General features: G+C 39.2%; 3 protein-coding genes across 3 annotated transcripts in view; all 3 read left to right on the forward strand.

The window, feature by feature from the left end:
• LOC124156149 (calcium release-activated calcium channel protein 1-like) overlaps positions 1-1,959 on the forward strand; it is a 7,277-nt gene extending 5,318 nt beyond the window's left edge. Inside the window, exon 3 of the mRNA XM_046530504.1 lies at positions 1,199-1,959. Coding sequence (XP_046386460.1) covers positions 1,199-1,729 — 531 coding nt within the window. The 3' untranslated portion in view covers positions 1,730-1,959. The remainder of the gene's footprint in view (positions 1-1,198) is intronic.
• A 43,267-nt stretch (positions 1,960-45,226) lies between these two features.
• LOC124156150 (vasotab) lies at positions 45,227-49,612 on the forward strand. Its single transcript, XM_046530505.1, has 3 exons — positions 45,227-45,334; positions 48,121-48,300; positions 49,427-49,612. The coding sequence occupies exons 1-3, from the start codon at positions 45,307-45,309 to the stop codon at positions 49,459-49,461; spliced, it is 243 nt and encodes an 80-aa protein (XP_046386461.1). The 5' UTR covers positions 45,227-45,306; the 3' UTR covers positions 49,462-49,612.
• A 6,389-nt stretch (positions 49,613-56,001) lies between these two features.
• LOC124155059 (turripeptide Ici9.1) lies at positions 56,002-60,383 on the forward strand. The gene is made up of 3 exons (XM_046528797.1): positions 56,002-56,110; positions 58,431-58,607; positions 59,980-60,383. Exons 1-3 carry the CDS (start codon positions 56,083-56,085, stop codon positions 60,009-60,011), a joined length of 237 nt encoding a protein of 78 aa, XP_046384753.1. The 5' UTR covers positions 56,002-56,082; the 3' UTR covers positions 60,012-60,383.
• Positions 60,384-60,948: the final 565 nt, after the last annotated feature.

The following is a 60,948-nucleotide window of genomic DNA, read 5'->3' on the forward strand; positions in this document are numbered from 1 at the left end:
AAGATATGAATGTCGAATCAGTATAAATCAATTGATTTATTTACTACCGAAAAAGGCTAATTTAATGATGATTAGATTAAACAAAATAGCCCTTAAGACCAATCTTTCTTCATGAGTACAAGTGAGGCGCAAGTGAAGCCTAACGCTCTCCATTTCAGGATTTTGCCCCGTGCGCGATGATTAGCAGCTACGCCGATTCACCCACCGCTTCTCCTGAACTATCATAGTCCAAATAAAGAGCCCCTCTCTTTACTGAGGAGACCACATTAGCCTTCCCATTCCAAGTCAGTGACTTCTAGAGTCACTTCTGATTTTCGTTTCCTTTAACTTCTCTGAGAAGGCATTGAGAGAGTTCCCGTCAAAGGCGTTGTGGTCATCTATCGAAACAGATATGCTCAATCCAGCGCACATGAGCCGCCGTGAACAATTACACGCATGAAACTCTGACAGGAGCATATCCAGAGAGGAAGAAGGTCAAAGTGATGATTGCCATAAAGTTAAATATTAAAACGGAAAAATACGGCACACAATAGGAGCTATATATAAAAATTCTCATATACTAATTCTGACGATCCGTTTTATCTTCCAAATTCTCCTAAAGAACCATATTTCAAATGATTTTACTATTGACTCCTCTTCTGCAGTTGCCTTCCACCCATCACGGCCACAGAGAAACTTTCTCCAAGAATAAGTTTTAATTAACTGTTTCATTACTTCTGCGTTCCGTCTTATTGGGGTTAAGAAAACTTGATTTGCTAGAAATTAAATCGAAATTGGAAGCTATGACGAGGTGGAAAGGGCTCCGTATTAGCAGCGAAAAGACTTTATGACTTCTACAGTTTCTTTACCACAGAACGACCGGTTTCAGCTTTCATGTCATCTTCAGGTACATTGAGAAACATACTTCGGATACGCTCCGGAAACCGCAGCGCAGCAAAGGACCGTAGAGTTAGGTTTCCCTGAGTATTGGGGCAATGTTTTTCAATACATCTGAAGATTGCTTGACAGCTGATTCCGGTCATTCTGTGGCATGACAGCTGATTCCGGTCAACTGTCAAAGTCAAAAAGTCTCTATTATTTATTAGCTAGTATTAATCTTTAATTTTAATCCTGGCCTATTCCCGCAGGAGTAAAAAATTCTCTATTATTGATTAGCTAGTATTAATCTTTAATTTTCCTCCTTGGCCTATTCCCGCAGGAGTGCATGGTGGAACTCCAGGTCCAGGTCCCCACTCAGTGTCCCGACTGGCTCTTCACGCTATTTGCCGTGAACACAACGGTGCTCATCTCCGTCCACGTGATCGCCACCATGATCTCCACCTACATCCTGCCCTCCATCGACAGCGTCTGCGCCGAGCAGGAGGAGTGGGAATCGAGCGGCCTGGACCCGGCCCTCTGGGGCGTCAAACCTTCCGAGTCCCCGCACGAGCTCATGCGCGGCTTCATAGAGACGGCCTGGATCTTCTCCACCGTGGTCGGCCTCTTCCTGTTCCTCACCGAGGTCTCGCTCCTCTCCTGGGTCAAGTTCTGGGACGTGTCCATCCCCGCGGCCGCCTACGGCTCCGCTGCCGTGGTACCCTTCATCGTCCTCTGCGCCGCCTTCTGTTTCCGCTTCCACTCCATCCTGGCGGGACACACCTACGAGGTCCGCGCCATGGGACTCAAGCAGGTCGAGGAGATCAAAGAGAGGCTGGACGCGGCCGCGGCGGCGGGCGATTCATTCGCGTGAATCGGTCGAGTGGTCGAAGCCGTGCCGGGTATCACTACCAGTTGGATCGAGTAACTCAGGGCGGGCTCGCGGGGTTGTACTCCTGAGGGCCGGAAACTTACAATCCGGCCTCCGAGAGTTGTCCAATGACAGGAAGAAGGGGTAGGGGCCAAGATTGCTAGGTAAGAAAGGGAAACGCCCATCTCACATGTAAAAAAAGGCTTCCCTTAAGAAAGGAACCAGAAGGGACGACGAGCGTGAAGGACCTAAAGGAAGAATCCTTTCTAGGCGATTCGAAGAAAGGGCTTGTTGGCTCAGGCTTGTTTCAGTGCTTCGTGTGCTTATGACATCGTTGTATGACTAGGCGAGCGTGTGAGGTGCGTTTGGGGGACAGCGATTGGCTGCAAACCGTGCTGGCGCAGGGTTCTACGCCCATCCTTTTGAACTGTCATCGGAATACTCTGGACTGTAAGTTAGAGACTTTTTACGCCCGCACTCCTCAGGGGGGGGGGATGCGAGGAGGGAAACAAAGTAGGGAATCGCCGCCGCGATAAGGAGCCCGACGACGCGTGGCCTTAGGGTTGGGATACGAACGTAAGAATTGGGACGGGAGAAACCCATAAGCGAAACCAAGCTTTGCTTTACAACAGAAATGAAAGAATTTTCTAAAGAGATATAATTAAGAATACTCCACAGTTTTTCTATAGATAGGAATCACTTACCAGTGTATTTTGCATTTGAAGTGGCTCGATACGCCTCGGAAACCGCATCGTGGTACAGCGCAGCAGTGGAGAGGAGAGTTGGGCTTCCCTGAGTGTTGGGACAATGCGTCATTTCTTAAATATCTGATTTCCCCCAAAACTCACATCCTTGACCGTTGTTTAACATGAGGGAAACATCTCCACATGGATCGTCATTATCTCCTCCATTCAGCCTCCCCCGATTTGGACCTTCATGTTGGGGACGAGGCTTTTGGACACGATTGGTAGTTTTTTTGGATGGGGAAAGAAGATTGCATTCGAACTTAGCTTGCTCTAAACGGAAGACGGCAAATGGACCGCTGTTAATCGTCCCATCAGACGGATAAGAATAAGTCCTCGACTTGTCTCGTACACCCAATTACAGAGTTGAAGCAGACATGTGCGCTGATAATAAAAAGTCATAGGTGGCGGCATCAGGGCGTAATTTTTGCGGCGTCCTGCATCCACGCCGATGGTCTCCATTTTACGAGTGGATCATGAGCGATTAAAAATTGAATCCAAAGAATTAAGAAGGGCAAAACTAAGGTTAAATATCGAGTATGCATCGTGTATTGAAATATACCCTGATACTTACATGACCTTATTTTCAGCAAATTCGGCGTTGGCACCCAAATATGGACTAGTTTTCGGTGTCGGCACCCTACCTGTTAGATTGCCCATGTTAGCTATGAGGTACTGCTAAGGGGAGGCTTATGATTTTTGGCACTCCGAATCCTTGCTATGCGCTCATTAAAGAAAACTACTAATTGTAAGTACGCAATAAGTTGTTACGTATAGTATGTACTTTTATATTGCTTGTCTTCTTCATTTCCAGCGATTCTGACGTCTCATTAGAATTTTTCCACTAAGAATATGCTAGAATAAATTATGCAAGATGGCAGAAGGAATGAAGAAAGTTCTCCATGAGGTGGGGCATAGTTATCTTTCCATCACTTGAAAATACTCAAGACAGCAAGCCATGTGATATGAATGTGAATGAACTCACAAAAATGTGCAAAAATGTGAATTCTGGCACCAACATGAGGACCTGAAGACTTAGTAACAGTTTGTGCTCAGTAACTAAGTCTATTCTACATTAAGTGAACTAATTATAATACTTAGTCTCTCTACAACAAATATACGTCAACGATGAATATTTACGAAACCCACTCCTCGAGATGATTATTTTCGTCGTAAGATATTTATAGTGTGAAAGCATAGCGAAAAGATTTAATTTTCACAAAATTAAAAAAATGTTCTGAAGATTACAAAATATGTGCCTTACTCTTGATTCTGCAATTGCAAGTCGCCTAAGAATTATTTTATCGGGAGGATGAGTGAAAAAAAGTCCAAAATTGATCCAGAAGGCAGACTGTACTTACTTTAAGGCACATAATTTATTTTTTTATCACTGTTGTCATGGTATAAACACTATACTTCTTACTAGTATGAATCTACTATGCATATAAATGCTAAGCACTTCAAGTAAAATATTTCAAAAGTGTTCTTATGGTGATAGGTTCTCATATTTACAACACTAAATTGCATTGCATAGCATTAAATCACATTAAGGTTGAGATAAAACATCATTATTCGCATTTTATTATATTTTTCTAAATAGCATACACTTGAGACTGTAATTAATGACTTCTGAAACGTTAGTTTGCCTAAGGTTCTTCACATACTTCTGCTTAGGCAAAGAAAATGGATATCCCAGAAAGGTAATAAGGTATTCGCTTTAAGGCAGAGCGGAGACAGCTCTGCCTTACAGCGAATATTTTAATTAAAATATGCATTAAGAAATTGGTCTTGTACATCTCTCATTCCTGTTCATGTCTCTTATTTCAATCCATTTGGATATCGGGCAAGTAACGTATTTCCTCAGCAAATTTATTGGTTTCCTCTAAGTATAGGTAATATATTGTCCCCGTCATTACATGAAACTCCTCCAAGTTTGATTCGCCACGTATGATGCGATGTGTTCAAACGCACCGTTTTAAGGCCATTAAGGAATATAAACACTGCAGTACACTCTCAAACATAATTCGATTTATGGAACACCGGCTATTCCTCAGTGAAGTTCCCAAATATTTTAAAATGAAAGCAGCAATTTAGAGATTCTGCATTAACTTCACCAACAGCCTATGGAAGGATGGACCAATCGAGTAATCTTTGGATAACCTTTAAAATCGAATCCAGGGGGATTAATAAATTCCTTAGCATTCAAAATTTACAACTTAATTTTAAGAAACAATTTATTAGTCACGTTGCCGAAACACTCACGAGAGACATATGCAACGTGGGGCAGCATCACTGGAATAGTCGTCATGAGACAATGGTCATTTCAAGTCAAGTTATCCGGAATATCCCGCTCGACTGTAGCAGATTTCAATGAAATTCTCAGAATAAAATGACACATATTTCAATCAATGCTTGGTAAAAATATCACGTTCAATTATGCAATATATTGATGCGTTATCATTTGTTTAACCCTATGTCGCGGCCTCCTAAAGCGGGAGTCGGCATTTCTCCTGAACTGTCCGGTGGAAAGAAATGAAATACTGCTTTGATATGAAAATGTTGCCGCTCTATTAATCTAAACAAAAAGGTATTATCTATGCACTAATGCTGTTTAGATAAATTCTCGCAAAATTGAACACAATATCGAACACCTCGAAAAAAGTCAGTTTGGATGCATGTAGCATTGTAAGTAAACGTTTGATGAACGTTATATTTTTCTTAATGTGACATTTTGAGTAATTCAATCATATTATATGATTAGCTAAAATAGGAACAATACAAATATATTATAATAAATTATTTATACGGCTTGGTGATGCTTTTTGAGCAATCGGAGGATAATGTAGCATTTAATAGTAATTGATTCGAAAATAACACCTATTTTGACATTGCATTTCGCGCAGCAATAGGGTGGTTTCCTATTATTTTTTTATTGCCTAAATCGAAAGATTATTACTCCTGGAGTACGTATTTCACGCTTTTAGATTTTTAAATGACGATATCTATTTTTCGCGATTAAATGAAAAGTGAAAAATTTCAAGCGCGCGAAAACGCGACGCGTAAGTAGGAATGATGGGAAAAAGTCCGTGCGACGCATTCCTGGTTCCCCCTCCTGCCTTGTGAGGTGACCTTGATCGAGGCTCTGAGCGCTGATAGGACGCAGGATGCTAGCGGGTAGCTGAGTACCTTGCTGGCTGGTAGCGCTTCGCTTAAAAAAGGTTTATTGATACCTTATCAAACGAAGAAAACTTTCCGACCTTAGGCAGTTTTAATAGGTGATTATTAAGACATGTTTCCCTGAGCTCTGTGCCTCATGCATGCATTGGTAACCTCAGACGATGTATAACTCCTATCCTCTCGTGTAGAAACTAGGTCTCTGTGACGTCACGTGGAGTGGAATCGCATGGGCGCCAATTTGGCCTTTTTCAAATGAGGATAAAATTTGACCTTAGCCATTCGTCTAAACCGGTATTTCAAAAACCAAATAATTTGTGTATTATGAATACACTAATGGTGGGTAACGAATCGCAATCAATGCCTTTCGTCTTCTTTGATGAAGGAAACTACCCTATTGTGATAAAGAAATAGAGATGAACCACGATGTTCAGACCCACGCTGCCTTCGTCGCCTTAGCCAAGTTTATTGGAAGAAAAAGCCTTTCCTTATCTAAGTGGCCGTATTTGTTCCTGTATTGACTTTACCAAGGCATACTCCATTTACCCTAAAATATTTTATCAGTTCTCTTGGATTCCAGAACAACAAAGCCAGTCCGCATCGGTTCAATTGGATCACGCAGGAAACTTATATAGAAAACAGATACTTTATGGCAGGCGTAGCATCTTTTCTGAGCATGAAAATAGTTATTTGATCGAAGTAGATGTTTATAGAGTAGGTAAATTACTTTGCAGCACTTTTCCCATAGAAAAAATTTTGTGGTCTTAATACTAGGATGATCCAAGCTCCACTATAATGGTTTTTTCAAAATAAATTTTCAATACAAAAGTTAAGAGCGTATTTTAAATGAAAGGAGGCAAATTTCGGGGTAGGTGGGACAAAAAAGAAGAACAAGAAGGAAAGCAGAGGATGGTAGACAACGGATAGCGAAAGGAGACCGCTCTCTTGCCATGTAGTCTCCACTAGCATTCATTCCATAGCAGCTACCAACCATCGATATTTTTATACGTTGAGCCCTGAAAATGCCAGCTATGGTCGGAAACTCTACCCAGTTGAGTAACGTTATAATCCGCCTACCACGATAACTTTTTCATGAGAACATAGGTAATACCATTGAGTATTACCTATCTTATTCTTTACTCTGTGGTAATACCGAGCTCGAGTGAGATGGAAATAGATAAAAATGGAAGAAACATTTTCCATGGTCTCTTAGTTTTTGTTCACTAGTGATGAAACCCGAGGAATAATTTCGAAAAAAATCATACATTTGACTTGAATTTTGAAAAAAAAATTGATGATAATACTCCGCGACCTGAGTGAATATCATTTTCTTTTACAGGACATAAAAAATCTTGTTTCATTTTACGAAATTTTATCAATTATAACCTTTCCATCATCTTGGTCCTTTGTGTTGAAGAAAAAAAGCCCTGTTTTTCAGAATGCCTTGCTATTCGATGGTATAACGTTTGTTATTTTGTTTTCTGATCACGGACGGATGAAACTCGTTGTTTTTTTATGGGGGGATACATTACTTACCTTGGCGCCTATGCGGTATGCAATAACTCGCAGCGATAAGGCGTCTGAAGTCAAATATGCGTAGACAAGTGACTTTTTTTTCAAATATTCTTCAAATAATTTTTAACATTGTTTTTTAAGCTGGTAAAATAAAAACTTGCATAGAGACGCCGTAAAAATTACCATGATTTCAAATTTTCCTGAAATTGCGGCGGGGGTCGGCCACCTCCTTCTCTCCCTCAATCCCCTACCACCACAATCAACCGCTACTTCCGATGCGCTAAGCCTTTAGTGGACTCCTACGTCATGAGAGGAGCGAGCTTTCCTGATTGTAAAACGTCTTAACCCTAATACGGGCAAGGTGAGTCTCTTGGACTCATCGAATCACATTTTTGAGAATTTTATTATGTTATTGAAATGTCAGCATGTTGTAAATTTTTTCTCCTTCTAATTGTATATTTCCTATAAATTAGAGTAATTCAAACTTCTTTCGGAATTAAAGTAACTTAAAAAATAATTTTTTTCCCTGAATTCCCACAAATCCGAGTAAGTCTGTTTGCACGAAATGTAAACAGTAATGTGCATTTTACAAATATTTGGTTTGAATTGTCAAAATGATGTAAAATTATCACTATGTACATGTGATGATAAATATTTGATGTTTTATGTTGTGAAAACAGAAAGAATTAATCAAAAGGGTCCACTGTACTCGCTGTTTGACCATGTATGAAATTAATAAGTAAGTAATGTAAAACTTTTGTTAAACAAATAATAATCAATTTTATGTTAAATGATTCTAAGGTGCACAATATATACAAATTGATGTGAAAAGTAATATTTTTCACTATTTAATAGTTTAAATTAAAAGCATAAGTTACAAGAGTCCATTGGACTCACCTTGCCCGATTACGTCAGAAAAATATGTTGCCCGTATTAGGGTTCAATGTGATCCGCAGTGGGGGCATCACACAACTTTTTTCGAAATTCAAAGTTCGACATACGTCAAAATGTAGCCCGAGGTAACAAATGAACAGAAAAATAGTATACGAAACAACCCGGTTCGAGAATCGCCGAGAAGACAGCCGATTGGCTGGGAGCTTGGACGAACAGTAAAAAGAAAACTCCGCTTGGCTTGGCTGGACAAAGAAAAAATTTTGTTCCTGTAGGTCGACATCCTGCGGTGGCGCCAAGGTAATTTATATTGAACGTAGGCAACCCGCAACACGAACGTTATTTTTACGGTATTTCGGCTGTAAATTTAGTGATTAAAATAGTTTTATCAGCCGATTCTGCACCAATCGTATCCGAAATTGTCGAGGTAAGCCACAAAGATCGAAAATTCACATTTTTCATACAATAACCGGTCTTAAAGAAACGTAAAAACTCCGCTGTCCTCTGCCGCCTCTGACACTAAAAACGATTTTAACAAAGCAAACATTCGATATGAATGCGATTCTCCACGCGTGCGGAACCAGTTAAAGGCCGATAAAAAAATCAAAATTTGCTAACTCGAAACACATAGCTATAAATCAGTCCCTATGAAACAATGGTAAGCAGTGAAAAATTAAGGATTATAATGATAAAGACGCTCAAGAGAGATAATGCGTGGAGGAGATAATATATATGAAGGATACATCAAGGTAATGTCGACGATTACAATGACCTATTTCCATTTTCCTGCACATGGTATGGGGCACCATATCGGTTGATTAATTCACTTCCAAAGGCAGAATAAATGAAACACTAGTTCATGCTTAAAGGCATGAACCTCTCAATAATATAATTTAATGCTCTTTGGGCACACAAAAAAGGTCAGACCTTGATGGTAGTCAACTGGATGGAGCGAAAGGCACTTATTTAGAAAAATAAGACGCGATATGACGAGGTGAAAAAAGAAGTCTAAAATGCAAATCTAATATGAAAATGTGACCGTCCAGAAACTTTACTTTTCAGCTTCAACAACACTGATACTTGGTTTTAGAAACATATCCATGCTACCAATTTTTTTCTAATCGTAAAACATATTCTTCGGTTTCTGAAAAAAATATACTGGTATTATTTCGCCCGAAAAATTTTATATCCATTTGGAAAATTTCATCTCTCGAATGAAAACTAATTCACTTAAAAATTTTATCCAGGCACGAAAACGTTTTATTTACTTGGATTCAACATAATTTTTCACAGAAATACAGCAGGTGAGTAGCGTGCGTAGGGCGTCTACCATCAATCCCCGGAAATGTTTTCACATGTGGCGACTGCCCGCCATACATTTCCCTAGGAGACTGCTAGCACAGGGGCACTCAATGACTTTCTATCAATCATTAAAAGTTTTGAAAACAAATGAGGGTCTCCGATCCGAAATTTTCTCAGAATAGGATAATATTAACTACTGCCTAAAAAGCCATAAAGTTAAGAAACATGTTTTTCGAAAGAAAAACGGCGATTTTCAGAAAGAATATCCTACGGAGACTAAGCCATTATAATTAAGGCTGTTTCGGAAAAACTAACTATGACATTGTATTTTAGCATCATGAAAATTGTTTTTTCAGCTTATTTAATGAAATTTATGGTTTCCCAATGCACGGGGGGTGAAAACAATTCCAGGATTTTAGGCAACCCGCATATCACCTAAGCCCTCCCCGAAGCAAATTTGTGACTACGTGCCTGAAAGAGAGAGCAACAGAAAGTAGCATTTAAGAGAAGAGCTACGAGATATTCGCAATGCAAGGCTTAATCTATTTAAGGGATTTTTATAATTCTGTACTCAAAAATCTTTTAATAGAGTCAAATTAAGCTTGCAGGTAATTTCTTCCACCATTGGTATGAAAACCTAGGTCTGCCTCTACGTAGACAGGTGCTGTAACCACCACCAATGATGGAGCGCCCATGCATTACATTTGGTGCAATGTAAAGTGAAGAAGCACATGAAGTAGCATGATGAAGTGACACAATATCTCACTGATACCTGAGGCAGCATTTGGAAATTGATTGTATTGCCATTATCATTATCATTCATACAAATTAATATACAAATTTATATCATTAAATACAAATTATTAATTGAAATTCAATGCACCGTCTCTTAACACATTCAGTGCGGATGACATATATATATGTCATGAGGGCTTTTCCACTCAGGCGGATGACATAAATGTATGTCTTCGGGAGTACGCTTTTCCGCTGGTCACTAGGGTGCTCCGAGCGCGCCTAGCGTTACTTTTTCACCCTCCCGCAGTTCGGGATTGACCTTACACCATTGCAGAAGTGTCCGTTTCTAGTTCTACGTGTTCCTTCATTTTTAGTGTTTTTTTGTTTACTTTACTGCTATTTTTGGAACAATTTGGCAGGTTGAGATTTTTCTTTTCATTTCCTTCGTCTCTTTTTCATCATTCTTATCGTAAATATCATAATCATGTCTTACATATGGATTATTTTTTTTAATTTGTTTTTTTACCTTCATTTTTAATTTATTCATATTTTATGTGCTATCACAAAAATTATGATTAGACTAACTTTTTTATTAAAGATATTTATCCCCGTTTCATACTCACTGTATTATAAAAAATGATCTTAGTACGGTGCTTCAGTTAATGATGTTATATTTGAATTTCTTTTGCTAGGAACATTTTTTATAAATGAAAATTACGTTTATCCTGGGTGATTTTTTTTTGGGTCTTTTTTCTACTTTTACGGCATATTTTCTCATTCGTTTCCCTAGGTCAATTACCAATCCTCTATTCATTTCGATTTTATTTCATTTTCTGAGTTGTTCATACGTGTTGGGTTAGTTGCAGATTTTCTTCCTTTTCATAAAAAAATAACATATTAATGGCGTATGCAATACTGCATTACATTATCTACAGTATTGGTCTGTATTTTTTTACTCGTTTATTTGTTTCCTTAGCTTTGTAAACGAAATTGCGGAAAAAATAGACTCAGAGGTGTTTTAAGCATAACGGCATTTAACCATTGTTTATTCCCTTGAAATAGTATTTTTATCTTATTTTTTAATTTATTCATATCTTATGTGCAACCACAAAAATTATTATCAGACTTACTTTTTGTTAATAACGTGTATTCCCGTCTCAAAACTTACTATTTTATTCCAAAATGTTTCCATGCGGTCCATAAGGTCGTATTTTATACTTTATTAATAATTTTAAAATAATTATTGCAAATTACGTTTTTTACATAATTTGAGTTTTTTCCTAATTTTACGGTATATTTTCTCAGTCATTGCTCCGCATCAATTACTTGTCCTCTGATCATTATGGTATTTTCATTTTGTAGGTCATTTCTAGTAGGTTTTCTAGTGTTAGGTACATATACAGTCTTAATTTTCATAAAAACTAAGGTACTAATCAATACAGTCCATTACACAAATTGTTCTATTTTGCTGGATAATTTTTAAGGCTCGTGGGTGGAGTCCCTCCCTACCAGCGGCACTCCCAGAGATTATTTCAACTAAATGATATTTTCTTTGAAATAATCCTCTCATAGACGGAGAAAATGCAGAAAGCATTTTCCTCCGAAATCCTTCACCAAGGGCCTTCACTAAGGGCATAATGGACTGGAAGCTGTTGGACAGGGAGAACTGGAAACTTGGCTGGGCCTTCTTCTCCAAATGGGCGCAATTAGGGTTAATACGATTTCTAACGATTGGAGGTCAGAATTAGTGTGAGTACCGATATTCGGGAGAAAATGTGCCGTGATAGGTCTATAGGAATGATGCAGGCTCTTCATTTCTCCGCTGACCGTGAAGGCATCCGTAGGACAGTGACTGCAATTTGCCCAGAATGTGAAGGTCAACCAGGGCTCTATCTAAGGCCTTGCTTTCAAATATATCATAAACATTTGTGAGAATTTTTATTGAAATGTTTCAATTTTGCAATAACTGTGAGGTAACATAGATTTAAAAAAATGTTTATCCCATAAATTTATATTATTCTTGCCGTTCATTGTGTGTTCTACTTCTGTGACTTGAAAAAATTAAATCTACGGCCGTTGAAACAAAAAAAATACACGTAAAGACTAATTCCAAGATATTTCCGTCATTAACCTAAGGAATCAATGGTAGAAGAAGAATTATAAACGGAAATATGAAAAGTTCACTCCTTCATACAAGGAAAATTGCATGTGTGTAATGCGGGTTGCGTGAATTGTCAATTACTGGTGACGGGTGGCATACATGTATGTCATTAGGGTTTTTTACAAATTGCTTGAAATAGAAACAAAAAAAATTGAAAATTCTGTTGTATTACTTCCAAGACCACCGTTATGAAGGAAAATCACCCATCCGTCACTGGAGGTTTCGGTGAAAATATCATCCGCATTGAATGTGTTAATACTCTCCATTCCTATTTCCAATTTGTGCTATATTAAAGCGCATATGCATAACAAGTAGTTCCCAAAAAATGTAAGTAAAATGTAATTCAACCCTTAGGGAATTTATCAATATGTCACCAAATGCAACTAAATAAGGGAATTCTTGAGGAGTGATAACTAAATATGCTAGCATTGCAAGAGATTATTTACTACATTACTCCTAAATTAACCATTGCTTCAGCACTCAATTCTGTGGATAGAACATGTGTAAAGCTGAAGCTAACCTTGTCCATTAGTTTTACTCTGATGAAACACCAGTTGTTTCAAAATGAATGATGGGTAGCAAGGTTTTACCGTTTTATTATACTTGTAACACTAAACTTATGTGCACAAATGCACACTGGTACCAACAAGCAAAACTGTTTGAGTTTCTCTTTCATTTGATGTATCATTTGTAGCAGTGGTGTAACTATAGGGGGATGAGGGGATAGATCCCTCCCCTCCCCAAAGGCTCAGAGAAATAAAAAAAACCGTTTTTTTTTATTATTGACTAGTTTTGGCATATATTATCTGCATCTGCTTAACGTTGAATTTTAAGAACCAAAATGATGTAAAATGTATTTCAAGGCATGTCATTTTTAAAAAATTTTCCCCGACTTGTTGCCTTGGGGGGGGTCACCACCAATCCCCCCCAAAAGCATATTCCTAGTCATGCCACTGATTTGTAGCTCGAAGTGTAAAAAATATTATAAAGCGTTAAAATCCTGTCATTCACTTTGAAGCACCGAGTATTTGGAAGATACAGTCATAAGTGAAGCCAGCAAATGGACATGTCTATGTCAAAATTTTTACAGCTAAAGACTTGAACATGCAGAGTAAGAAAAACACACTTGAAGGAGACTGTTTAAAGTTATTCAGCAACAGAATGAAGGGACAGAGTATCACAAACATGAGAACAATCATGTAAAGTTATGAAAAATCCTTGCATCTGACTTACTCAAGACAGTGGCGTAACCAGGAATTTCGTTCGGGGGGGTAGGGTGTCTAAAACCAGGGTGGAAAATTTTTGAAAGACAGGGTACTAAGTAGAGGAGTAATTTTACTTAAGTAATTAATTCAAAGTAATTTTAACACACATCATTATCGAAAAAATCTGCATTTGTCGTAGAAATCTTTTGTAAATCCATGATTTTTCAATATGTTGTTTTCAATTAGGAAGAAAAGAAATTGTGCTTTTATATTTTGGCGGGGTTGGGGGGGTGTAGAAACCCCTGACCTCCCCCCTCACTATGCCACTGACTCAAAGCATTGAAACCGAATTACTGAGGAAAGTTAAAAACACTTGAGAAAAAGTTGGATTCAAATTTTACGATGATATTCACAAGCCATTTAGGATATCAACTTAATCAATTCTTGGCTAGATTCCAAGGGTCACATTTTTTTTAAACTGAGCTCTTTCTTTGCTAAAGGAAAATTAATACTTTCCATTGCACAGACCTTTCCTTGAACTTTAATTGCTGAAGTATAAGGGTGGATCCAACCATGTGAACACTATGCACACTATGAAGTGCAGAGGAAATAGAATTATTCTCATGGTTTGCACAAGATGAAATAAAAATATTTTCTTGATGCAGTGTATCCCATATTGTCTAATGCAATAGTGTCTATCAATTTAAAGTCATCTAAAAACTAATTATCGAGATTGGTAGTTTTTTTATCCATCAAAAAAAAAAAGTGTCTAAGTTAGGATCTGGGAGTGCTTGTCCTGCTTCTGCAAAATTCAAAGTCATAAAGAACTAATAGTTTAAGGCCTCTTGCAGGTACGGGCCAAGTCAGAGGAGGTTTTGCATACATTTTTAACACCTTTTTCAATGGAAGAACTAAAAAGTTTGATCAGATCTTTCTGCTTTTTCTTTTTTCCAGCCAGTCATTGTAGATGTACTATCAATGGCAAACATCCAGGACTAACTAAGTTCCTCTGAAAGGTGGAGAACTAAGTAGTGCTTAACACACACGATTCTCATTTACCAAAGATAAGTATATTAAAAGGCATTATACCACTTCAAATAAACTGCTGGCTACTGTATAAGGTGGCAGAGGGAATGGTTGAATAGTTTACTTATGGTAAGGCTCCTATTCTTAATGCCTTTATAGGTCTGTTCCCTCCAAATGCAAATGTTCCCAGATTATTTTAACAAATAACTATTTAAAAAATTATTTTTTTTCAAAAGAAAGTAGTAAATATGCATTAAATTCAGCTCTCTGTAGCACAGCTTAAGAATGGCAAGACATAATGAGAGCAGAGATAAGAAATAAGAGGAGTGAATACTGAAGAAAAATGTAAAAGGAAATGGGAAATGCCATAGCAGGAGGTCAATTTACAGGATTTCATTCATAGATGAAATAAAAATGAAAAATGTTTCAGGCAAGAGGTATGGATTGTGGAGATAAAGGCAGAACTTTTCCTGGATATTACCGTAAGAAGCACTTTCAGCCACTGCTCAATTAGATCAAGTAGATGTAGAGGAGAAAAGACATGAAGAGGCAGCCCTAATGAAGGAATGAAAATGTAATTTAGGTGTACCAAAACTCATAAAATTAGAAATTCCATTTAAGAATTGAGTGACAAGGCCATATGAAGGAATGGAATAAAAAGTGAACTGCATAAATGCGGAAGGAAGTCACCAACTTCCAAATTCCTTGAGCTGATTTAGGGCAGGTGGATGCTGATGGAATGAGCCATAAGCATTATTATTGACACATAAATATACAGAAATGTATCTGTATGATATTTATTGGGAAATCATAAAAGGAGCTAACAAAAAAGAGTGATAACATCAATGAAAATTCCACTGGGAGAATATCAAGGGAGAGTTTTGCTAAAGAAATCAACAACAAATCACATTTTCCCCACACAGTAAATTCTGCTGAAATTGTTCAAGTACACTGTAGTCATATATCCTTGGATTTCAAACAAATGTATGACTCAATATTTACAGAAAGCATTTGGAAGGATTGAAGGAATTTGAAACCACAGACAAAAAAATTAAGTTGAAGAGGATGAACCCAGAAAACACCAAAAATATTGTGACAGTTAACGGATTGTACTGTGGAATGAGTAATATGCACTGGGAAGAGGCTTATGGGAGTGTGAGATTTTTTCTCCAGTGTGAGGTTTTTTGAGGCTTTTTGATTTGGCATTGGAGTAGAACTAGGGACAAGCTGTGACAAATGATATAGGAGGTACAACCGTAAAAAAGATGCATTATTCCATTGCCTATTCTAACGACCAGTTTGTACTATTGCATGATAGTCAAGAATTTGAGGAGGAAATAGATCATACATCTCATTGGAAACAGCAGGAATGGTGGACCTAAAGATTACCATAGGAAAAAAGTATGGTGTAGCCCAAAAAGCTAGCATAGGCAAGAGCAGATGGAGATTCAATATTCAATAGCACAGAGCATGGGCGAACCCAAGATCAAAACTAGTTATGGGGCAAACCATGGTTGTTCAAATTTTGACACAGCACAGAAAAATTCAATATTTATTTAATCAAATTTTTAACACAGAAAAGGTAAATGAAACCAAAATTTTAAGAAATTTATTATAGCGCTTTATCAGTTTATAAAATCATTTGCTTGAAATAATCATTGATTTTATTTTGGTTCCATGTAACTTTCGTTTTGAGCTAAATTTATTTTCGCTTTCAGAGCAGGGCAGCTGCACCCTCCTGCCCCCTGCTGGGTACGCCCATGGCACAGAGATAGTGGTAAACTTTATGCATTTGTGTAGAACGGAGATTAATGGTGAGTGAAATAGCAAAAGCGGTGTAATAACGATAGTCTGACAGCTGGGTATGCAGTTAATTCCTGGAAAAAAGTTTAAAAAAGCAACAACTGTAAGCGAAGCAAGAATGAAAGGACCAATAAAACTGGATGGATGATGGCTGTGAGAGAAAATAATTTGATACGAAGGTGGGGAAGAAAAGATGGAAGATGCATGGATCGATGAATAAAAATGGGTGGCGGAGAATAAGAAAGAACAAACCATTACAGTAGTTATACGTGGAAGGGAGAGGGATTAATTATTATAAGAGATTGAGATATCAAAAGACGGTAGATGGACAAACAATGCACAAAGAATGAGCACGGAAAGATCTCTTAAAATAGACTATGAAGGAAAACCAGAAGAAGGGGAGAATTGGGAATTGCCCCAGAAAATAATGGGTAGATGACAAGGAAGACGATATGGCTTTATTTCACTTACTGTAAACATTAGCAGGTCTTAAAATTATTCATGATTGTTAGAAATTATGCCATAAAATAAAGGAAAATTAAGAATGTGATTTCAAAATAAGCGCATTTGAATTTTGAAAACTTTCCATAATATCGATACTAAGAGTTAGATAAAAGGCAACCTCCATAAAATGGCTTGCATTCCAATGTTATTTCTTAAACCCCTTTAGTTAGGATAGACTGTTTAGCAGTGGAAAAGCTGAAGCAGCGTAAGTGGGTATTTAAGCCCATTCGATACCTCCACTGCACGAGTGCTCAACAATTGTCCACCGTATCTAGCCACCTTATGTATGAGCCCAAATGCTCACGCATGCGCTCAGCTGGCAGTAGCTGGAGCACAAACGCTCACCTTCGAAGCTAAGAGACTTGGAGCTTTGTAAAATGTTCTCGGGATCGCCACTGGGTCGGGAACTGCATTTAGTGCCGACGTTTCGATGTCCGACACGGCCATCGTCCTCAGGGCTGTGAATGTTGAGTGAGAATTTTCCTTGCTTATATATGTACAGTCACTCTCGTGGTCAGGGGACTGTTGATTGGATGTTATCACCGCCGCTCTCTGATCGGCTGGCGTGTTGGTGATTTTTTTGCCAAGCCATTTTGATTGTTTAGAGTACAGGTTTCCAAGTGTTGCTCAATGCATTTCTGGAATCTCTAATGTGTTTTTGGCGAGTCTAATTTCAATTGATTCTTTGATAAGTTGATCCCAAAAACCATTGAATCGGCTGAGCATCTTGGCATCATCGAACTCAACTGTATTTCTGCATTCCATCCAATGCTCTGCAATGCTGACTTTTTGGGCTGCCTTAAGCAGAAGTGGCACTTGTGCTCCTTGAGCCACGTATCTGTAGTGCGGCCTGTCTCGCCAATGTATATCTTCCCGCACCCACATTGGACTTGGTAAACGCCAGGTGTCTTCAATCCTACTGGATCTTTGGCTTTAACGAGCATGTCCCGGATCTTTTGTGGTTGTTTGTGAATGGCCTCTATGTTAAATCTCTTCAGAATTCGCGCCAATTTTCCCAACACTGAAGAGGTGAGTGTTTTTGTTCCAGCTATTGCCAGCTGAGTGCATGCATATTATTGGGCTCCTAGATATGCGGGTTTAATCCGCGGACGATTGTTGAGCGTTTATACGGTGGAGGTATCACTTCGGCCCCTTAAAATCAATCAAAGTACTTGATTCATTCATTAATTGTACTAAAATTCATAATTGATACATTCTGCAGCTCTCAATTTCTCCATTTCCCAAAGTAATTCCTTCAGTTCCCTCATGTTCTTTTTCCTAGTGACCTTCTTTGTCTGCACCAAGTACTTAACTCTTCATCTTCCTCAGAGAGTTTTTCCTTCAAGTTAACCCCCCACTATATTTCTCTTGAAAATGCTATGTCTTAGGTCACGAGTGATCTAGTGGGTCCTTCCCTGACCTGGAGTGTGTTACTTCAGAACTCCCTATTTTCTCCTATTCTTTGATACACCTCATTTCACACCCAATGCATCTATTTAATCTTTAGCACCTACCACTAGCACCAGGTCTGGATGGATTCAAGTCTTTTCTGGATTCTGTAAAGTGTAGGGTGTAAGTTGGCAGAAAATGGCATGAGGACTGCTCATTGAGTGTGGAGGAAAGGTAGATAGGATTCTCCTTTGCCTACACTCTGTGAAGTGCAGGTAATAGGTAGGTGGAGTACAACATATGGACTGCCAACTGAGCAGTGGCGTAGTGAGGGTGAGGTCTAGGGGGTCCAGACCCCCCCAGAATATGAAAACACTACTTTGCTTCATAAAAGGAAACAATCTCTGAAAAATGAAGTTTTTTCGGTAATGAAAAGTGTTAAAATTCGTTTAAAACCCTCTCCTTGGCACCCTGTTTTTAAAAAATTTCCCCCCCTGGTTTAGGACCCCCAAAACAAAATTTCTGGCTATGCCACTGCTTAGAGGAAGGGTAGGCATTCTTCTTCCCTATATTCTGTGAAGTATAGTGCATGGGTATTGATTTACATTCGTTACTGCATCTAGGCTGTTTCACTGTGATCACCAGTTGCCGTACACCAACATCTTGCAGTTAAACCTCTGAGGTACAATAATTAATCTAATGCAATATAATCTCAGTGATTCAACCATAAGGTTGGTTTCTCATTATCATTGCTACATCAACATCAGTGCATTGCATTGCATAATCTATTGTGTTGTCAAGGCTCAACTGCAAGATGGTGTAGAGCAACTGTAGGTTATAGAGAAACAAGCAAGATGCAGCAGAGAAAAAATAAAAAAGTTTCTTTTAGGAAATTAATTTTTTTTAAACTTGAAATATAATTTTATGAGATTTTCACCTAGCATGATCTGTCAATATCTCTAGAAGAAGTTTTCACACAGCAATACTGGATGTATACTGACTGCACTTACAATTCATAATATAAATCTTTTTTATGGCAATCATCTTTCTGATGCTAATGACTCCTGCTATAGTCTCTGAAGTTATGTTGCTAAAGAGCTAAAAGAAGCTGCCCTGATAAAAATAAACTCCTACTTGTTAGGTATGCTGAATACGGTGGATGCACACACCCCTTTGTGATGGGTTTTTACACTCCTCCAAGCCAAGCTCTACACTTCACGGAATTCAGGAGAAGAAAAATGCTACCCTTCCATTAGGCTCAATAGGCAGTCCTTGAGCTGTTCTCTGCCCACCTATTCTCCACACTTCACAGATTGTAGGCAAAGGAGAATGCTATCTACCCTTCTTCCACACTCAATGACCATTCTGAAAGCCACACTCTGACTACCGATATCCTATACTTCACATCAGTAGCGTAACTCCGAATACACTTTGTGGGGGACGGAGAGGCTTGGGGGGGTCGATTCCCTCCAGGCAACAGGGATCCAGGGAAAATTTTTTGAAATATTATATGCCTGGAAATACATTTTACCTCATTTTGGCACTTAAAATTTAACTTTAAGCAGATGAAGTTATTAAACATCAAATCTAGACAATAGTTTTGAATATTTTTTTTCTCAGAAGCTTTGGGGAGGATCTATCCCCACATCCCCCCTATAGTTATGCCACTGCTTCACAGAATGTAGGAATTAATCATGAGATCATTTAAGAATATATTGATCTCTCTAACACTGACATAGTATTTGGTGTGATATACTTAAAACCTGCTGCAATAATGTTGGTGACATACACAATAAATGCCATGGGAAAAAATACTCCCCTGGTCGTTTTTCCCACAGCAATAGGGTGGTTTCCTATTATTTTTTGTTGCCTAAATCGAAAGATTATTACTCCTGGAGTACGCATTTCATGCTTGTAGATTTTTTAAAGACTATATCTATTTTTCGCGATTAAATGAAAGGTGAAAATTTTCAAGCCCGTGAAAATGCGACGGCTAAGTATGAATGCTGGGTAAACCCCATGTGACGTAATTCTGGTTCCCACTATCACCGTGTGTGGTGACCTCGGGGCAAGGCTTTGAGCTCTGATACGATGCAGGCTGCTAGCTGGTAGCAGAGTATCCTGCTAGCAGGTAGCGCTTGGCTTAAATAAGGATTATTAGTACCCTATCAAACGAAGGAAACTTTCCGATTACAGGCAGTTTTAAGAGGTGATAATTAAGACATGTTTCCTGAGCTCTGTGCCTTATGCATGCATTGCTAATCTAAGACGATGTAAAACTCCTATCTACTCGTATAGAAACTAGGTCCCTGTGATGTCACGTGGAGTGGCATCGTATGGGCGCCATTCTGGCCTTTTTCAAATGCGGTTAAAATTGACCATTGCCATTCCTCTGACCTGGGATTTCAAAAAACCAAATAATTTGTACGACAAGGACGTCATAATGACGGGCGCCAAGTAGCCACTATGAACTTGTGGGTAAATTTGCAAAATTTACCCACAAGAGCATATTTTCACACAATTTTTTCAAGCAATTTTGTAAATGTGAAAAATTTTGAAGTAGGACTGAAGGATGAAATGAAGTATTGAATACTGTGGCATTTCCAGTCAATGAGAATTATCTGGATGATAAAACTGAAATGTTTCCCCAGACAACCATGTCATTACCACATGATAATTATTTTTTACTGACTCTTCACCCATTCATCACCCCAAGGGAATACTGTACAATGACGCCTGGGATCAGTGGTGTAACTATGGGTCAGATGAGGGGATGTATCCCTCCCAAAGTCTCAGAGAAATCAACAAATTATTTAAATCTTGTCTGGATTTGATGTATAATAACTGCATCTGATTAAAGTTAAATTTTAAGTGCCAAAATGATGTAAAATTGATTTTCAGGCATGTTATTTTTTTTAACTTTCCTGAACTCTACCGTTTCCTGGGGGAGGGGGGTTGCCCCCACTAACCCTCCTGATCCCCCCCAAAGCCTCCTTATCCCCCACCAAACCATATTCCTAGTTACACCACTGCTGGGGATGAAATGACACATAAGTCAGATTGGTGGGCAGTTCAAATCCCATGGGAAAATTTTGTCATATTTTCAATCGCACATTTAACTTTTGAAGTTTCCCATGACCTGAATTTTGACTACAAATTATTAACAAAGACTGAAGAAGGATTATTTTAAATTTATTTTGCTATCTAGTCAATTATTCTCTGATTATATTGAAGCCACCCTCGCCATAAGAGTAATGAAATGCCCCAGCAGCAGAGAAGGTTGTCTCAACGTTGTGGCAACGTTACAAATGTTGCTTTGTAATGTTAATGTTGGCGCAACGTTTTGACAACTTTTAATGGCAGTGTTACTTTGCAACATTGTGGGCAACGTTTTTATTTGCCCATTGGATTTCCCATTCCATAATCAAAGATTTAATCGTTTCTAAAGTCCATGAATCGCGTTTTAAACACCACTTTTGGGGATGCATCGACTTTCGTCATTCGATTCCACATAGAATATTTTCAACAAAGGTGCCAAAAAACTAAGCCTGAAAATCATCTAGTTAACATCAGTACATATATCCATATTAAAGCAATTAGCTTCACCTCTCCCTTTATTCAACCACTATAAAGCCACCTAATTTGTTACCAACCTTCTTCTACGCTAATTACAATGAAAAACCACCATTAGTGATGGCATAAACGACTCTTTTTGTGGTGCTGCCTCACCGTTCACAGCGCCCTCCAGAGAGCCGCTCGCCCAGTGCGATTCAGCAAAGCGCTTCTGAATTGAGGGGAGGGGGAGAGGGGAGTGGAAGAAATGGGAAGAGGGGAATGTGGTGAGGGAGGGATATCTGAACGAACATTTAAAATGCAACATTTCCTAGATCAGAATTTGAAAAATTGATTTCAAATCAATCAATTATTGCATAGTCACAATGTTTAACAGGTTATATAACTGAGGAACCATTTCTGACGATACGTTATGTCTTTCATGGAAGACGGAAAATGTATTCCGTCTCCTGTGCTAAGAGATGATGGCATTTTTAAAAAATTCTGCTGTAACAAAATATCCTCTCCGAAACAACGTGATCATGTTAACAATTCACAATTGATATCCTCGATTAGTCTTAGTTGTTCGTGTAAGAACAAATTTTCATTTTTGTCTCCTATTATTTTCATAAATTTGACGTTGCCGAAAAATTTTACATAAGCATCTTCCACATTTTTCTTTCACGATGCATGGAGCATGCAGGAGAAAGACCACAAGGGTCATATGAGATTCTTTAGAGTAATACTCAGAAAATGAATCAGGAGAATCTTTCAAGCGGCGTGAAAAGTTGAGCAGTGGTCTACCAGCGAAAAGTGCCATGTGCTCCCTTTGACCCGCCAAACGTGCGATGAGCGTCAAACGGAAAATGTTTGTGGAAAGAGTCGTTGCGCATTGAGTCCCACTTCCACCGCTCACGACTCCAACACGCACAGTGTGCGCCAAAGATTATACACGTGTGCGCTGAGGGAGTCGTGTGCGGACTGCGGAGGGGAGGGAGTCGCGACTCACCAAATAAGACTCTCTCTCCCCACAGCTCCATCTGCTGAGTCGCACATTTGAACTGACTCACTCGCACAGTGTCCATCACTAATCACCAAGAGCTCAAGCGTAGATACAAGACAACATGTGAAGTGGAAGGGTATAGATATGCTTCAGTAACTGATGTATGTTGGCACAATGGACCCTTGGGTCTAAGTGCCCTGGGAGCCTAGCTCCCTCACTTCTTCTTCAACTGCTCTATATTAAATCAGTATCTATAAAATTTTAGATTGCTCGATATATAATTACCGCAGGGGAAAATGAAACTAAGCGATAGGAATCTACTTACACTTCATAAATAACCATATAGCAGGGGGTTCGCGTTGAGGCCCAGTTAACCGGCGCACCAAAAAGGCAGCGGCGCCAAGGACGAGGAGCAGACGATGATAAACTCCGAGGCAACTGTAAAAGGCCATGTCTTAATGCATATACCTATAGGAAATTTTACTGTGAACAACAAACTGTACAGTCGCTAGGGGTCGTCAATAACAACGAATCCAAACCTGAATTAGCTGATGTTGATTATTCCGCGGCAACAAAACGCATGGAAAAATTTGTGAATAAATTAACTATAGATATTATTCCATTTCTGTAGAAACATCGATAAAAATATACTCGCGAAAGAAAGAGATCTATGGTTGGGACTTCTTGCATACCGCGCTTCACCCTTGGAGACTGAGTAGGTACTCCCCGGCGGATCTGCTAATGGGACGTAAACTGAGAACAACATTGCCATTAATTCTTCGTTAAAACTTTCGCGGGTGCTCGTCATGTTGAATTAAAACTTTTGGGCTATGTCGCCGCGTCAGATTTTGGGTGGCCCCAAAATCTGACGCGGCGACATAGCCCAAAAGTTTTAATTCAACACAACATTGCCATTATGTCTCAGGCAGTGGAATCCCAAACGGCCGCAAAGGAGAAGAATAAGGCCATCATGGAGATCTAGACACAGAAGAAGAACAACTACCGACGAAACCCATGAAGGAACTCCACCTATTGACTGTGTGCGCCCCGGTTTTACTGAGAGATCGTCGGGAGTATGGATCAGTTGTCGGAAATGTTGGCCATCCCCGGTCCTATCTGACTGAGGCAGGTGGTAGAGTTACCAGGAGGAATCGGATGGCGCTGACTTTAGCAGAACGGCAGAAGATTGCGAGACAATGCTCCCCCGACCTCGAAACCATATCGGAGAGCGAAAACCCATCGGAGACGGGATTAGTCAGGAGTAGATATGGACGACTTGTGCGTCCCCCACAGAGATGTACCCCTTACTACGAAAAAATACAATTAAGAAGTGCTTCTGTCAGTTTTATTTTTGCTTTCGGGGTAAACTGTGGGACTATATAATATTTAAACATTTCCGATAATTACCAACAAAATATTCGTCCAAAAAATACGCAAAAGCTATTTTATTAATCTGCATTGATGTATGCAACTAATTGCGGAAAATGAATACTGTAGACGTAGCAGCTTTCCCTAGGTTGAGTTATAAAGTACATGAAGTTGACAAAACGGCTAATTTTACGGTTCGCGGAGTCATTAATTGCCCTGGCGTGTCTGCAGTTTTTTACTTTTTCATAAAACAATAAATAAATCAGGATTTAGAATAAAGTTTCCTTAAAATGACGCATTATTTGATTATGCACTGAAGCCCAGGTATAAATTTACTAAGCTCAGCGGCACATCATTTTGACGCCGACAGTAGTCCTGATTTCCTTCCCTGGTTTTGTTTGGCATTTTTCATCAACCAAGTCCTAGTGACTGGCACACCCAGCAGTACCAAGGACGCGGAGCAGGCGATGACCGTCAGTGAGGCAACTGGAAAAGGCCATGTCTCCATACATGTAGAAGCAAGTTTTACTGTGAGCACCAAACTCGCTCGGACTCTTTAATATTTAAGAAGGCAATCCTGAATTATTTGGTGTAAATTATTCCGCGGCAACAACACAAGGAACAACAGGAAACATTCCAGGTTTTTCAATTGGGTTGCTAAATCAGAAAAAGTTAGGCCAATGCACAACGCAATATTTCCCTTTCATAAAAAAAATATCATAGAGTTCATCCTCTTACGTGTCGAAGAATTGCGTATCTCGAAAGCATCCAACGATTATTTTGGTCATATTTTCGCATATTTTGGTAAGAAAGACAGGAACAATATCGTACAACGCGTATGCCCGAACACTTCAAAAAAGAGGCAGTGGGCAATTCGGTTGCTACTCATTTGCTCGTCAATATTCCAAATGTATGAAAAATTTTGGAAGGGGATAATATATAAATATATAATTTTAATTGGATAATAATTATTTAGGTTTGATTAGCAATGTAGAAAGAAAAAAAATGAAGCAATGATGTTCACGTCAAATTCTACTAGACAAGCACCGGTGGGTTTACACGCAGGCAAAACGAGTTTAAGTATTCAGCGGAGGTACCTACTCTAGTTTTCATTGAAAATGGGGATCAGAGACAAGTAGAAAATTCTGCAATCAAACCATATTGAAGTAAAGTTTTGAATTAAAAATGCCGTACGCGTGCCATGAACACCAGTAAAGATGAAACCAATTTTTTTTAAATTTCCCTCCTCATCGAAGGAGTTTATATCGTAACTCGCATGCAAAGATGAACACATTGGCCTAACAGATGGAGAGATAAAAGAGTACGATTTGGGGCACCAAAACCAAATTGCAGTTGGGCAGACGTCGAAGTTTGCTGAAGGGATGGCAAGTGAAAAGAAAGTGTTTCGTTTCGTCCCGGAGGGAAACGAAAATACGAGGCCTGGGTTTAGTTTCGTTACCGCACGAAATTAAAATCAACAACGAGTTTAGTTTCGACCCGGGACGAAACTAAACTCTCGGGAACGAAACTAAATTAATCTAAACTCCGCTGCTCATAGTTAAGTTTCGATCCCAAAAGTTGAGTGGAGGGGGATAAGAGGGAATAGTTTCCACCCACTACGTTTGACCGAGATCGAGGTCAACATGCTTAGAATAAGAAGAAAACCCATCCGGGAAGCTATAGAAATCAAAATAGGAAAAAATGAATAACCTCAACAAAACAAATGCTGTCTTACAATAACTTTGGAGAATCTCTTTCCGAGTTTTGTCCTTGCCATTTTCCCCTTCCTACAAAAATTGATCGATGCTTATGTATAACTGAAATACTCTCTGTAGTCACAGGCTCAACTTTCTGGAAGTTCATTTCAATGAATCGAAACGAACAAACTTTGTAATAATCCACCAATTTATTTACGCGGTACAACTAGTTTCGACGCAGTGGCGTAGGATGACTGGATTAATAAAAAGTTTGTTCGTTTTCATTCATTGAACTGAAATACTATTTAGCAAAGCTGCCAATGTTCGCCATTTATGAATGACCTGATGACTTCGTGCTTTTTTTATGCTATCGAGGGTTCAACTTACGCATACCATGGTAAATTCCTTCTCCATTGGTTTAGAGGAGTGGAGTGGGATAGGGTCATCGCTCTTACCGCTCCCCCTTGGATTCGCGGAGAGACTGACCTCAAGATCACCCACAGGTGGGATCCTGTCATTTCGAAAAATAGCCCCGGTTAAACGCCTCCCTCATATACTCCCTACCCTTAACTACCCATACGCGAAAGTAAGAGGGGGCCACGCCCCCTTATGAACTCCTGGTGGTTATTGATGAATGAGAAATAGACTGGAATTTTAAGTAGTTAAATATCTTTGTAGGGATATTTCAAGGGCTAAAAAGTACATTACCTAACATACGTCACCAAAATGAATTGCATATGTTCAATAATTTATTATTTTTGTCATACAATTCTAACCAAGCAAGAAAATTCGATTTTAGTGGGAAAACTTTCAGTTTGTTCCATCAATTCACTTTCAGAAAACGCCTTGAACTAAGTTTCTGTCAATCTTTTAAAGGCTTTCCTTAACATTTTGAAACAATTTTGAATGATCGTCATATACCGTGGAGGTTTTTAAACGGTACACCTGACACCTAGAATTTCCTCACCTTCCCGAAGAGGGCTAATTGCCTGTGGACTCCGAATACTTGATCACATCTTGGCTTCCCTCGAACAATGGCCGTGCGGTATTCCTTTGGGAGGGTGTAATTTTTGGCAATTGATTTCCGAAATGAATGGAATGAAAGAGCCGGCTCACGAAAGACAAAGCAATTCATCAACTTGTATGTAGGTGTATCGATTACTTTTATAAAAGATGTAGAAAGTTTCAAAAATAAAAAATAATGGCAAGGCAACCATTTTGTACAGAAAATATGAAACCAAAACATAAATTGGGCGGGATGAAAGCCATAAAAATTGCGCAAGGTCGAAGTCAGATGCATCCATAGATAGCACGCATCATCTAATCAAATTTCAACGTCGAAGGATGGAAACTCGAGTTCAAGATATGCGAAAGAGATGTTCTTTGCAATGTAGAGCACCGATGGTCGGTATAGCATCGGTGGCGCTACAAGATACTATACAATACCGCTTATTTCATATCATATTAATGGTTCTCCAGGCAGGCAGTGGCGGATACATAAGGTGTTCAATATGGTATGGTACGGTAGTCATATGGTATTCCCCTTGCCCGCATTGCCTAATATTAGAACCACAATCGTAACTTTTTTATATCATAAAATGGCATTGACTAGTATATGTGTATAATCAGTTTAAATGACACTTGCGACTAAAGTAAAGGTAGATCAAGATATAATTTGCGTCCCCCCTTGAATTTTTCCTATATTCGCCACTGTGGGCAGGTTACAGTTCATGTAATATGTAAAATAAGCGAGTGATACTCACATATTTCGGCAACAGGTATTTCCTCCCAGAACAACTTATTCACCTATACTCGAACCAGGGCAACAAGAATCTGCACCGAAGGCTACTTGTTGAACACTCTGCCAGTGGCGGATACATATGGGGGGCGCGCGCCCCCTTGCGGTGCCGCTGCCATTGCCTAACATTGTAGTACCACAATAGGGTGGTTTCCTATTATTTTTTTATTGCCTAAATCGAAAGATTATTACTCCTGGAGTACGTATTTCACGCTTTTAGATTTTTAAATGAAGATATCTATTTTTCGCGATTAAATGAAAAGTGAAAATTTTCAAGCGCGCGAAAACGCGACGCGTAAGTATACTTACGCGTCGCGTTTTACCGGCATTCATATATGAATGCCGGGAAATCTCTCCGTGTGTGGTGACCTTGAGGCGAGTTGAGCGCTGATACGACGCAGGCTGCTAGCGGGTAGCTGAGTACCCTGCTGGCTGGTAGCGCTTGGCTGAAATAAGTGATTATTAAGACATGTTTCCCTATGAGCTCTGCGCCTCATGCATGCATTGGTAACCTCAGACGATGTATAACTCCTATCCTCTCGTATAGAAACTAGTGACGTCACGTGGAGTGGCATCGCATGGGCGCCAATATGGCCCTTTTCAAATGAGGATAAAAATGGACCATTGCCATTCGTCTAAACCGGTATTTCTAAAACGAAATAATTTGTATATTATGAATACATTAATGGTGGGTTAAGAATCGCAATCAATGCCTTTCGTTTTCTTTGATGAAGGAAACTACCCTATTGTAACTATTTTATATCATAAGATGGCATTGTCTTGCATAAGTGTATAATAAGTTTAAATAAAACTTTCTTAAAATTTGCATGCGACTTATTTTTCATTACTGTAAAAGTCAAGGCAGCTCAAGATATATTTTGCGCCTCCTCCTTGAGTTTTTTCTGTATCGGCTACTGCACTCTGCGCATATTCAGAGACTTCAACTGCAGGTGTAAGTAAGGAGCTTTTCCACACGAGGAGTTTTCGCGCGTCGAAACAATTTATAAGAACCTACATCTGGTATATGCTCCTATACGGAAGTGAAGCATGGACAATGACCGCAGCGGAGAAAGCAAGGATAGAGGCCTTTGAAATGTGGTGCTACAGAAGATTGATGAAAAGCAAATGGATCGACCGAGTTAGTCACGAGGAAGTCCTAAGAAGGGTAGGAGAGAAGAGAAGCCTCATGAAAACCTTAATAAGAAGACGGAACAACCTTATAGGCCACATCTTGAGACATGATGGCCTGATGAAGACAATCGTCGAAGGACAAGTGGAAGGCAAGAATGGAAATGGAAGACCTCGAACAAAATATATGGAACAAGTAAAGAGAGATGTGAAAGAGAAGAAATACGTAGGTGTGAAAAGATTAGCTGATAGGAGAACTGAGTGGAGAGCTGCGTCAAACCAATCCTAGGATTGTTGACCAGTGATGATGATGAATGCACTTGGGGGTGTCTCCATTTGAATCTACTTCACCCAGTAGAACACTTCAATAATAATAACATGCCGTTCAAGGCGAATGATTTTTTTCTCTGTGGAATTTTCGCACATACCTGGACAGCCTGCAATTTTGAGCACTCAAGTTTCCATAGAAAAAAACCACAACACGTGAATATTTAGGAGGGGGGAAATATTTATTTTATTTTCACCCGGTTTTGAAGCTAAAGTCTCCTTACACCGTGACGCTCAGCATTAAAATGAATGGAGGTGACTTTTCAAAATGAAAATCTGCATCTGCGGTCGAATATCTTTAATAAAACTGTCCGTGAAGATATCATTTTTCACTGTCTCTCCGACGAGGGCACGCCTTCCGAGGGGCTGAGGAAGGTTTGGTCACCGACCCCGTGACTTTTTTTTCGTGCACTCCCCCCTCGCATTTCCAGTTTGCAATACCTCCCACCCCTTCACCCTCTGTCCTTCAAGAAGGACGCACTCCATAAATAAGGCGCCCGTCGCCAAAGATTCTTCAGTTCGACCTCTAGAGGAGACATGAAGTCATCAAATCTCATAGTTATCGGTGAGTACCCTTTTTTTCCGCTAGTGAATCTTTTGTTATTATCTTTTATCACGATAAATATTTAGCAAGTAGAAATAGCTACTTACAGGGTGTTTCAGGAGAAATCTGCAATACTTTAGTATGTGGTAGGGGAGATAATTTTAAGCATTTTTGTCCATTAACATGGGTCACAACTCCGTGGTTACCGAGTTACGGAAACGCAAACATTTCATCCCTTCTTGGGTCAAATTTGATTAGATGCTGCGTGCTGTCTAAGGATGTATTTGACTTCGACCTTGGGCAAGTTTTATGGCTTTCACCCTAGCCTAAGTCATGTTTTGATTTTATAATTCTGTACAAAATGGTTGCTTTGCCATTATTTCGTTATTTTTGAAGCACTATATTTCTCTTTTATAAAATAATCGATACATCTATATCCTAGTCGATGAATTGCCTCGTCATTCGTGAACGTACTCTTATTATTTCATTCATTTCGGAAATCAATAGGGTGGTTTCCTATTATTTTTTTATTGGCTAAATCAAAAGATTATTACTCCTGGAGTACGTATTTCACGCTTTTAGATTTTTAAATGACGATATCTATTTTTCGCGAATAAATGAAAAGTGAAAATTTTCAAGCGCGCGAAAACGCGACGCGTAAGTATGAATGTCGGGAAATCTCTCCGTGTGACGTATTTCTGGTTCCCGCTGCCGCCTTGTGAGGTGACCTTGGGGCGAGGCTTGAGCGCTGATACGACGCAGGCTGCTAGCAGGTAGCTGAGTACCCTGCTGGCTGGTAGCGCTTGGCTTAAATAACGATTATTATTACCCTATCAAACGAGGGAAACTGTCCGAACTTCGGTATTTTTAATGTGTGATTATTAAGAGATGTTTCCCTGAAGTCTGTGCCCCATGCATGCATTGGTAATCTCAAACGATGTAAAACTCCTATCCTCTCGTGGAGAAACTAGGTCCCTGTGACGTCACGTGGAGTGGCATCGCATGGGCGCCAATCTGGCCTTTTTCAAATGAGGATAAATTTGACCATTGCCATTCGTCTAAACCGGTATTTCTAAAACCAAATAATTGGTATATTATGAATACACTACTGGTGGATAACGAATCGCAATCAATGCTTTTCGTTTTCCTTGATAAAGGAAACTACCCTATTGCCAAAAATCGCACACTCCCCTCGGATTCATGCATTCCCATGCAATATTGTTCGAGGGAAGACAAGACATGCTCAAAGAATCGTAGTCGACTGACAATGACCTCTTCGGGAAGGTGAGCAAATTTGAGGTCTCAAGAGTGCGGTTAAGAGAGATTCTCGGTAAAAGGCGATCATTCAAAATTGTATCTAAATATTCATTAAAGCCTTTTAAAACTAAGAATTTAAATCGACAGAAACTTAATTCAAGACGTTTTCTGAGAGTGAATCGATGAAATAAGATGAAAGTTGACCCGGTAAAATGGAATGCACTGTTCTGCACTTAACATGAAAACGGTTTTACTTGGGTATCCAGCCTTTTCCACATTTCACCTAATACTCTGGATTTTTAAGGGCGTTAAATAATAAAGGTTGGACGAAATTGTGTCATTATAATTGAGGGGTTGAGAAGCCAAGGGATACAAGCGTTTTTTTTTATATACAGAGTTAGGTGCAGAAATCGATATATTAAATAAAAAAAACTTGGCGATCCAGGGATACGATTGAGTCTTTGTTCTGTGTTGACATCGAGTGATTAATAAAATGCACTACTAAATATCTGGTTGATCTCGTTTATTTTCTTTACCTGATTTATGAACCTAGCTCTGTTTAAAAAGAAAATCACTTGTATCCCTTGGCTTCTAACCCACTCAGTTGTCTGAAACAATTAATACTTGAGCTTGGTTAAACTACAGCTTTGAGCGAGTATCAATAATAAGATTGCGCGGTATCACCCATTTTGAGATTGCCCAATCGTGACACCTCCTGAAGAATTGCATATTCCTCCTGAAACACCATGTATATCACTTTACACAGACAGGATTCGAACCCATGTCTACCCATTGCCGATCAATATTCTTCCCTACAGTGAATTTTTAATGCGACCTTATACATATACAGTGCCGCGATGTCGTCTCAGAGACCAGAGCACGTGTTAGTAACACGTTGGGGTGTGGATTGTTCATTAATGTACCACGTATTTTGGATTTAAATATCTTAAAAGTGCAATGTGGGAGTTAATATGATACGCTACAAAAAATTGGATCAATTTTTTTACTTGCAGAGGTCGCTCAAGTGTGCAAATTGCAGGAGCTATTAATTTGTTTATATTTGCATTTTAGATTTATTTACATCGTCTGACAACTGATTCCATGCTTCGCAAGAGGTGACATTTATAGGGGTAAAGGGAAAAGTTTGAGTCCTTATACGAAAAGTTCACATTCTGTCAATGTTTCTTGATGAAAACTGTTTTCTTGGATCTGACTAGGAGGGACGCGAGAGGGGAGAAGGGTAATGAGGGGCGTAGGACTAATCAGCTGATCGTGACTGCATCCTGAGAGCAACCAGTTTAGGATAAAGCGTGCGGCCATATTCCAAACTAAAATATGTAATTCCTGGAAAACGTTACTCCAGCATCAAAAATGAAGTGATTATTGGCACTGATGAACTTTTAAATTCATTCCTAGAAATGATACCATCAGATATTTGGAAAAACTTATTTTTAACTTCATTTTGTTATCTGAGCTACCTCTTAATGCTTAAATAATTCGACCAGATTTTTTAGCGTATTTATTCTACTCCTCAAAGTAAATTTTAAGATGCTGAAATAAAAAAAATTAAACCATACACAATTATCCTTCCATCTAAGTTCACTTTGAATTAAATGGATTTGCGTTTTTAAGTAGTATTACTTCTGATTTTAATTAACTAATAAATGCTCCAAGCCTCGGTTTAGATATAAGATTTGATTTAAAATGCCATCAGTTTCACGTAAATATTTCACATAGATACCAAACTGCATAACAGAGTCATTTGTAGAATGCGATGCATTGGTGGCACTCAATCTAATTAAACCAGTAAGGTCTTACGCGGTAGGGTAAGTCCCACTAAAGCCAAAATTTAAAAAAGTGATTCTATAAAACCAATTTTGACATATACGTCTGATATAAGTAGCATCCTGGGTACATATGTGTAGAGGCTGAGAAATCAATCAAAATTTTGGGAATCTCCCGAAACATTCATCCAATAAAATGATATTTCTGCGCCCATTATCGTGCTGCTTTTTCGGTCAACATCACTGGTCAACAATCATAAGATTAGTTAGACGCAGCTCTCCACTCAATTCTCCGATCAGCTAATCTTTTCACACCTACGTATTTCTTCTCTGTCACACTCTTCTTTACCTTTTCCACATATTTTGTTCGAAGTTTTCAATTTCCGTTCTTGCCATCTAATTTTCCCTCGACGATTGTAATCGTAGGACCATCATGTCTAAGCTATGGCCTCAAAGGTTGTTTCGTCTTCTGAACAAGTTTTTGACCATCTGGGTCCGTATAGCACCACACATTTCCTCCTCGGGCGTGGGAACATTTACTTTAACGCTATAGTACTCAGGGCCGGATTTAGGATGTGGGTGGGCCGGGGCCCATATTGGTGGGAGACCCATTGTTTCGAGATGTTGCAATTTGTAACGTTATAACGTGAAAGGCGTGTCTGGCTGCGTTCAAAGCTTCATTAACAACGCCAATGTAAAAAGTGTTTTTGATCAGCAGCATTAAAAATTTATCAACGTCAATGTTGACGACTACATGTCAACCATAAAACTACCAAGCTTCAGCCCTGGATTGGTGGGTGGTCCATGGCCTGGGACCTTTGGGCCCCCCCTTTGATTCGGCCCTAGTAGTACGGCGATGTGGAAGGCAAGGGGAAACCACCATATTACTATCTCGAGGAGTCGGTTTTTCGGTAATCGATTAAAAACAAAGCGTCAGCCTAAATCAAACTTGTACGGGACGGAGTGGGGCCTCCTCTTAATGTGGTTCTCTTGCACTCTACTTTGATTACAGGTGCCATTGTAGTGGCGGCAGCAGTGCTTATCTCCGCGGAGAAGACCGCCCCTGAAATGAAGAAATGCCAGAAACCTTGTGAACGACACTGCGATCCCGTTTGTGGCATAAAAAAAGACGGAACCAAAAAGGAATTTTCAAACATGTGCCTATACGAAAACCACGCGTGTGAACACCCTGAAGGTGAGTCTCATTCACGATTACTTGGTCTAAAAGTATACGTCCACCGGAATAGGAAGGAGCTCACCAAGCAACTGTGCCAAAATTGGAAATCAACTTCTATTACATGAAATGCTTTTTGCTCGCCCAATAACCATAAATTTCAATAGTAGGTCCTAATGTCCTGGTGCTACTCTGTAAGGCAAATGTAATTTTTAGGGCCTAATCAGTTATTGTGAAGCGAAAAGATTAAAGGTCTTAGTGGTATAAATTATGCTAAATTTGCAGTTTGGGTAGGTTTAAAATATTGTAGTTAAAAGTTACCGAAAAGGGTAGGTTTAAAATAGTGTTAAAGTTACCGATAAGTAATCTCTCGAAATCTTCACTTAACATTATTTCCTTGTATAAAATATTATGTTAAAATAATAGTCCCCTTGGGAATGTGGCCAAAATGAAAGTGTCTCTTTCACTAACCCTGATTCCATTTTTTCGGTAATCTACCGCTAACGTATATGATTACATATCAAACAGAATGAAATCTCACTCATTCAGTGACTCAATCCGAAGGATTTTTTGGATAGGTGAGGGTAGAGCTCACATCAGACTTGGTCACATGCATGTCTAAGCGCACATTCAGGGTAGTGGGGCCAGTTCATCTCCCTCAGCCAACTTGCAATACCTGCACTTTATTTTGGGGATGCCCGAAGGCATCACCTAGGATTCGATCTCGGAGCCTTTCGACCATCAGCTAAGCGCTCTGATCATTATGCTAATACGCTCGCGCGAAATAAATGAATCTAATTGTTTTGGATTTTATCAATATAAAACACTTTGTTACTTCCACGATAATTTTTTTTAATCCAACCAGTTTCGGCTGTTACACGATTATCAAGTACATGAAATATCATATTCATTTTTACTATAGTAAAAATATTTTATCCACTTGATAATGGTGTAACAGCCTAAACCGATCGGAATTTTATAAATATACTAGCTGACCCGGCGAACTTCGTACCGCCTAACAATCAATGAACTTACAGTTTACTTACACCATTTATAAATCAAGAGCGGCTGTATCGTTTTTAATCATGTTTAATTTATTATAATAAAATAAGGATACAAATTCAATAAAATTACGTAAATGAGAACCAAAATTGCTTGTCAGAAAGACATTTTGTTTATTGAATCTACATAGGGTGAATCGGAGCACGTTTACGCGGATTTTTTTCAACAAATTTTCTTACGTTTTAGCTTAAGAAATTTTGGGCATTGTGGTTTAATAAAGCAGTTCATGAAATAAAAATTATACGCATTCAGTTGTTGGCTATTTGCGTTATTAGCTGTAAAAATATGTTTTTAGGTCCAAGTCTGTTGCATACACTTGGCCCATTCAGGGGGCAGGTTGACACGACCCCAGACCGACGCTTGACTGATGCTCAAAATCGTGTAAGAAAAGCCCCTATGAAGCAGTATTCGCATTAAATGACTTAAGGCGCGCCAGTTTTAGTATCTCTGTTTGGAAAAAATGCACTGCGTAAACGTACTGCATGCGTAAACGCACCACGGTGAGCCCTACACATTCGGGTTTAATGTCTTGCGTCAAGCACTTTCTGAGAAACAACAGTTTTTGTTTTGTTATCAGGTGCAAGATGAAGCGGATGAAGCTAAATAAATATAGCGAAGCAAAGCAGTGACGCAGCGAGGGGAGGTTTTGGGGGATAAACCCCCCCCCCCCCCCCAAGAGCTTAGAGAATTTTTTTATGAAAGATTTTGTCATTAATATTTGGGGGACGGATGACTAAACAAACAAAACATATTTAACTATTCACACTCTGGAACTCTTTGTTGATGAGCTCACCTTCCGCTGAAACTAATTTGCAATAATTCCAAGGAAATGAGTTAAAACTACTCGATTCCTCGAAGGGACCCGGACATTACCGTTTGTCAACAATTGCTCGGAGATTTGTTTACAAACACGGTAGTGAAGTGTCAACTCGAGCTGGGCCACGGTTGGGCTTACAATCAGCTCGAATTAAATTTAAAAAATGTAATTTCAATTTATTTAATATTTTGAATATATTAAGTAATAAAAATGTTATATTGTTACTAAATTCAGTTATTAAAGTGGTAAAAACAAAACAAATTATTTAATTTGTAGTTTTGACCGACTTATCAATTGTTGTGTTACTATAACTCCTAAAAGCATGCCCATAGGAAAGAGATGAATTTTTTTTGTGAAATTATCCTTTTTTTAATAGCCTATATGTTAACCCCGCCTGAGACGAATCCAAAGAACCAAATCTCATTGAAATCGGTGCAGCCGTTCTCGAGTTATAAGTGTTCTAACTAACACGATTTTCGACTTTCTTTTATATATATAGATTGTGGAAGAAACGAAGTGTCTTTTAATGATAATATGGAGCTCTTCCACCACATACAAGCTTCAATTTTCGATATAATTATTGTTTTGGACATTAATTTTTTTCATTATAGATATTGTCTCGGTGACGAAAGGAAGATGTGAGCCGAGAAGCACCACTGAAGTTCCCAGCACCTCTACGACTGGCAGCACCACAACATGAAGCAGAAAAGAAGAGATTACTCGGACTGTACTCTGGCTCGCGGAGTGATGGAGAAAGTACTTCGAGAGAATATTCATAGCTAATACGAATTTTGAAACCATAAGATTTATATAAAAATTGAAAAAATAAACCTGTACTCATGAAATTTTTCAAAAATTAAAAATATACAATAAAATCAATTATAAGATAAAAAAACTTGATTTTCTTACCGCTGATAATAAGGCAGCTGCCGTTATTCTTTTAATAATCGGCTTGAACACCTCAGAAAAATTAATTATTAGCTTCCCCATGGATAGAATGAAATATCACCTCACCTGTTAATATCGAATTTTACTCTAGCTGTAGTATCAATTCATTTACCTTCACGGTTAATACTAGTTTGGGTGGTGAAGCTGAAAATGTTTACGTAACTAACCAGGGTAATCAGCGTTCGAACCGTTTTAGCAACTTATAAAATTAATAAGTAAACTCGTTGTGGACGTTGACCGAATCTTAGTAGAAGATGTCGGGAACGTCAATGAAACCACACGTCTGATCATCAGAGTACTACCATCAAAATTACCAACTAGCCATTTATACATCTTAGATTATTTCTTATGCCATGGGTATGTAATTCTGAGGGTTCTCCAAAAATACTTTTACCAGGTATATGTTCTAATCTAGGGTGGAATCTGGGGTAATCACTCATATTCTTACGATGATATAAAATCGCCTTTGATTCTGATATCATATTCGTTTTTATTTCCTCTGCGCTTAGTTGATTGAAACTGAAAATGTTATTAATTCAATTAGATGAAAAAGTACCTAATGTGTGAAACTTAAATCATGGCATAATATTAAAACTTTTATAAATCATAGCGGAGTATCAGCGTAAAGTTAATATAAAAATCAAGTTTTGGAGTCATCACAACACCGAACATATCTTTCTCATTGTCAACATTGGGTTGCCAGGGAGGGGCCACGGGGTCACTCTTTCGTGGGACGGGAAACCAGTCGGAGACTTTTACGCCCGCGCTCCTTTTGTTTCCGTGCTTCAAAGTCACTCTTGTTCTTCTACCAATCAATAGGTATACGGATGTTTAAATTCTATATTGCTTTGCTCTCCAGACTATTTATTAGACATTCTGTACTTTATCGTAAAATTAATGCAATGATTTATTCAATTCATCAATTTATATGTAGTTAAAAATATTAATTATATAATACAGATATTAATTATTCAATTTCAAATTTTTTTTGAAAAATCAGCTCTCCATTGTTTGGAGTTGGGTGACTACTTCCCTCTGTTGGCACTTATGCCTTCATTTGTGAGAATTAGGATGAAAACATTTTTTTATTCATCCCTTTAAAGAGCTCGCTTCAATAATATGAGGCATTCTTCCCATCTCTTATTCTCCCTCCGCTATCTGCTCCCCACGCTCTAAGTTTCCAGGAAGGCCTAGACCAAGGGTCTTCAACTCGAGGCCCCCGATCCGCATGCGGCCCGCCGGCTAATTTCTAGCGGCCCATAGAGGCTAAAGAAAATATTGTATACAACTACAAAAATAAAACCAAATATCCAAAAACTCATCAAAAATAAACTATGTTAAAAATCGCATTGATTGATTCAAGGGCGTACCCAGGATCAAAACTGGGGGAAGGCAGGGGCCAGCCATGGTTGCTCAAGTTATAGGCAAGATTGAAGCATGGAAAAAGTGAATAAAAGCAACATTTGAAGGAAACTGTAACAGGTCTTTCTTAGTTTTTTAAATTATTTACTTGAAAAAATATTAGTTTCCTTAAAGACATTTGCGATTTTTGCTTCTTGGGGGGGGGGAGGGCTGCCCCCTCCTGCCCCTCGCTGGTTGCGCCCATGGATTGAACTTTTTAACCAATAAATGTTATTGAATTTTGAAATTATATGTTTTTTAAAATTTTATTGATGTGGTGGTAAAATGACGCGGGGCATTGTGACCCTCCGGACGATGTGAAAGCGAATTTTGTCCTTGCATTAAAAAAGGTTGAAGGCCTCTGGCCGAGACAGTTGGCTGAATTTGAATTACTTAGGCGCGATTTTTCCAATAAAATTCAGAACCGACTCATCCGCATTTTTGGCCGGATACAGGAGTAAATTTCGTCATCTCAAACAGCTCTTTGACTTCTCCTTTGAGTGCTTGAGATAGACAATGGAGAGGTATTCTTAAGTGACGTAAGGTACCCAGTCGCTGGAGATCGTTAGTGGGCTGGAGTGCCGGCTTTGAGCGAAGTTGCCCTTGTACAAACACTGCCCTCGTCTGTCCACACAAGGAAGTGGAAATGACTGCATCCAGCGAGAGTGCTTTCGCAAGCCAGTCAATATTCCACTCCATAAAGGAATTTGCATGATTTTTTTAAATTTCATCTCTTTTTCGACTTGCGCCTTTGGGTTGATGTAATTCGCGAATCTCAATAGCAAATTACCAGGTCTCCAATTAATGTGCTCCACATTTGATGTGGAAATATCTATGATTAAGCGTGTAAAATAGGCATAGATGATCTCGGCTATGCCTTTTTTTTCATGAAAATTTCCGTGATTTAGATGTTAGGTCTATTGTTTGTCCCTCTATTGTTGGGCCTATAAAGGGTATCTATTGAAAAATCTCTGAATATTCTTCTCACTGAATGATATTCCAGCTATATGCACAGAATATTCGGTTTCTCGGGGATCGGTTTGGTGTGGTGGCTAGAGTGTCGGCTTCCTACATCGTGGGCTCGGGTTCTAATCCCGGCGGTGTTGGAGATTTTTCAAAGACTGCCCGATTCCTGCGTGAATGTTGTGTGGAGGAAATTTCAAGCGTAAAGGCCATTTTGCACGTGACACGCACTCGCACAATCTGAAGTGTGTACGAAGTCGCAGTCATAATTGCGTCGTGTAAAGCGGTGAATTGCTACAACACGTGCGAGAATACGTGGACGTGAGAGATGGCAAAATAGCCCCTGTTCTAATTTCGCTCATTCAATCGCGAAATTCCACGCCATTTCAGAAATTAATGCAGTTCTAACTTTTGCAATTCCGTGTCCCGTGTAAAACGGCGTTATCATTCCTTCTGTCGGGTGGAACGTTAAGCTGTTGTCCTCTTGGCGCCTTTCGTTAAGATCATGCTAACGCCAAACCCGGGTTTCTCTCCACCCTTCCTTCCCCTCATGGTGAAAATGACCTCAACTGTCAGTAGCCACCTCCACATACCTTATCATCGATTTCGCTAATGGTAGCCCACGTCGCCTTAATGATGGCATCAAGTTTCTCCATCCTTTCTCCTCCTCCCAAATCCCTGAGGCATCGTCGGGCTCTCGTCGCGACGGCGCCTTCTTTCTCTTTATTCATCCTCTGTCCTCCCCCTCTTGAGGAGCGCGGGCGTAAAAGTCTCCGACTGGTTTCCCGTCCCACGAAAGAGTGACCCCGTGGCCCCTCCCTGGCAACCCAATGTTGACAATGAGAAAGATATGTTCGGTGTTGTGATGACTCCAAAACTTGATTTTTATATTAACTTTACGCTGATACTCCGCTATGATTTAGGTAAATGAGTTCCATTAAATTAGAATCCGCATAATCAGCAATGAGAGAAGCAATAAAGAAAATTCCAGTAGAATAGCCTAGGCGAAAAAGATGGCTCTACTTTGTTGGTAATTTAAGCATGTAAGGAAACAATTCATTAGAATTTACAACTGGAGAACGCTTCTTTATAACAGTGAGGAATGGATGATGATAGAAACGGAGAAATTAAGGGTGGAAGCATTTGAAATGTGTAATATGTGTAATGTTTTAGGCAATCGTCAGACGACAAGTGGATGGTGACAATGGAAAAGGATAGCCTCGGATAAATCACACGTAATGGAGGTACGAATGCAGTGGCGGATACAGGTGGGGGGCGCACCCCCCCCCCCCTAGTAGGGCCGCCCGTATTGCCAAACATTGCAGAACCACAGTTGTAACTTTTTTATATCATAAGATGGCATTGTCTTGTATTTTTACATAATCACTTAAATTAAAAACTTCTTTAACATTGCATGTGACTTGATTATTTTTTATTACGACAAAAGTAAAGGTAACTCAAGGTATCTTTTGCGCCTCTCTCCCCTTGAGTTTTTTCTATATCCGCTAGTGTACGAATGGGAAGAAATACGAACTAAGAGTATAGGTGAAGAGATTAGCTCATGAGAAGGTGAAGAGAAAGAGCTAATAACTAGTTGAAGAGAAGAGCAAAGAAGAAAAGATAATCTTATGAGGCAACCGGGAGGAGAGCTGTGTCGAACCAATTTGATGATTGTTGTCCGTTGATGATGATGATGAAAAAAGTAATATTTGGGCGGGGAAAAATATTTGCCATGTAACGAAGCCGCAAGAGTGCGGTAACACCGCGGAGTGGAGAGGCGAGGTGTGTGGTACGGGTGGGGCAGGGAAGGGGGCGCCAGAGGATGATACACGTGCGCAGCCTCCTCGGTTAAAACTCCACCGATGAGACAAGGTCACTTCTGGATACAGTGCCGAGGCTCGTGCAGATGAAGCATCGTGGTGGACTTATAATTTCTGCTCGCACGCGGTACTCGGATGGATACTCAGTAGTGGCCAGGGCCAGAAATAGGAGTTTTGTCAGGGGAGCAAAGATCAGTTTACCGCCCCCTCCCCATATCCCCCCTCGCCCTCTTCCCCTCCCCAATAGTAAAATATATTACATCCGTTATCAATTTTTTTAAATGCTGGTGTTGAAATAGGGTGATTTCCTATTATTTTTTTATTGCCTAAATCGAAAGATTATTACTCCTGGAGTGCGTATTTCACGCTTTTAGATTTTTAAATGACTATATCTATTTTTAGCGATTAAATGAAAAGTGAAAAGTTTCAAGCGCGCGAAAACGCGACGGCTAAGTATGAATGCCGGGAAAAATTCCGCGTGACGTCGTTCTGGTTCCCGCTGCCGCAAGTGAGGTGACCTTGGGGCGAGGCTCTGAGCGCTGATACGACGCAGGATGCTAGCAGGTAGCAGAGTACCATGCTAGCTGGTAGCGTTTGGCTTAAATAAGGATTATTAATACCTTATCAAACGAAGAAAACTTTCCGAACTTTAATAAGTGATTATAATAAGCCAGTTTTAATAAGTGATTATTAAGACATGTTTCCCTGAGCTCTGTGCCTCATGCATGCATTGGTAACCTCAGACGATGTAAAACTCCTATCTACTCGTATAGAAACTAGTGACGTCACGTGGAGTGGCATCACATGGGCGCCAATCTGGCCTTTTTCAAATGAGGATAAAATTGACCCTTGCCATTCGTCTAAACCGGTATTTCTAAAACCAAATAATTTGTATATTATGAATACACTAATGGTGGGTAACGAATCGCAATCAATGCCTTTCGTTTTCTTTGATGAAGGAAACTACCCTATTACTCACCGTATGTTGGATATCAAGAAGTTTAATTATTAATAATTTACAAATAAATAACCATTGTAAAATAACTAATTAAAAAAACAAAATAACTCTTTAAAATAACCATTTCAAATTTTGCCGCCCCCTGAAATCTTCCGCCCGGGCTCGTGCCCTCTCTGTCCCACCATAGTTCCAGGTCTGGCAGTGGGAGCCAAGGGCCGTCCACTAGGGCGTCCGTTCCCGGATCTAAAAATATTTCATCACTTCTCTAAAAGTCGGCAACATCGATTTGTTTAACGCCGACGAGGCGCCAAATAAGAGACAAGTCATCTCACTACGCATCCTGTTTTACCTTCTACCATCTTCCGATTTATATTATCAAAGATGAACGCCCTCCTAGCAGCACACGCGGGATGAATGTTGCTGTATTTGAGGCGTGGGAGGGGGAGAAGCGAGCGGGGAGGGGACGGGATCGGCCTGCCGTTCTTGTATCCGCGACGCTGCGTGGGCGTTGGAATATTTTCTTCGCGGACGCGGACTCAAATTAGGAATTTTGTGGCTAAACGGTGGCAGATACGTCAAAATGCACGAAATAGGGCAGTAACTCGGCAAAATCTATAGGAAATGACCATAAAATATTATATTTTCAGAAGTGTGACCCTGCCCCCCCTAAATTGCATTTGAGCGAGTGTCAGGGGTTCACCTAAAGGCCTCATATTTTTCAGGCCTTATTTTTGATCGGTCCCACAACTTTTTTTCATTGGGCCAGATGGATTTGAAAAAAATCGATTTTTCCGATCCGCCCTACCGTCCACCCAGAACGACACTTTGCTTGGGGTGATGTAACTGATTATCCAAATTACTTATTTTTATGTCCATGATTTTTCTCGTGTTACGAGTCCTGCACTCCATCATCCGCACTCGACTCGCGCATAGACGTCATTCTCATCTATCCTGATGACGCTGTGCGAGTTGCGCATAAATTTCGGCCATGAAAATCCTGACCCGAGGAAGAACCCGAGAAGAATTTCTTCAAGTAGTTTCCTTACTTTTACGCCATCGTAATGATAGAGGACGGCTTCTCTCCTCCCTTTGACAGCACCATGACAATACTTCTTAGGAGAATTACTCATGCTAGATAAATATACGATAACATGAAAGATAGAATATACTAAATTCAATATTCATTTGTTAAGACACTCTAATGACGTCTCCATCGAAATTCAATTTAAGAAGGTAAATGGCTGACTAAATCAACCAAAATAATGGTTTCTAAAATGTTGTTCGTACTTGAATTGTCCTTTGGGTAATTACTTCCTTCAGAGAATTTAACTCGCAGCCAAGTTCATTTACGTACATTTTATGTGATCACTATAATATTCGCTTTTCAAGTGCTTTCTAGATATCTTCTCGGGATATCTTGTAGACAATATTGAATATCTATACAGAGCGAATTTCAGGAGAAATTAAAATAAATGACTAATTTTCATCAAATTTCTTCACAATTACTGGAAAATTAGGATTAATATCTCGTTCAGTTTTTCAAGAAAAAACAAACATTCAAAAGAAAACATGATTTCAACGAATTATGATTTGAAAGAATTGATAAAAGAGTTCGGCTAAATTTTGAGATTTAAGACATTTGCGACGGGAATGAGGTAAAAATTTAGGATATACCTAAGACGTGTTGTAGATATCTAATACATTTTACATGCTATGAGGGCTATAAGGTGACGATTAGGGTGTCATTATGATATATATTTTGAAAAAGCTTTTCACCACCATAGTTCGATTTCTTTCGAAAGCCACTAATTTTAAGAGTTAAGGGAAATAGAGTAAACCAGAAGGATAAAAAATGGATCACGTAAAAAATAATCGGAAAAACGTGGAGGAGAAGGAAGTGGGAGAGCGTTGACCCCAAAAACTGACCAAGAAGAGAAATGGTGAACCAAATAGAAAAATTTCGGCGGGAAACGATGGGTCAAGTAAACATTGGCGTAGAGGAGAGTTCTCAGATAAGGGAAATTTACTGATGGAGTTGCGTCGGTTGCGCTACAAACAAAGGTTACCGTGTTATCAGGCAGCAATAAAAGGCAGACGACACCAAAAATTTAGGACTGCAACGGGAAAAAAGCGATCGAACGAAAATATTTTCGAATACATACTATGTAAAAAATAGAAGATGGAAATACTTACATGATTACTATCACTAATGAATAGACGATGAGCCATAAAACTATACGAAAAAGCTGTGAGGAGGTTTTACCCTGTGCCAGAGACAATTGACGCCAAAATCAGTAAAGTTGTACGACTAAGGGCCGGTTTTATAAGTCTAGTTAGCGTTAACCAGAACATGATACTGTCGTAACCTCAACTTAAAGGTGTTTTAAAGTTAAAGTAGTTAAAAGTAGTTCAGGATAACGGTTAGTTTAACAGGTGATTTCAAGTGGAAGATATCGTTAACTCTCAATTTTATGCTCCGAAAAAACTTAACAAGACATTATAAAACCGGCCATAAATGTAAAAATAAAATATTAGCCTTAAGATGGCAGAGTTAATTTCTGTTAAAAATGACTTTGCTTCTAGCCCTTGATAAATAAATACGAGTGAATCTGGTCTGGTACCTTTGCAATGTTTTCCATCTAACATCAGTAATAATTTTACGTCCAAGATAAGGGTAGCAATAAATTCTCTCATTAAATTAGTGAATGAATGCCATCGCAAAATATGTTTGACGTCATCGTTTCCATTATTTTCTGCATCGGGATACATTGGATCGGGTTTGTGTGGTGGCTAGAGTTCTGGCTTTCCACCTCGTGGGATCGAATTCAAATCCCGGCGGCGGCAGAGAATATTCAGAAAATGTCATGTCCCTGCTCGAATTTAACGCGAAGATGCTTACGTTTTGATGATCACCCACAATCTCCAAGCTAAATAGATAACCTTAGGTTAACTAAAATAATTGAGTCATTCAGAACTTAGGGGAATTTTATCAGTGTCTTCATACACAACTGTGGAGAGTCCCAGGCGAGAAAAGATCATGACAGTTTTTATTTTTGAGTGTCGTCTTGGAAACGGTCAATTTTTCTCATTGGTTCTTGATCTCAGCAAAAAAAACTGGATTGAGGAATGTGGAAAACCCAGCGTCTGTGCCACGCGGAGAGATGAATATTATGCCGAACGCTTTCCGAGTATTTGCGAAAATGCAAAACATTCAAACACTCGCTCCATTCCGAGAAGTTGTGCAGAAGGGGGGGGGGGGGGGGGGGGGGGGTTAGCAGGAGGCCAAGGTCTCTCTCTCTCTCTCTCTCTTGCAGCATTTCGTTATGATCGAAGACAAACACTCTTCTCTCTCCGCCTAACAAAAGAATCACGAGAACCAATCGGAATTGGTCTCTCGGAGAAAAAAAACAAACTCAACTGACTGGCGCGCAGCCGAAGGTGGACATAGCGAGTGTATAAATGCTTGGGGAAGCTTGGCTGAGTAACCAGTCAATTAGAGAAGACACGAAGAACTGAATCCCGTCTGCTGAAATGGCTTCCTCTAGAGTGATACTAGTCGGTGAGTAGCCAATCTATATATCTTGCCCTATTGTCCACTCTCTTACATAAAATTGGTGGTTTATGGTATTTCATGTTTTCTCGATACGAAGCATTCTCGTCGGATATTTAAGTATATGTAAGGTACTTTTTGACGGAACGAACTGTCAGTATGTGTGCATGCTCTAGAAAGCATGTTAAGAGGACTCTTTTTCGGCCGGTTTTTTTCTTGACCAATTTAAAAAAAACTTAATATCTCAGCTTAGAATTTCCATCTTACTTATAGAATTAGGATTAAGAAAGTAAACGCTTGTCAACATTAGCCTATGTCTGATACTATCATGTCTACCTATTAAGATATGTTTGATAATCTAGTGAGAATTTTACAGACAGCAGTGCCAATATTTCGAGTAGATAATTTCTCATTGACTCAACGAATTAACGTTTAGAAAAGCATATTTAACTTCATTGGTTCGATTAACATTTTGGTTCGTATTAAAAACAGAATGCGTGGCGAGAATTTTATTCACCCATGTACAGGGGCGGATCCAGGATTTTTTTCTGGCGAGGGGGAGGACGAGTTTGACAGGTCTTCTCATATTTGAGATTAAAAACAAAATACAGCAATTACTGTAGAAAATATTCTCTTTATTTTGAAATGAAAGTTATTAATATAAAATTAAATGATTGAGGCTTCGTAATGCACAAAATAAAATGAACGTAATGCTAACCGTCTTAAAAATCTTGTGTATTTTTTAAGCGTCTGGGGGAGGGGGGGGGGGGCACGTGCCCCCCCTGAATCCGCCTTTGCCCATGCAAATGATATGGATGCGTTGTTGCCGGGGCTTCTGAATACTTACGCGTCGCAGAGAATGATAGGGAAACTCACACCCATCCAAAAAAGCTTTACATGGATTGCAGGACCAGCACGGCAATGAACCGTATAGATTGGCATTGAGGGAGTGAACTACTGAGGAGGCCTTTAATGAGTAGAATTTGCTTCCTCTTTTTTTAAAGTTAAAATTGACTTATTTGAGATAAAGAAAAGTGCTGAAAAGGTTTTTCCCAACATATTTTGAAATTTTCAAGTTGACGGCGAAAATTTTGGGTAGTATTGCGCCGCAAATAAGAAAAAAAAAACGACCGCTCGAGCGGGAGTGATGCGTCCTTTTAAGGGTTCCCTACCACATAGGTCGAAGTGTGGAAATGTGGCTGAATGGAGAGGGTTGAGCGTGAACATCGTGGCTTCACGGCCCGCGCACATTTTCCAGACGAATTTTTTACTTTTCCTTTGAGTCCGCTCTTGTCTCACCCGCAGTCATACTCGAAAAAGGCTTGTTTCTTAAGGCCGTTTTACACGGGGCACAGAATTGCGAAGGTTAGAACTGCATTAATTTCTAAAATGGCGTAGAATTGCGCGAATGCATGAACGAAATCAGAAAAGGGCTATTTTTCCATCTCACGTCCACGCATTCTCGCATGTGTTCAAGCAATTCACCGCTTTACCCGACGCAATTTTGACTGCGCCTTCGTACACACGTCTGATTGTGCAAGTACGTGCCCCGTGTAAAACGGCTTAACGAAGGAATGGTTAACTGGGATACATTTTTCTTTCTCGGTAAATTATCTTCCCTTTCCAGCTACCGAGTTCTTTTCATGAAGTCCGATTTCAGATGTGAGTGAACTTCGTGAGTAATTCTTGACAAAGGCGTTCGGCAGGAAATGAGAGGGGGAGCGGCCTTGAGATCCACCTATTGGGTATTAATGGGACTAGTAGGGTTAAAATATAAAGAGGTAACCACTCAGACTTTATAATGATCGATAAAATTGGGCTAACAAAGCGAAACACTCAGTGGCTCCAGTAAAAGACTGATCGCCAGCGTAATTTAGGCCGATTACATTAAAGCCTTTAATTATGTATTAATGAATTGGCCCAAGGTGTTAAGAGTTGTTGGGACATTCCCATTGATACGTTAATATGTAATCTCAAGCTCTTACCTCCAAAATATCTAAATAAAATTCAGAAAAATTTCAGAGAAAAAAATTCATGGTGGTTACATTGTAACCAACATTTGCTAACTACGTCACAGCCACCTTGAGCGATCTTGACCACCACTGTGACCTTACAAGGATCACAATGGGATTATCATGCCAGCAAGGGTAGTTCTATTGCTTTCCATATGCCCAAAAACCTAGGAAATGACATTTTCACCCCGAAATGAAGACGTTTTTCTAACTTCAATTTTTTAGCATTAAACCCAGTAAGGCGAAATCAGATTTTGAGTTTGGACCCTAATTAAGGCATCCAAAGGTCAAAGCTTTACTATTTTTGTTACCCTCAACATAATAAACTACCTTTTCCGATGCTTGCCCGTCAAATTTAGCCAAAATCGCACAATTTTGAGTGCAAAAAGTTCATCCTCATCATCCTTTGTTAGTACCAGTTTGTACAACCAAATTTTTGAAAGTAAATAAATAAATAAAATAAATATATTGTCAACAGTCCTAATATTGATTCGAAGCAGCTCTCCATTCCACTCTCCTATCTGCTAGTCTTTTTACAGCAGCGTATTTCTTCTCTTATACATCCTTTATAACCTGTCCCATGTAACTCATTCGGGGCCAACCCTTGACCTTCTTCCCTTCCGCCTGTCTTACGATTGTTTTCATCAGGCCATCGTGTCTCATAATGTGGCTAACTAAGTCTGTTCCTTAAGGTAGAAATTGAAAATGACGATTGAAAGGGACATTCTGTTTACATTTATTCTGAGTGTAACCCACTATATCATCCCTGTATTCCCATTGCAGCCGCGGTGGCCTGCGTCCTGGTGCTGTGCCTTCACGGATCGACCGCCCAGTCGAACAACAACTGCCCCAAGTTTTGCACCCTGGAGTACGCGCCCATCTGCGGCACAAAGGCCGACGGCACCACCATGGAATTCTCAAACGCCTGCGGTCTCAATGTGCACAACTGCAACAACCCCGGAGGTGAGTGGAGGAAATAATAACGGCGAGATTTGGGAGCAAGAATTTACCGCCATGTTGCCATTAAGGATTGGATTAATTTTGGAAAAATAAACGCTCGACTCCGAAGTACTCTTGGTTGCTACACCCTGAGCCCAGAAAATGGGATGTACCGTGCTTGGAAGCAGTTGAAGCCAGGCGCAATATCGTCTGGCCGACTTCCACGTGTTTGTAATGAAAAAGAGTTCTTAAGCCGATTGAAAAGAACACTGTACTTTGAGGAGCAAAAACTGTCACCGTGGATGGATGTAATTTATTTTCCGAGCCGAATCCTCATTTGAATTTTTGATGGAGGCTTCCACTGAGTATTGCGGTTAGCGCAGGTTGGTTTCCGGGTTGCTCTCCGAGTCTATTAACCTACCTCACGATAGTTTCGCCGGCGTTGCAGCACGCGTCTTCAGGTTTGAATTGAAACTTTTGACTTCAAACCTGAATACAGCTGCTGCAACATCGGCAAAACACTCATCACGGAGATGAATCGACGCGAAAACCAACCTTGAAAGCTAGCTGCATGTCATTATAATTACACGAGTCAAGAAAAAATATCAAAATTGCGCGATTTCTCGTGCATTCAAAACGAGGCGCAATTTCTAGAAGTCCTCGTCAATCGCCTGATGTCCAATTTCTTAGCTTCAAGTGGGGAGGGAATGTCAGCACCGCAATGTTCGGAGTTCAGTTAAGCTAAATATGTTGGTCTGCATTTTTAGAAGCAGGGCCTATGATTTTTGCTTATTTCGTTTCCCATTAGGCCGGCAAAGTGTGGATGGCGAGCCGCATGCGGCTTTTTAAATGTTAAATTAGCGATCCCTTCCAGTTCCATTAGCAAAATATAATAATTATATTATTTTATTTTCAAAACTTAAAATATATTTCGAACGGGGCAAAAACCATGAATGTAGAAAGGAGAGAGGATAAAGCGTCCCTATAATTAACACATTGCCGGTAATGAAAATAAAATGCATTTCCTAAAACTTAACCATTAATCAAACTGAAGCGTCATGAAGTAATTTCTTTGTGACCCAACATTTGCCGCCGGTTAAACGATCCATCACAGATTCGCTAATCCTCAATGAATATATTTGTTTTTCAGAAATCGTTTCACAGGTGAGGGGAAGGTGCCCTTGAAGCGACCATAATCACCAGGAGTGCCCTGCAATCAGCGATGGAAACTCATCCGAACTAAATCCAGCCCTATGAATCCCAACAGTTCATTCTCTCTTTTTACCTATATCATGCCAATGACAAAACATAAATAAAAGCATTCCATATCACCAAACGAACTTGTTTCATTATTTTTTTTCGACCCCCAACTGATGTTGTATTGTGTTCATTTATCACTGACATACTCGATGACCTCGACAGTAGAAAATGAAGAAAGAGTGTGTGTTGAAATAAAATGCAATTTTACTTTTTCACAATACTTTTAACACTTCGTTCGCATTAAAATTACGGTCGCAAAGTGCAACTTTCTTTAATTTCAATAAGTCTGAATTCCGCTGTAACACTCCTGAATCGGTTGAATTTAAATGGCTTGTGATTGGGTGAAAACTTGTGTAGTAAACCGGCCAGGCCTGGATTGAACTCTTTCAAGACTTTGAATTGAACTCTTTCAACTCTTACTTAAAGTTGATGATCTAGATAATTTTCAAAGAAAAGTATAACACCAAATTTTAGTTTAAACAAACCATGGCGTCCGAGGGTAAAAGTACCCGTAATAGCTTCTGAGTTAGTCTAAAACTTCTAAGCATGATAAATGCAGAAGTAAGAAAATGCTTGAATAATCTATTCATCCACATGAAAAATTTTACGCGAGTGTAAAAATCAACCCCTGGAATGGAAAAAAAGTTATGGACATCTAAATCACCGCTATTCTGTATTTGTTGATGGAATCAATTGTGTCCATGTTCTAAAATAAAAAAATAAAAATACATGCAACTCCAAACTTTTGCTTTTAAATCACTATTATGTTACGCTATACACTCGATTATAATGAAATGTATTAAACCATTATAAAACGTACACACACACATTGGTAAAAATGCATATCTATAATTTTGCGCCAGCCGCTGCCTCCTAAACTAGATGATGTTAACCCAAAAAGGAATATAGGTACCCCAATCATCTATGACACCAATAATTCACCCATGCTACCGTTCTTATTTATGTCCCACCAGATACGGTATCACTTCATGCACCACAAAAAACAACTGAATAAGGAGACTGCTAGCCCAAGGAAGTATTAGTACCTTGCCAAAGTAAGCACTACATATCGTTCTAGCAATACAAGTCATTAAATACTTAAATACAAATTGAAAATAATATATAGTAAAAATTGCTTATAGCGATCACGAAACGGTAACGAAATCCCGTTTATAACGATGCGAGTCTGCGGTCCCCAGGGTTTTTCTATTGTCGCCAATGTTAATATCCCCGCTCATACGAGAACGAGTACGGATGATACGAAATCCCCATTATTACGAACTATTCTTTGGTCCCTTAGGGAATTATTTCCTCTTTTATAAAGAAATTATGGCCATCTTCGCTACTTAACCGTTCCTTACCTTGTCATCAGTCGTTCTCAGGTGTCACCATCACCACATAGTTCTACTGTTCATCATAAAATACTTCCCTTTACGGCCGTTTGATGGAAAGGGTAGGATTGTGGTTAATTTTAACGGTTCTGTTGCTTAAATAAAAACGATTTACGAAATATTATCAGCCAGCAATGTTGTGATGTATGCGGCAAAATCCTTCATTACGGATACAACGAAATCACATTTGTAACAAAATAGAACGGTTGTCCCCTAAAATTCGTTATAAACGAGTATAACTGAATTAAAATATCAACAGTCGTCCTTGAAAAAAAATGATATAATTACACACGCATTTTACAGAAATTAGTTTACATACGATAGTTTAAGATAGGAGCGCAATCTTGAATATTTGGATTACGAAATCAATTTATTTCTCCACTTCTTCAGTGATATTTCCTACTGCTTGAGAAGCTACAAAATATACTTAATACGACGAAAAATGTTCACAAAGTAGGAAAATTCTAATTGAGTTCGAAATATTTTCCTCAGCAAACTCACAGGTTCTCCTAACTTGAAAACGCTGTCTGCTCCGAATAATATCTCTTCTACAACGCAACTCTTTTTTCTACTTCTGAAATAGGTCCTACTTTACTGTTTCGCAAAACAACGCACAGCATACTGCAAACAACGTGTGGTTGGTGAAAACTCACCGCATAAAAAATCATAAAGGTATGTGCAAACGGCAATGCAATATATTAATGCAAAAATTGGTAAATTACATTCAAGAGTATTTCCTGCAAATATCATATCAGCGGAGTAAGAATATACATACTACCTTGTTCGAAAAATAAAAAAAGATCTCGCGAGATGAGATGTGACCGCGATCAGCCATTCAATGATTTACACCAACTCATGAAGAGCGTGTACAGGAAGATATATGAGGGAGTGAGAAGCCGAAGGGTACAAGTAATTTTTTTAAACAGAGTTGGATACAGGAATTGATAAAAGAAATATGCCAGGGCGGTTTTTATCTTCAACCTCCGATTGCTCATCAAAAACACCATGCAAGCGACAGGCGGGTACTGCGCAGGTAGGGCATTTGAGCATCCTCCGTACCACACCCTCAAGTCATTTCTGGCCGTAGGTTGTTAGTTTAAGGTTAGTAACAATCTCATTTACTACACTGCCTCGATTGATTCTCCCGCCAAGTGTGCACTGCGGAGAGGCAGCCAGAAAACTCGCCGAATGGCTTCAGCATTGACATGCCATAACCGATAAAAATGCCGATAAAAGAGAACTTTTTTGATGCGCTGTGGCTAGAGTGTGAAACAGCGCGAAAAATTACGTCCCTTCCCATTCAAAACAAAAGAAGAGACATGCTGACTTCTGGAAGTGTCCTGATCCATGTAAATGCCATGTCATCTCAGCGCTGATGCAGCCCAACAGATGCTCCTTGTGCAATTTCAGTGGGACATTTTCGATCACCCGCCGTGCAATGCCGACCTAGTGCCGGGGGACTTCCAACTTTACGCTAAAATGAAGATGTGGCTAGATGGCAAGCGTTTTCAAACGGGCGATGAGCTTCAGGACAAAGGATGAAAAAGGAAGTCAATGGCGAAAACAACCTATGAAGAAGGTATGGTAAATCTTGTCCACAGGCACGACCAATTCCTCAATCGCCGAGGCGATTATATTGAAAGGATATACCACAAGTGTGCTCAATGTTTATCAATGAAATAATTTTCAATCAATCACTTCGTCTTCTGTTCATGACCCATCGGAGGTTGAAAAAAATGGCCCTCGTACAAAAACTTGGTGGACAAGGGATACGAGTCTCTGTCCTGTGCTGACATCGAAGGGAAAATAAAATTCACTGCTTGATCTCGTATGTCGTCTTTACCTAATTTCTGTAGCTAACTCTGTTAAGGAAAAAAGTCACTTGTACCCCTTGGCTTGTCACCCTCTCAGACGTCATACATGATTACATTAGGAAGTAAGTCAACGTGTTTGGAATTCCGGCGACAACGGTCGCTATTCTGGAATTAACGGTAAGAGAAAGTTGCACCTCATGATCAAGAGATCGACATAGCCGTTAGGTAAGAAGATATTTGGAGGAAATTTCCGACAGTTCAGGTCATATGCGCTTTGGTGAAGGGTAGGGAATGAGGGATGGAGAGAAATACAGCGTCTTGATTAGCCATCTCTCAACTAAAGGCGCCATGGAGACCGCGGTCGAACATCCTATCCGACGCGACGGGCGAAGTGTAGCGAAGTCATTACCCAAATCAATTATAATATTGTAGTGTATTTCCTCCTTCATACCCTCTTCATTACGCGGAATTATGAATTTGGCACTTATACCGGCACCCATTACCAGTGACGCAGCGAGGGGATAAACCCCCCCCAGAGCTAGGAGAAATTTTTAAGTTTAATCCATTTTACTTAATTGGATCAGTATTACTTATAGCACAGTGTTAGAATTAATAAAATATTCCTCAGAAAGCCGTGAAACTCATCTTTTTGAACGATTATTCTTAAATTCTTTTCTGTAGGAGGGCCCCCGCAACTCCTGCTTACCCTGAAGCTGCAATACCCCCATATTCCTAAGTATTAGTTGTACCTAAAACCCCCCCTAGCCTCAATTCTTATCTGCGCCCCTGTCCATTACAACAACGTGAAAGACCTGCTGCAAGTACCAGACATGGAAAGTCCAAATAAAAAAGCAAACAAGAAATTTTTGAGATACAAAGCCAAATACATGTCAACCAGCAGTGGCGTAACTATGGGGGGGGGGGGATAGACCCCCCCCCAAAGCCTCAGAAAAAATTTAAAGATATTGTCTTGTTTTGACATGCAATAACTGCATCTGCTTTGAGTTTAACTTTAAGTGACAAAATGATGTAAAATGTATTTTCAGGCATGTCATTTTTCAGAAATTTTCCTGGAAATTGTGTTGTTCGGGGGGGGGGGGGGAGGGGGGGGGTCGCCAACTCAGGACATCTCATCCCCCCCCCCAAAGCATATTCCCAGTTACGCCACTGACTACCAGAGATGAAATGAATCGTGAATTATACATAATATTTCATTTACTCGTTAAAACACAGTAACTATAACTTTTACGAATTATAATTATTGTATTTAGAATAAATAAAATTACTAAAGATCATAAGGTACTGAAATAAACATTAAAAACGAAATTTATTTTTCACATTTTTATCACATAATTATCAAACTAATTTATTCAACAGCTTTAGGCTAGTAGATGAAGAAATGGTCATTCTGAGAAAATATTTTCCAGTGAAAAATTAATTTTCAAGGGTCATCTCGTTATGATGCCCACGGTGAATTTTTAAATGACTGTAGGTCATTCCTCCTTAATCCAACACATAGTTGACCTTTACGACCTCAAATGCTAATTAACATTTCTGTGCGACAGTATATTTATCTCAAAATTTAAGTTAAAACCTAAGACCGCATAGTGAAAGAAATGTGCTCTTTAAAAGCATTCTGATTTTTCACATTTTAGCCCCAAAAACTGCCTTCAATCATAAAATTCTCTCAATCCTCATCTCTCTCCACCTACGTGAAGGAAATGCGTGATAATGACATGCGATTTCAATGAATTGACTTAATGGTATTTTCTATAATATTTTGACTTCTTCTGTTGAAAAACATACAAATAAACTTTTCTTAAATAAACCAAATGGGCATCGGCCGTTACTTTCATTTGAAAATATAAACATATGTACTTTAATATTAAAAAAATGAAATTTAGTGGCAACTCATAAATGAGTTTTTAAAAATATTTAAATATTTCCATTTTTCCCGAGAGGAGCTCTATTAGAAATTCTTAAAATAGGATTATAATATAAGTCCATGGATATACAAATTGCCTCACACCGAGGCAAAAGACACCTAATGATTTTATATTAATCAATAAACGCCTTAACTTACAACGCTTATTTTTGTTAGTTATATGATTTGAAAAGCATTTTAATCGAAAAAATATACGAAGCCTGAACTGAAGATTTGGTTTTAAAATCAGCTACAATTTGACTTTATTTTCAAGTCGACTCTTGCAATAACAGTTAAATAATACATAAATAATTTTCATGCTACATAATATATTTCAGCGTTTCACAAACAGCCGTGCTCTCGTAGCGAGATTCAGACGAGCAGCCCTTTCAAACGAGATTCAAACACCATGGTAATCAAAGTATATGTAACTGGTTCTTTGCATGGTATTTCATGTAGCTGTGCAGGCAAGGACACGAGCAGTAAGAAGTGTACGTCTTTTTAGCTTTTTGATGAATTTCAGAATTATTTATCCGTATTAAAGCAGAAAAATTCACTACGACGAAAATGTCTTAATTCCTCTTATCACGTGTGCAGACCATTCATTGCAACATTTAAATCAACAATGAATGAAATCGACGCATAGGAACAGGAATCCCGTTAAAAGTTGCGTTCACTTTAGGATTTGAGGAATCCGCCATTTGTCAATAATAATTTGGAAAATACGGGAACAAGCAAAATTCTCGTGACATAATGAAATAAAACTTTGCATTAATGTGGTTTTCCCACGAAGAAGAGTTTTTTTACAATTCTATCTCTACCATTGGCGGATACAGATGGGGTACGCAGGGGCGCCCCCCCTTTGTGGGGCCGCCCGTATTGCCTAACATTGCAGAACCACAATTTTAACTTTTTTTATCATAAGATGGCATTTTCTTGTTTTTTTACACAATCACTCTAATTTAAACCATATTGGACTTTGCATGTGACTTGATTATTTTTTATTAAGATAAAAGTAAAGGTAACTCAAGGTATCTTTTGCGCCCTCTTGAGCTTTTTCTGTGTCCGCTACTGATCTCTACGGAGTTAGTAAACAAAAACGAAGAGTATGATTTCCGGGAATTGTCGCAGGTAAAGACTCAGGCGGTTGCTCGTGGTGATCAAGGTCATCCTCTGCTAACCCTTCCTTCCACTCTAATCGTCTGATCTCTCTGCCTCCCGCGGTACTTCCCCGGTTCACGCGTGTGTGTATAACTGTCTTCCAATCCGGCAATCCCCAAAGCGGCCAATCGCAGGAGGCCAACGAGGAAAATCATCCCTCTTCCTTGAAGCGCGCAGGTATAAAATGTTGACCACTCGGTACCAGCGCACCACACATCACAATCGCTTCCTTACTCAGTAACATCAAGGCGTTGGAATGGCTTCTTACAGGACAATTCTCATCGGTAAGTACGATATACTGACTATAGTACTTCATTTGATTCAGATTCCTGTGTTGCGAATAAGGCAGAATTTTACCAACCTGAGGGTGCCTATCTCTGACAATGAGTGGGTTCCCCTATCTTCATACTGATTTTTAAAAGCGAGCATCTACTTCTCTCGACCGGCCGAATTTTGTCTTTTGCGTGACGAATTTCTCTTTTAAAGCTCGATTTGTCACCACGTAATTTGTAGGGAAATTAGAACATAAAAATGTCATAAAAGAAATACCGATATTTAATTTACAAATTCGAGACAAAGGCAAATTTTGAAAAGGGGCAACATTAACTACCCTGAAAATTTCAAGTTAATAACATACGAATTTTACTATTTGCAAAGGAGGCATTCAAGAACAGGAAGGAGCTAATGAGAGGAGCGTTATATAAGACTTTAAAGAAAAGATTAGTGAGTAGTCTGATTGTAGCACTTTACGGTGCAGTAACATGGCCAATTAGGACGGAGGACGAGAGAAGACAGGGGGCATAAGTGATTTAACGATCTACGGCCGTTGAACATTTGAAAGAAAATAAATTCCCCAAGGCCGTACTCTTTGGTGGGCAATGGTGTGGGGATACCCTTTCACACCCCCAACTAGCCCACTAAAGAGTGCGGCCTTGAGGAATTAATTTTCTTTCAAGACTGGGGGCGTTCGAGATGCGGGTGTGGAGAGGCAGCTTTTAGATGAGATACGGATGAGACAGGACGGAACGAGTACTTTGCGGGATGTTTAGATAGGATAGGATTATTAGATAGGATAGTCTTTTTAGATAGGTTGAAAGGGAGTTTGCCTAATTGTGAACTGAAAAGGGAAATACATGAAGGAAGGGGAGGCTGCCGAAATGCTCCATGGAAACCTACCTAAATCGGCAGAATAATTTAATAATATTAATATCATGAGTTTAAACTGATAATATACTACTCAAAAGTCTGATCAAGCGAGAGCAATGCGTCCACCTAAGTTTTCAAAGCGATGAATACAAGTTTTTCATTTATGTAGCTTTCAAAGCGTGTCATTGAACTGAAAATTCCGGACATCGCTAATGTCAGAGCTTTGAGGTGCGCTGCCGTTCTCTTCACTGCAGGGTAGCTTCTCGTGTGCCGTGAAGGGCTGGGAGTGATAGTAGTCATCAGCTTTCCAAATCAACATCAGTTTCATTTCGCCCCCTCAGAAACTCCCAAAACCCAAAATGTGACCCGAAAGCATTGTCTAAACTTTGCGAAATCAAACAGTGGCGATGTATCTCTAATTTTCATTATATTCTAGGGTAAACCACGAAGACCAATTGTCACAATAATTTAAAAATAAAATATAGTATTTCTAGCTGATTTAATAAAGGGCTTTACGGATCTTAAATACACGTAAAAAATATTGCAAATCCCGACTTACCAAGGGATGCCGGACCATAGAATAATATAACGAAAGCAATAAATTCCAATACTTCTTTAATTCTATAGAAAATGGCAGAAGATGAAATGAATCTTTTTTTTTCTTAAAATGCTTCCGCGGACGTAGCCAGTAATTTTTTATTATTTCATTAAATTTTACTAGTATTTAGCGAAGAAGCAAGATATATTTCATAACAACAGACGTGCAAATGGGGTTTTTCGATTTTTTTTGACATCGAGTTGTAAGAAAATATCTCCATGTAGGGAGGATGAGGAGGATCTATCGATAGAAGCCTTTACAGAAAAAAAATATTTGAAACTATTATTTAGTTTGTCCACTGCGCTTGCATAACGTTGAATATTTAGCGCCAAAATGATGTAAAATGTATTTCCAGGCGTATCATTTTTCAAAAATTTTCCCGGACCCCCCCCCCCCCCCCCCGTAGCCTGGGGGGGCGAGGAGGATGCCCACCCTAGGCCATCCCATTCCCCCAAAGCATATTCCTAATTATGCCACTGCTCCGATGGCAATGTAAAGGTAAGGTTAAGCAGGTTTCCAATCCAATTTTCACTCTCACTAGTCTCGCATAATTTTGCTCACACACAGTCATTCTTTGTGCGTTTAACATGCTATTTGTCATAGTGACGAAGCATATGCAAACGAATAAAAAATAATGATGTTGAAAATTTCCATCTAAATATGCTGTCATCAAAATATTCTTGGTAGCAGGCTTAAGTTTACGTTGCCCTTCACAACATGCATTTGACACCGTCTCAACATGTTATATCGAAGAACTGTATCAAAATATCCATCTTAACGTTTCAAACTCGAATAAATTATGGTCCCCAAGCTTCAAATCCAGAAGACACAGAATTTAAGGTCCCATCTTCATCCTACAGCTGCCGTCGCCTGTTTGATGGTGCTCGGAGTAGAGAAAGCTTCCTGTGCCAGGGAGCAGTGCCCTAGTGTCTGCACCCAGGAGTATGCGCCTGTATGCGGACGCAGAGCCAACGGAAGCACCAGGGAGTTCTCCAATCAGTGCGCCCTTGGTGTTCATCAGTGCAACAACCCCGGAGGTAAGGATATGCAAAATCCATTCTTTAAGAGCTAGGACACTAATGAGTCAACTCCAAAACTCAAAAAGGTCGTCTGTTGGTTTGCAATTTAAAAGGCAGGCCATGAGCACACTCTCATTAAGTCCAGTAACAGCGATTTCATGATTGATGCGGGGTTTGTGCAGTGATTGAATGGGTATGATATAAGTTGGTTTGGTTGGAAATAGGTCAAGTTATACCAAATGAAGATGTTGTAGACTTTAAGCTCCAAAAAGATTGCTGCCCATCCTCTTTACCTAAAATCTTGGACCCCTAGATATTATCTACGAGGAAACAATGCATTTTAAAATGGGCATTTTTACTTTTTTAATTAAACATTAGACACCAAAAATGTAAAATTCTTTACCCGGAGCAACAAGATTTGTCTACTTTTCATACTATCAGTTTAATCTTTGGTGCATATAGCATTGCATATAACTCATTGAATTGAGTGCATACCGATTAATTTATGTTGCATTGCCATACCTACAAAAGGGATGTTTTCTAGTGAAACTTTAATCTTGTCCCTGATCTAATGCAATTTCAGCACACAAGTTGGCAACTCAATTCACCATGTCTCAGTAGTAGAAAAATTTGCATATTTCAGGTAAACTTAATACTATATCTACATATTTAAGGAATTGGACCTTTTTTTATTTGGATGGACATTTGATGGGATGAACATTTTTCATTTTTAACAAAAATTATCACAACCAATACAAGAATGCTTTACGCCAATTAGAGACAATATAAAACCAGGGTGCTTTTGACTAAATTTAAATAATTTTCTGGGTTTCATATTTAAATATGGGTAGCTTCTTTACTTCATACAAATACAATTTAGTGGAAAAATATTTTAAATGTTACTGCAATCGAATAATGGAAATACTTGCCTCACACTTGAAGTTTTGAAATTTTTAGTACTTCTAGCTTTTGCTAGAGATATGAGGGGATAGCAACAACTTAATTTCGTAATTTCTTCTTCAAGTATGTACTCGTCTACTTTAATTTTGGATTTTCTAATGAGAAAAAAATCATTTAATATCTCACTTTATTAAAAAATATTCATATTCATAAGACTGCAAAATCATTAGGTGTCTTGAGGATCCACTTCCACACATGAGGTTGATGTGAAAAAACTAGGGTTATGCACATGATCGTGACGAGCAGGGAAGAAGGTCTTCAACGGGTAAAAACCAATTCTGAGCCCCCGAAATTTCTTGAAGATAGGGCTAAGAGAGTACAATCCAAATATACTTTCCACCACAAATTTTTCGGGTTAAGGTCTTGGGTAACCATACTATTGAAGGAAACATTTTGATTAACTGAAAAACATCCAAACATTCCTTTACAGATATCGTGTCATCCAGACCAGGTCGGTGTTAAGTGATGAGAACTCTTACCGGCAGATCCCTATAAGATCCAGATTTCTCACTGATCTTCTATGTCATCTCCCTGAGGCTATTCAAGAAACAGATATGATTGAGTCATGGGGTTCAAAGTGAGACTAAAGTAAGCTCCCGAAAAATTACGGTAGAAGTTGGAGTTAGACAAAAGCAGAGTTAAGTACATCAAATTTTGGACTTCAATCTTCTTCATGTAATTCGCTCATTCTTAGCTGTATGCCCACAAAACATCATGGTTATTTAAAAAAGAAAATGTTTGTCATTGCAATGAAAATGATATGATAGAGTGTTATGATGCTGCCATTGCATATCCAATTGTATGCTTTCAAATAAAATTTTTGTGAAAAAATAATTCCATAAATTGTTCTTTCCTCACAGTGCTAATGGCATTTACCTTAGAAAACAGTTCTGAGCGATACTTCAATAGGATAGTTTCCTTCATCAAAGAAAACGAAAGGCATTATTTTGCAATTCGTTACCCACCATTAGTGAATTCATAATATAAAAATTACTTGGTTTTAGAAATCCCAGTTTAGACGAATTTTATTGGTCATTTTTAAACTCATTAGAAAAAGTAAAAGGTGCCCATGCGATGCCACTCCACGTGACGTCACAGGGACCTAGATTCTATACGAGTTGTCAGGAGTTTTACATTGTCTGAGATTACCAATGCATGCATGTGTCACAGACCTCTGGGAAGCATTTCTTAATATGTAATCACTTACTAAAATTGGCTATGGTCGGAAAGATTCCTTTGTTTGATGGGGTATTAATAATCCTCATTTAAGCCAAGCGCTACCTGCTAGCAGACTGCATTGTAGCAGTGCTCCTAGCCTCGCACCAAGGTGGCCTCCCACGGTGGCAGCCGGAACCAGAATGACTTCACATGGGCTTTTCCCAGTATTCATATTAGCTGT

This window comes from Ischnura elegans, chromosome 3 (genome assembly GCF_921293095.1).
Source record: "Ischnura elegans chromosome 3, ioIscEleg1.1, whole genome shotgun sequence".
Lineage (NCBI taxonomy): Eukaryota > Metazoa > Arthropoda > Insecta > Odonata > Coenagrionidae > Ischnura > Ischnura elegans.

Coding starts and splice junctions, on each gene's coding strand:
- LOC124156150 (XM_046530505.1), top strand. CDS start 45,307: ATGGCTTCCTCTAGAGTGATACTAGTCG. Junction 45,335..48,120: donor CTCTAGAGTGATACTAGTCG/GTGAGTAGCCAA, acceptor TTCCCATTGCAG/CCGCGGTGGCCTGCGTCCTG. Junction 48,301..49,426: donor CAACTGCAACAACCCCGGAG/GTGAGTGGAGGA, acceptor TTTGTTTTTCAG/AAATCGTTTCACAGGTGAGG.
- LOC124155059 (XM_046528797.1), top strand. CDS start 56,083: ATGGCTTCTTACAGGACAATTCTCATCG. Junction 56,111..58,430: donor TTACAGGACAATTCTCATCG/GTAAGTACGATA, acceptor TTCATCCTACAG/CTGCCGTCGCCTGTTTGATG. Junction 58,608..59,979: donor TCAGTGCAACAACCCCGGAG/GTAAGGATATGC, acceptor ATTCCTTTACAG/ATATCGTGTCATCCAGACCA.